The 71,691-nt window shown below is 43.9% G+C and overlaps 4 protein-coding genes across 8 annotated transcripts; all 4 read left to right on the top strand.

The window, feature by feature from the left end:
* Positions 1–1,157: 1,157 nt before the first annotated feature.
* LOC138784858 (cathelicidin-2-like) lies at positions 1,158–9,329 on the top strand. Its single transcript, XM_069960553.1, has 4 exons — positions 1,158–1,335; positions 4,152–4,256; positions 5,198–5,269; positions 8,738–9,329. Exons 1-4 carry the CDS (start codon positions 1,168–1,170, stop codon positions 8,840–8,842), a joined length of 450 nt encoding a protein of 149 aa, XP_069816654.1. The 5' UTR covers positions 1,158–1,167; the 3' UTR covers positions 8,843–9,329.
* A 5,769-nt stretch (positions 9,330–15,098) lies between these two features.
* LOC138784859 (cathelicidin-6-like) lies at positions 15,099–22,673 on the top strand. Of its 2 annotated transcripts, none has more exons than XM_069960555.1 (4): positions 15,099–15,306; positions 15,845–15,946; positions 20,536–20,607; positions 22,304–22,673. In XM_069960555.1, the coding sequence occupies exons 1-4, from the start codon at positions 15,124–15,126 to the stop codon at positions 22,325–22,327; spliced, it is 381 nt and encodes a 126-aa protein (XP_069816656.1). In that variant the 5' UTR covers positions 15,099–15,123; the 3' UTR covers positions 22,328–22,673. The 2 variants fall into 2 exon arrangements, with proteins under 2 accessions (XP_069816656.1, XP_069816655.1); XM_069960554.1 differs by lacking the exon at positions 22,304–22,673 and adding an exon at positions 21,044–21,254.
* A 6,804-nt stretch (positions 22,674–29,477) lies between these two features.
* Positions 29,478–54,522, top strand: LOC138784860 (protegrin-2-like). 4 transcript variants are annotated; one of them, XM_069960559.1, is made up of 6 exons: positions 29,478–29,725; positions 29,840–29,944; positions 30,399–30,470; positions 50,493–50,584; positions 53,902–53,961; positions 54,393–54,522. In XM_069960559.1, exons 1-5 carry the CDS (start codon positions 29,540–29,542, stop codon positions 53,906–53,908), a joined length of 462 nt encoding a protein of 153 aa, XP_069816660.1. In that variant the 5' UTR covers positions 29,478–29,539; the 3' UTR covers positions 53,909–53,961; positions 54,393–54,522. The 4 variants fall into 4 exon arrangements, with proteins under 4 accessions (XP_069816660.1, XP_069816658.1, XP_069816657.1 ...); XM_069960557.1 differs by lacking the exons at positions 53,902–53,961; positions 54,393–54,522 and having other exon boundaries at positions 29,479–29,725; positions 50,493–50,989; XM_069960556.1 differs by lacking the exons at positions 50,493–50,584; positions 53,902–53,961; positions 54,393–54,522 and adding an exon at positions 31,938–32,151 and having other exon boundaries at positions 29,493–29,725.
* Positions 54,523–63,269: 8,747 nt separating this feature from the next.
* Positions 63,270–66,799, top strand: LOC138784862 (cathelicidin-6-like). Its single transcript, XM_069960560.1, has 4 exons — positions 63,270–63,494; positions 64,310–64,411; positions 66,041–66,112; positions 66,651–66,799. The coding sequence occupies exons 1-4, from the start codon at positions 63,312–63,314 to the stop codon at positions 66,744–66,746; spliced, it is 453 nt and encodes a 150-aa protein (XP_069816661.1). The 5' UTR covers positions 63,270–63,311; the 3' UTR covers positions 66,747–66,799.
* The last annotated feature ends 4,892 nt before the right edge of the window (positions 66,800–71,691 follow it).

A 71,691-nucleotide genomic window follows, 5' to 3' on the forward strand; every position in this document is an offset into this window, starting at 1 on the left:
CTTCCTCTAAACTCTCCTCTCTCTAGTCCATTCTCAATGTAGCGGCCAGGCTCATCTACCTGCCCAACCGCTATACTGATGCCTCCCCCCTGTGCCAGTCACTATACTGATGCCTCACCCTGTGCCAGTTGCTACACTGATGCCTCCCCCTGTGTCAGCTGCTATACTGATGCCTCCCCCCTGTGCCAGCTGCTAAAATGATGCCTCCCCCTGGGTCAGCTGCTATTCTGATGCTTCCCCCTGTGCCAGTCACTATACTGATGCCTCCCCTCTGTGCCAGCCGCTACACTGATGCCTACCCCTGTGCCAGCTGCTATACTGATGCCTCCCCTCTGTGCCAGCCGCTACACTGATGCCTACCACTGTGTCAGTCACTATAATGATGCTTCCCCCCTGTGCCAGCTGCTATAATGATGCCCCCCCTGGGTCAGCTGCTATACTGATGCTTCCCCCCTTTTGCCAGCCGCTACTATGATACCTCCCCCCTGTGTCATCTGCTATACTGATGCCTCCCCCTGTGCCAGCTGCTATACTGATGCCTCCCCTCTGTGCCAGTCACTACACTGATTCCCTATTAAACACAGGATACAATACAAACTTCTCCTGCTCACCCATAAAGCTCTCCACAACGCTGCACCTCCCTACATATACTCCCTCATCTCAGTCTACCGCCCTACCCGTGCCTTACGCTTCTCTAACGACTTAAGACTAACGACCACCTTAATCCGCACCTCTCACTCCCATCTCCAGGATTTTACTCGAGCTGCATCAGTTCTATGGAATGCATTACCTAAGAAAGTCAGACTCACCTCCAATGCCCAAAGCCTTAAATGTGCCCTCAAAACACATCTGTGCAAGCAATGTTACCAGGTTCCCAAATTTCACCGCTACCTTCAAAATGAACTGCCGCTAGGCCGAAATGGTTTATGACAGAGAGCAATAAATTGCAGTCATCTCAGCTGAGGGATGGCCCTTAGCCGTTCCTCAGTAACCTCTGATCGGCCTGAATGCCATCTATTCTATCTACAGCTTAAGCTCACATTCATGTCCTAATATGTCTGCAAACAGGTTATACTAAGAGTTTCACCATTATCCAGAATATGAAGAAACAAACACACAACAAATAAAAGGAACGCAGCGAGGAGAGTTCCTCTAAGACACGACAAGATGCTGGGCTGGAGGCTGTCTCTGCTGCTCCTCTCTGCTGTCACATTACACGGCTGTCTCTCAGCAGAGCCTGATATCCTTGAGGAGAAATCTACAAGAGACATCGTCCACCTCTATAACCAGAGGGAAGGGGTCACATACTTATACAGAGCCCAACTCTCGCAGGAGGTAAGAAAACAGCATGGGGAACTACACACAATGGGGGAGATTTATCAAACACGGGTTATTGTCTGTTTGTATGTCACATGGATCTGTAGGCCAATGAGCGTGTTTTCTTCTTCTTCTTCTGTCCTATCATTTCTCTCTTTACTTCTTACATATGCACTCTTCACTAGAGATGAGCGAACCGGGTTCGGGTTCGAGTCGATCCGAACCCGAACGTTCGGCATTTGATTAGCTGGGGCTGCTGAACTTGGATAAAGCTCTAAGGTTGTCTGGAAAACATGGATACAGCCAATGACTATATCCATGTTTTCTACATAAATTCCTACAAAACTGATAGCTCACACCAAAATATAATAATGTATACTTTATTGAGAAATTCATATGACATTCATAAAAACATCTATTTTTTTAAAATTCCAAGAAAATGATATTGACAGATTTGCACAAATGACATAGGTGGGCCACAGAGATCACTAGGACATGATTGAGCAGTAAGGGGAAGCTTGATAGAGTAAAGCACCCAGACAGAGAATATGATTAGTAAAGTGCACAGTGCTGCAGGACCTAGTGTCCAACATAAATCTAGCAGCTAAAATGGTGTATACTAAAGTGCACAGTGCTATAAATACACTATATACAGAGTCTCTGAAATATGGGCAGCTAAAGTAGTTGTAAATGTACACAGTAATGGCGACAATGCCTAACCTCCTCCTCCCCAACGCACGTTTCGCGTTAGCTTGATCACGGGGCGTGATCAAGCTAACGCGAAACGTGCGTTGGGGAGGAGGAGGACCGCGCAGTCACCGGACTTGAGGTATACCGTGGACTTTTGCATATTACCTTGGAATATTTTGAAACTGGTTAGGCATTGTCGCCATTACTTTGTACATTTACAACTACTTTAGCTGCCCATATTTCAGAGACTCTGTATATAGTGTATTTATAGCACTGTGCACTTTAGTATACACCATTTTAGCTGCTAGATTTATGTTGGACACTAGGTCCTGCAGCACTGTGCACTTTACTAATCATATTCTCTGTCTGGGTGCTTTACTCTATCAAGCTTCCCCTTACTGCTCAATCATGTCCTAGTGATCTCTGTGGCCCACCTATGTCATTTGTGCAAATCTGTCAATATCATTTTCTTGGAATTTAAAAAAAAATATATGTTTTTATGAATGTCATATGAATTTCTCAATAAAGTATACATTATTATATTTTGGTGTGAGCTATCAGTTTTGTAGGAATTTATTGTATTGGAGATAGCCTGGTGTACATATTTTGGTCTGTGTAGGAAAAGGCCATGATTTCCACATAGCCTTAGGGCTTTATCAAACTTCAGCAGCCCCCGCTAATCAAATGCCGAAAGTTCGGGTTCAGATCGACTCGAGCATGCTCGAGGTTCGCTCATCTCTACTCTTCACCCATTCACAGCACACCTTACAGGGGCTGTAGAAAGGAAGTCTCGTGGATAAAGCAGTGTAGAGGTCTTTTGTGGCTAGACTTCATAGAGACAAGACGCAACCTACAGTTTCTTCTCCAGTAAGCCTACTCAACACTATGCAAAGTTAAACCCTTCACTAGAGAGGACAAGTCAGAAATCCTCTCAACCCATGCCGGGGACAAGGAGAGACACAGTGCAGGACAGTATCCACAAAGCAAGGCTAGAAACTGATCCGGATAGAGCAAAGTTGCTAGAAGCCTATAAACTCTATCTCGCAGTGCGGGTGTAAGCAGGGAACCCACTAGGACGGGTCCTCGACACTGGTAGGGCAATAGGTGGTGCAAAAATCTAAGAATCAAAACACGTGCACAAGTATTCTCTCTCTTCTCAAGTATTCTTCTATTTCTACCTCCAACACCCCGGCAGAGCACAGTATTACTTGGGTTGGGACTCCCACAACATCCTCCTCTCTACTCTTCTGATTCTTCTATATACCTCTCAGCACGCAACTCAGTGTATACTCAACTAAGTATAAAGTCTTATATTAATGCAAAGCTGTATGACCTGCTGCTTACAAGTATCCTCCGAGTAAAGCAGATTTTATTTATGATAAAGAGACTCTATGATTCCTCATCAAGCACCAACACAATATGCATACATTCCTTGGGTCATCTCCCCTTTCTGTGGGTGGCAGTACCAATAGTCCGAGTGGGTCCCAACTTCACTCCGGACCAACGTCACAACAGCCCAAGGGACCCCGCGACAACCCGGAAGGTCACTGTCCACAGGGGAACACGGTGCAACCGGCCCTTTAAACTAAAAGCAGGTGTGCCACCATTCCTGTGTGCCCAACCAAAACTGGTGTCACGACTTAACATCACTGGGCCTGGCTGTATCCAGGCCAACCACCATAGAACTGGTATCAAACTTTACCACTAGACCGGCTGTACCCTCACACCGGGGGTCACCACAGAAGTGCAAAACCCTTAATATATCTTCTCCATAGTGTCCAATAAAAACTCTGCATCCGTACTGCTGATGCAGAAATCTATACCTGCTACAAAGCAGGTGTAGATTTCTGCCATGATTTACGCCTGCAAGCATGGTAAATCAGATGCAGGAGGAGGCCACGCCTCCTTCCCAGTTCGCCACACCCCCTGTCTGCCTATTAGGCCAGTGTGGATACAGCAGGTGTACGCCAGGGAGAAGGGGGCGATTCTGTGCCCTCCCCCAGTTGTACGCCAGGGGCACAAGTTTAATAAGTCTGCCCCATAGTGTCCAATAAAAACTACTGTTAAATAATAAAAAAAGATCATGATCAGTCTGGTCAAAGTATCTGACTGAGAAGGCGATAATGTATCTGTATAAACTTTAGTTTAAGGATGAAAACCCGAACAGAAGAGACATCATCATCAGAGAGACCGTGTGCCTGAAGTCTGGAAATCCTGATCTATCCCAATGTGATTTCAAGCCGGATGGAGTAAGTAATAATATACTGAAGAAAATGTAGAAATATGTATTGTATGATATAATGATATGACTTTGTATTGTCAATATAACATGATTACAAAACTGCCCCCAATGTACAATCAGGACAATTAGGGTAGGTGGAACCCGGTGTGAAATTTGCTTTCGGCCTGCACACACGCATCCCCCCCCGACACACACACACACACACATACACCCCTATCGCAGCACTATCAAAATCTCAGAATCAGCAGAGAGCAGAATGTATACAGGGAGTGCACACTCTAAGTCTACCCATATAGTATAATGCCTACTTTAGAGCTCCACACATAGTATAATGCCCTCAAAGTGCCCCCCCACAGTATCAAGTGCCCCAATACACACATAGTTATCATTCTTTTTCTCTTCATCTAAACTCATCCATTCCCTGTGTTCCTAAATAGTTTAAATGCCCTGTGCTCCCTGGGTATGCTTCTTTATGTACTCCTTTATAGTAGTAAGGTCCTTATACAGTATCAGACCCCTCTGTGCAGCCCTAATGTAGTATAGGTCCCCCTGTGAAATCCAAATGTAGTATAGGTTCCCCTATAGTGTGATTAAAAAAAAAAACTACTCATCTCTCACCCGCTGCCCACAGCTTATCTCCTCCCTTCTCCTGGCGGATCCCAAGAATGTAATCTCCCAGCTCCCGGTGCCAGCAGCCTGCTAAACAAAGGCTCCCTGCACCAGAAGCTCCAGGGTCTCTACACCTGTAGTAATGCATGCATATGTGCATGCGGCTGACAGTCACTCATCCTAGCCCGCACCTGGGTAGAGAGTATCCACTTTTGATCACAATGACAAGAGTGATTGACAGTACGAGGTGTCAATGGCTTCTCGCACTGTCAACCATAGTGCCCTATTTAACTATTAGACTCTCATTAGACATAATGATTTTATTTATGTGTTTTTCAGGATATGCAGATTTGTTCTCTGGATCAGGGTGGAGAGGATCCTGAGGATATAATGTGCACCAGCCTAACCAAGGTAATGCATCCAGGGAATACATCTCATTCTGTAATATGGAACTGTTCTTCTCATTAATTCCCCTTCTCCCTCTTCTTATGGTGACTCCAAAGTTAAAGATGGAGGTTTCTAAAGACCCAGCTTTCATTTCTTAAATTGGAATGTGATTGGTTCCTACCTGTCTGAGACAAATATGTGTCTATTGTTTGTCTCAGACAGACTGGTAAATATGGGTCACTGTATTCTCTGATATAATACTGCAACGCCCTGCACCCTCTGAATATAATACTGTGGTGTCCCACCACAGGTGTTTCTGTTTTAAACATTCCTCGCAAAAGCCTGGTACTTCAAAAGTAAAGAGATAATGAGTGGCCTATAAGAGAGACTCTTACCTTCTACCTATCTCTATCCTCTTTTCTTCTCTCTCTCTCTCTCTCTCTCTTCTCCACCACTCAAAGGAGCTGTTACATACACCATTTAGGAAATAGTCACATGGGGAGAGGAAGTGTGGTTAGTTCTTTTTTGTTTCTCAGTGGAGCATGACACACAGATCAGGCATCCCTGCTGAGCTTAGCCAGGAGCCTGGCTCTGCCAGGTTCCCTGTCCCGGACAGACCAGCTGTAGCGTACCCTTATGGAAAACACAGAGACTTTCTTTTCTTAGGCAACACTTCCACCTACAATGCAGTGCTAAACACCTACAGAGAGGAAAAGTCAGAGAACACCCCAACCCACGCTGTGAACATCTCAATACAGTGCAGGACAGTGTCCTAAAGCAGAGGAACTGATCCAGATAGAGCAAAGCAGCCAAGAGCCTACGTAGTCCCTCTCGCAATGCAGGTGACACCAGGACACCCTTGGACACTTAGCTCAACTCAGGTAACCAAGACTGGGGCTTGTGTCCCCCTGATAGGACAGGTACCTTGGCACTGCAGGGCAAAAGGTGGTATAGCGGCAAAGGTTGAAACACGGGTACGAGTAGTCTTCTTCTTTCAAGTATTCTTCTCAAGTATTCTTCTTCTTCTTCTAAAGTTCCAGCAGAGCACAGTACTACATTGTGTTGGGACTCTCAAGAAAAACACTACTCTGAAATCTCTACTCTTCTCAGCACACAACCCAGTCTGCACTGCTATCTTACTTTCTACCTCGGTATCTCTTAGTACAGATCTGGTGAACGCATGTCTGTATCTCAACATTTCTTGGGTCATTTCCCCTTTCTGTGGGTGGCGGTACCGACAGTCCGGGTGGGTCACATCTCCACTCTGGACCACCATGATAAGCGCCCAAGGGACCTATCACAACCCGACAGGTCACCGACCATTGGCCAGCCACAAAAAACTAAAATCAGGTACAACATCATACCTGTGTGCTGAGTTAGCACTGGCGTCACACCAAACTCTTAACTGGCTGAGCTATATTCCACCAACCCATCCACCATAGAAGTGGTGTCACACATTTCCACCTGGCAAGTGACCAGTCGCAGCTGCAGGGCAGCCATCAGTGGCGTAGCTACCAGAGGCAGGGAAGGCGGTTGCTATGGGGCCCATGGAGGGAAGGGGCCCAGGGAAGATAAGAGCTTCCTGTGTCCTTTTGTTTAACCCCTTATGTACTGCAGTGTGTAAGTGACCCCGAGTTCTCTTACATGCTGCAACACAAAAAAGGGTTAACAATGAGCTCTCTGCCTCACTACCCAGATAACCACTGACCTCTGAGCTCCTGCAGAGGTCAGGGGTTATCAGTGCAGGAATAGTGAAGGAGAGAGCTAATTGTCTTCTGTATTAACCCTTTGTTTGTGTTGCAGCATGTAAGAGAACACTGGGTCTCTTACACACTGCAGTAAATAAGGGGTTAAGCAAAAGGTAGTCTGCTCCTGCACCTACTGTATGTATATAACCTAGAGGCTCCTGATAGGCTGTTATAGGTAAATATAGTGGATGGACAGAACAAGCCGACATTGGCTTTCTCCTCTGCCAGTCACTGTTGTGGCTGCACGCAGGATTCCGCCTCTGGCCACAAGAGATTTATTTTTTTTTGCCACATCACCGAATATATATATATATATATATATATATTATAGTGTGTAGGGGGGCCCCCATAAAGTTTTTTGCTATGGGGCCCCATGAATCCTAGCTATGCCCCTGGCAGCCACCATACTGCTATATATTGCATTCTCTGAATATAATACTGCCATATGCTGCATGCAATGTGCCTTGTCAGTATAATACTGCCACCCACTGTGCCTCATGAATATAATGCTGCCACACACTGTGCCTTTTAAATATAATACTGCCACACACTGTGCTTCTTGAATATAATACTGCCACACACTGTGCCTCCTGAATACAATAGTGCAACACACTGTGTCTTCTGAATATAAAACTGCCATACCCTGTGCCTCCTGAATATAATACTGCCACACACTGTGACTCCTGAATATAATACTTCTGTACACTGTGCATCCTGAATATAATACTTCTGCGCACTGTGCATCCTGAATATAATACTGCCACACACTGTTCCTCCTAAATATAATACTTCTGCACACTGTGAATCCTGAATAATACTGCCACACTGTGATCCATAAACATAATTCCTCCTTACAATGTGTCACTCACTCCACACAGCTCGCCTCCAGGATATAATGATGCCACAATGCCTTTGAAAAAAATTATATATACATATATATGTTAACAGAACACAACAATTACTGAACTCGGGGAGATCAGTGAAAAAAATCCAATGGAGTACTCATTTAAGAGTCTCCACTGATTGCCCCCTACAAAATTTGAATATGTAAAGAAGGGGTCCGTGGAGCCTCAGTTGCGAGTCCCAAAACACGGGAATAGCCAGATATCCCTCTCTCCAGAGAAGGAAGCCCATTGCCAAGGGGGGCCTCCTAGTGGGGAGAGCACCAAACCACCCTGATACAAAAACCCTCAGGTCCTCACTCTGTTGCGAGCTTTGGGACCTAAATAGAGAAACACCAGGGTGGCCCCTATAAGTCAAAGTCTAACAAGGCATCCATCTACAGACAGCCGTTTCGTTTTTTTTGCCCCTCGTCTGTGGATGCCTATCCTTGGTAGCCCTTGTCTTATGTTGTTACACTCGCAACAGAGTTAGACTTTGACTTATTGGGGTCACCCTGGTGTTTCCCTTTTTGGGTCCCAATGCTCGCAACAGAGTGAGGACCTTAGGGACTACGTATCAGGGTGATTTGGTGTTCTCCCCACTAGGAGGCACCCCTTGGCAATGGGCTTCCTTCTCTGGAGAGAGGGATATCTGGCTATTCCCGTGTTTTTAGACTAGCAAATGAGGCTCCACGGACCCCTTCTTTACATGCACATACAGATGTAGCCAGAGTTAACATGATCCCTGACGCAACAATTGTGTCAGGGAGCTATGTTAAGTGAGGATATATATATATATATATATATATATATATATATTAGTGATTGACAATCTGCATCATTGTCCTTGTGTTTTCTTCTAGGATGTGCTTCGGTTTAATAGAAGACGATGCACGAGGAGGCCCTGCCTGCTGCCCGGAGATAGAACTCCTATTTTCAAACCATTTATCAATAAGAATGTGTTCTGACTGTGATGGTGTCAGGATCTCCAGCCAGATGTAGGCTCTAAGAAGGCGGATGAGTCAACCCACTGTAGCAGTGACAACAATGTATCAGTGACACAATGTAGCGGTGACACAATGTAGAGGTGGCACAATGTAGCGGTGGATTATTATCTTCTCTCTGTAGAATGTTCTGATTTCCTTCTGTTATGGATAAAGGATACAATGATACAAATAAACTGAGCTACAAATACTGTAATATTTCAAGTTTTCTTCAGGAAAAATGATGATGAGGATGTGTGGTGTCCCACCACGGGTGTTACTTGTCTTTACACCCCTCGCAAAAGCCTGTACTTCAAAGTATTACCTATGTTTTATATAGTACGTGGAGAGCAAGAGACCTCAGCACAACCGTACGGCAGTGAGCGTAACCATCAGCATATGAAGCACAGGTGCGGGCAGCAGAAGTGTATCTCCAATAAAGATAGCCTCTAGCAGCGGTGCACGGATAACGATAGCAGTGTAGTACAATGTGAAAGGAGAATAAATATGTCCAGCACTCACCGGTTTCTTTATCATAGGCTTGCTTCTTTATTTCATATAAAAGTGCAGGCAGGGAGGGAGAGGGTGCGTGGCGTGTCTCTAATGGCGACGTCCGTTTCTGGCCACACGGGCCTGTCGTCTAGCCGAGAGCATGCGCCGTGTAACAAGGGGGAGTGTAAAATAGACACAGGTAACACACCTGATCAGTGATACTAAAATATCTAAAGAGCAATAAAATGTTACAAAAACACAGTTAAATCGTTTCTTTCATTAAGGCCAAGTGGGCTCGTGGCTTTCAGACCTGTAATCCATAAAGACTCTCTTCTCAGTAGAGTCTGGTGCTGGTCTATGCCATTGCCTCTGGGATTAACCCTTTCTAGACCTAAAAACTTTATGCACTTAGTATCGCCCCCATGCTCTTTGCGGATATGATCTATTAGGCGCGGCACCCCTTTCCCTATGCGTACAGAGTACATGTGCTCTTTGTACCTATTCCAGAGGGGCCGCTTCGTTTTGCCTATATAAAATCTTTTGCATGGGCATATCAGGACATATACCGTATACGTTGTTCTGCAGGTAATGAAGTCCTTAATGTAGCAGTCTTTACCCCCCAAGTGAATATACACAGTACTAAGCATTTGTGAACAATAGTTACACTGGCCGCACTTGCGATTTCCTTCCGGAAGGGATGTGTTCAGCCAATGCGTTTTTTTTCTTTTCTTGGTCAGTATTGCTGCAAAGCATATCCCCTATCGTTCTATTTTTTAATGCATGTAATGCATGGTTTACGGCTGGCTATTTCACATAGATCGGGGGGCGCTTTCTAGAAGAAACCAGTGGCGATTTATGGCTTGTCTGATGATCTCATTAAGTGGCGAGTTAATTCACCGCTTAACGAGATCATCAGACAAGCCATTCGTACGTATATCCAGCGAATATTCGATAATATTCGATAAGCGTTCAAATCCCCCAGCTTCCGTTTTTACCCTCCAAATGGTCAAATAGATGTTTTTCACTAATCGAATACTTGTTCCCATAGACTTTAATGGGATCGAATATTCGATCGAATATTCAAATATTCGCAGGATATTCGTACGAATATAGAATATTCGAATATCTCACTATTCGCTCATCACTAGATAAGAAAAAGGATGAATGAGGAAGAGGATGGATGATGACAATGATAAGAAGAAGGATGGATGAGGAGGAGGATGGATGGATGGATGGATGGATGGATGAGGAGATGGAGGATGGATGATGACAATGATAAGAAGAAGGATGGATGGATGAGGAGGAGGATGGATGAGGACAATGATAAGAAGAGGGATGGATGAGGAGGAGTATGGATGATGACAATGATAAGAAGGATGGATGAGGAGGAGGATGGATGATGGCAATGAGGCATGATGATAACAGGGATGGGGATGGTAATTGCAATGATTATGACAAAGGAGGAGAAAGTGATGAAGAGGAGGAGCAGTAAATGGCATGGGATGAAGGACAGTGATGATGATGACAATAATGATGACGATGACTGTGAAAGCAAAAAAGAAAAATATGGATGAAGGTGGTGATTGGGGAGACTGCCTACAAAGAATACCTACCTTAATGGGGGAGACTAGCTACAGGGGACACTCACCTAATGGGGGAGACTACATACAGGGGACACCCACCTAATAGGGAAGACTACCTACAGGGGACACCTACCTTATGGGGAAGACTACCTACAAGGGACACCTACCTAATGGGGAAGACTACCTACAGGGGGCACTTACCTAATGGGGAAGACTACCTACAGGGGCCACCTACCTAAAGGGGGTGACTATCTACAGGAGACACCTACCTAATGGGGAGACTGCCTACAGGCAACACCTACCTAGTGGGGAAGACTACCTCAGGGGGACACCTACCTAGTGAAGGAGACTACCTACAGGGGACTCCTTTCTAATGGGGAGATAACCTACATGGGACATCTTCCTCATGGAGGAGACTACCAACACACCTACCTAATGGGGGAAATTATCTACAAAGGACACTTACCTACCTAATGGGGAGACTATCTACAGGGAACACCTACCTAATGGTGGAGACTACCTACAGGGGACACCTATCTAATGGGGGAGACTACCTACAGGGGACACTTACCTAATGGGGGAGACTACCTACAGGGAACACCCACCTAATGGGGGAGACTACCTACAGGGGAAACCTACCTAATGGGGAGGCTACCTACAAGGGGACACCTACCTAATGGGGGAGACTACCTACAGGGGACACTTACCTAATGGGGGAGACTACCTACAGGGAACACCTACCTAATGGGGGAGACTACCTATAGGGGACACCTACCTAATGGGGGAGACTACCTACAGGGGACACCTACCTAATGGGGGAGACTACCTACAGGGGACACCTACCTAATGGGGGAGACTACCTACCTAGTGGGGAAGACTATCTATAGGGGACAACTACCTAATAGGGGAAACTACCTACAGAGGACACCTACCTAATGGGGGAGACTATCTGCAGGGGACAGCATTTGCCATTTGGAGATAGGGAGCACCTCCCTAATGGGGTAAGCTAATTACAGGGGGCACCTGCATATTGGGGATATTGCCTATGGAAACACCTATCTATTGAGGGAAAACTTTTTATTGGGCCACCTACCTAATGCAGGATCTAATAGATTCTCTTTCCATAAAATACTACAGTGCCCCAAACTAAAAATAAAAATAAAAATTATCTTTTAGCCACTTGCTCTTTATAGTAAAATACTTCAGTGTACAGTATAAGTAAGTGTACTCCTCGTATAGCTAATATCAGACTCCCCTCCTTCAGGCTGTGCTGCACTGCTCCGTGGTGAGTCTGTCCATAAAATGGCCAACAAGAAGGACTACAGGGAGGGCTGGCTACTATAAAAGAGACTATGGGGGAGGGCTGGCTACTATATGAGACTACAGAGTGGGCTAGCTACTATAAAAGAGACTATGGGGGAGGGCTGGCTACTTTATAAGAGAATATGAAGAGGGCTGGCTACTATATAAGAGAATATGAGGAGGGCTGGCTACTTTATAAGAAAATATGAGGAGGGCTGGCTACTATATAAGAGAATATGGGGGAGGACTGGCTACTTTATAAGAGAATATGAAGAGGGCTGGCTACTATATAAGAGAATATGAGGAGGGCTGGCTACTATATAAGAGAATATGGGGGAGGACTGGCTACTTTATAAGAGAATATGAAGAGGGCTGGCTACTATATAAGAGAATATGGGGGAGGACTGGCTACTTTATAAGAGAATATGGGGAGGACTGGCTACTTTATAAGAGAATATGAAGAGGGCTGGCTACTATATAAGAGAATATGAGGAGGGCTGGCTTCTTTATAAGAGAATATGAGGAGGGCTGGCTACTTTATAAGAGAATATGGGGGAGGACTGGCTACTTTATAAGAGAATATGAGGAGGGCTGGCTACTATATAAGAGAATATGGGGGAGGACTGGCTACTTTATAAGAGAATATGAAGAGGGCTGGCTACTATATAAGAGAATATGAGGAGGGCTGGCTTCTTTATAAGAGAATATGAGGAGGGCTGGCTACTTTATAAGAGAATATGGGGGAGGACTGGCTACTTTATAAGAGAATATGAGGAGGGCTGGCTACTATATAAGACTATGGGGGAGGGCTGGCTACTATGTAAGACTATTGGGGATGGCTGGCTACTATATGAGACTACAGGGGAGGGCTGGTTACTATGAGACTACCGGGGAGGGCTGGCTACTATTTAAGACACTATTGGGAGTGCTGGCTAATATGTGGGGCAATTTCGGTTGGGTTGGCTACAAAATGGGGCAATATTTGGGGGGGCTGGTTATTACATGGGTTGGGGTTTAACCTTGCCATAGCAATTTATCATGTCATTTATCATAGTGCACAGCGCTGGGAGACTCACACCAGTGACAGTGCCAGGACCGCCGCATTCGCGCTTCAATAATTATCAAGGTTGGCCCGCGACTTTGTCCAATTTTTTAGTTTTGGCCCACTGTGTAATTGAGTTTGACACCTCTGATATAGACTGTACACCCGAAGGGATGTGGGGTGAAATGCTCTGCAGGCACTGCCAATCCAGGTGTGAGCTGTTTTATATGATGTCAGTGTTTTTCCTGTTGTTATTACACCAGGTTTCACAGTGATCTCTCTCTTCCTCTTCAGGATATTTCACCAGTTTATGTTTCATTAAATGATGAAATGTCCCCGGTGGGAAGTTGCCCAAGTCGGTTTCTTAGAGCGAAAAGTTATAGAAGTCCCAGGAACACCAGCTACAATACAGTACAGCCACTAGTGGCCCCTACATAGATGTAGGCTCTACATAGATGATGGCTACTCAGGGGTCCCAGGACTAATGATGACTCCTGTGTGGGAACGTCTACATAGATGATGGCTGCTGAGAGGTCTCAGGGGCCCCTAGGACTAATGATGGCTCCTGTGTGGCTCTACATAGATGATGGCTGCTCAGGGGTCTCAGGGGTCCCAGGATCAATGGTGACTCCTGCGTGGTATTGACTACATAGATGATGGCTACTCTCCTCCAATCATGTCTCTCCATTGATGCAGCTGGCATTTGTAGTGTTGCTGCTCCCACTGTCCAGTGGCACAATTGCTATCTCAGCAATGACAGTCGACAAACTGACCCAGCAGTACAATGGCGGCCAAGTAAGGACCTGATGAGATGGTCCAAGGCCACCTGTAGAAGAATGCCAATCTCCATAACTGGCACATTTACAGATTGTTCACAAGGTTCAATCGGTGACACAGTTGGACAGTACAAATGATCCGGGCCTTTCTGGCAGTGAACAGTCAGCCTCACTTCCCTTACTGCGGGGAGATGTGCAGCCAACATTCAATGGTTTCCCGACATGTCAGAACAATCCACTCATCTGATGAATGAACGATGAACAGCTGATCGCTGGCCCTATGACACAGGGTAATATCTACCTATTCAGCCAATAATCACCCCGTACGATAGGGACCTTATATAAATCTCCACAATAACCATTGGGATTCAAAAAGGATGCCCCTTACTAGACCCATATCATGGCAAACAACGTCTTGCATGGGCCAAGAAAAAAATCATTGGACCTTGGACACATGGCAGAGGCTTGTCTGGAGTGATGAGTCTTGGTTGGCTAACCATATGGATTGCCCACATATATACTGTATGAAGCCGTATCTTGTGGTGTGGATGCACCATTGGGGTTCAGCTATGCAGTGGTGGTCTCATATTCTAGGGGGTGTTTTCCTGGCATGTCCTAGAACTATTTATCCTTATACCACAATCCATGAGTGATGAACACTATGGGGACCCATAATCTGCCCCCATGTCTTCAGGTCCTCCCAGCCACAGCGCCATCTTCTAACAGAACAATGCTCGGTGTCATCAGACTGGGATCACTAAGAAATGGTTGGAGGAAAACAACGACTCTCCTCCATGTTATCTCGGCCTTAAACTCCCTGGACTCTGACCCCATTGAACATGTTTGGGATCTGCTGAATTGTATTGACCTCTAATAGGATCAGTCTCCCTCCAGCCTAATATGCTGTTCCTTTCAGTACATAGACGGCTTATGACATCAGTGTCTTTCCTTCTGTATAGGCAATAACATTAGAATTTCAACATCTTCCAGGGATATGAAGAAATCCTATAGAAACCGAATAAAAGAAAGGAACAGAGAGAGTAACGGACAGATCCTTACAGATAGGCCAAGATGATAAGCTGGAGGCTGTCTCTGCTGCTCCTCGCTGCTGTCACATTACACGGTCGTCTCTCCGCAGAGCCTGATGTCCTTGAGGAGAAATCTATAAGGGACATCGCCCACCTCTATAACCAGAGGGAAGGGGTCACATACTTATACAGAGCCCTGGAGCAGTTCCCCCCTATTCCATTAGAGGTAAGAACTCAGCATGGGGAACAAACTACCCAATGAAATGCTGCTCTCCCCCTCCCATTATTGACAGTTTATTGTCTAGTTTACCAACCACCACTCTGCTTGAAAACCAGTGGTCTGGCTATAGATAGATAGATAGATAGATAGATAGATAGATAGATAGATAGATAGATATATGATAGATAGATAGATAGATAGATAGATAGATAGATAGATAGATAGATAGATAGATAAAAAAACAATGGGAGGGGGAAAAGCAACATAACAGGAGAAGAAGGCAAATTGCTGAATGAATGTATGTGCAAAAATATTTAACTTGACGAGTCGTACAAGTATAACTATATTAGTTGAGATGGGAATAACCCTTGTAATATATATTAGATGATTGTATATAAGGAAACATTCACACAGAAACAAATCCACTGATTGTTGCGAGGAACAGAATGGTGAATAACATCCGGATGAGCGACAATGACTGCAAATACAGCTATAAATGTGATTAGAGAAAATATGTGTAGAATCTGTATATTATTTCCAACAGGAGGACGACAACCCAAACAGAAGTGCGTTCATCATCAGAGAGACTGTGTGCCTCAAATCTGAGAATCCTGATGTATCCCAATGTGATTTCAAACTAGATGGAGTAAGTAGCAATATACAGAAGCAAACGTACAATAGAATATTATGTCCTGTAACGACTCCTATGTTATAAATTGCTGCATACTGCAAATATGAAAATAGTATAAAACTGCCTTTATGTACTAGAATATAACTACTATAATACTGCTCCTAAATACAAGAATATACCTACTATAATACTGCTCCTATATACAAGAATATAACTACTATAATACTGCTCCTATATACAAGAATATAACTACTATAATACTGCTCCTAAATACAAGAATATACCTACTATAATACTGCTCCTATATACTGTACAAGAATATAGCTACTATAATACTGCTCTTATATACAAGAATATAACTACTATAATACTGCTCCTAAATACAAGAATATACCTACTATAATACTGCTCCTATATACGAGAATATAACTACTATAATATTGCCTCCTATATACAGGAATATAACTACTATAATACTGCCCTATGTACAAGAATATAACTACTATAATACTGCCCCTATATACAAGAATATAACTACTATAATCCGGTTCAGGGAAGAAAAAGAGTGCTGCACCTCACACCTATGGCTGATACTAGTACCTCTCGGCTGCATATAAAACATCAGAATTCTGTATGTGAATTGATCAAGCCACAATGCCCCATGTACCGCGTGCAGGTATCTGATACACATGGGTCCCTACACTAAGTCCACACTGTGCCGGTCAGCGACCACCACCCCCGCAGGCGTGCACAGTCAGGGAAGGGAGGCCATGGAAAGGCCCTGCAACCCCCATGCTACAGGACCAGACCCAAAAATGCCACACCAAAACCCAGCCAGCACTACCGGCGGAGGAAGGGTTGCAGGGCCATTCCATGGCCTCCCTTCCCTGACTGTGCACGCCTGCGGGGGTGGTGGTCACTGACCGGCACAGTGTGGACTTAGTGTAGGGACCCATGTGTATCAGATACCTGCACGCGGTACATGGGGCAGTGTGGCTTGATCAATTCACATACAGAATTCTGATGTTTTTTATGCAGCCGAGAGGTACTAGTATCAGCCATAGGTGTGAGGTGCAGCACTCTTTTTCTTCCCTGAACCATAACTACTATAATACTGCTCCTATATGCAAGAATATAACTACTATAATACTGCCCCTATATACAAGAATATAACTACTATAACACTGCTCCTATATACAAGAATATAACTACTATAATACTGCCCCTATATACAAGCATATAACTACTATAACACTGCCTCCTATATACAGGAATATAACTACTATAATACTGCCTCCTATATACAAGAATATAACTACTATAATACTGCTCCTATATACAAGAATATAACTACTATAATCAATGTGAAGACACAGCTTACCCGCACCACAGACTGCTGCTACAGATACACAGGATCTACGGTGTATAAGCAAGTGAACCCCTCTGTGGGCGACCAGCTGTTAGCTGGGGGTTCATGATCAGAGACCAAGCATGCAATGGGAAGAACTTAGATGAAATCAGCACTCACCCAGATATGTGGAACAGCTTTGTTTATTCCAAACACCACGGGATGCGGAGAGGGAGGAACTACAGGTGCAGGACGTGAACTGGGATGGCCTTTTCAGACAACATGCCCTTTGTCGAACAAGTGTGTAGCCTGAAATGGCCATCCCAGTTCACGTCCTGCACCTGTAGTTCCTCCCTCTCCGCATCCCGTGGTGTATGGAATAAACGAAGCTGTTCCACATATCTGGGTGAGTGCTGATTTAATCTAATTTTTTCCCATAACTACTATAATACTGCTCTCATGTACAAGAATATAACTACTATAATACTGCTCTCATGTACAAGAATATAACTACTATAATACTGCTCTCATGTACAAGAATATAACTACTATAATACTGCCTCCTATATACAAGAATATAACTACTATAATACTGCTCCCTATATACAAGAATATAACTACTATAATACTGCTCTCATGTACAAGAATATAACTACTATAATACTGCTCCCTATATACAAGAATATAACTACTATAATACTGCTCTCATGTACAAGAATATAACTACTATAATACTGCTTTCATGTACAAGAATATAACTACTTTAATTATGTATAAAGGGAGAAGCGGACTGCACCACCTATGCAATCTCCGACACCTGGGTCCGCGGTTGAAACAACTAGCGTTTTAACCATTAGGATAGCTATTCACAGTGGTGCACCACTGAAACAGGAACGTAATGTAAGAACAATAAAATGAAAGAAGCGGGCACTAACCAACTGTATGCGTCTTCTGGCTGGTTTATTCAAAGTTGCTTTATTAATGCAGGGAGAGGGGAGTGTGGAGAAAACACGTCTGCACAGGTAGACTACAGTCATGGCCAAAAGTTCTGAGAATGACACAAATATTATATTTTCACATGATCTGCGCCCTCTGGTTTTTATGTGTGTTTGTCAGATGTTTTTATCACATACAGAAATATAATTGCAATCATATTATGAGTAACAAAAGCTTATATTGACAGTAAGAATGAGTTACTGCAGGGAGTCAATATTTGCAGTGTTGCGCCTTCTTCTTCAGGAACTCTGCAATTTTCCCTGGCAGCATGCTGTCAATCAACTTCTGGACCAGATCCTGACTAATAGCAGTCCATTCTTGCACAATCAATGCTTGCATTTTGTCAGAATTTGTTTGGTTTTTGCTTGTCCACCTGTCCTTTGATGATTGACCACAAGTTCTCAATGGGATTAAGATCTGGGGAGTTTCCAGGCCATGGACCCAAATTCTCTATGTTTTGTTCCCTGAGCCATTTAGTTATCACCTTTGCTTTATCGCAAGGTGCTCCATCATGCTGGAAAAGGCATTTTTGATCGCCAAACTGCTCTTGGACGGTTGGGAGAAGTTGCTCTCAGAGGACATTCTGGTACCATTCTTTATTCATGGCTGTGTTTTTAGGTAAGACTGTGAGAGAGCCGATTCCCTTGGCTGAGAGGCAACCCCATACATGAATGGTTTCAGGATGCTTTACAGTTGGCATGAGACAAGACTGGTGGTAGCGCTCACCTCATCTCCAAATAAGCTGTTTTCCAGATGTCCCAAACAATCGGAAAGGGGATTCATCAGAGAAAATGACTTGAAGTGGCTTCTTTGCTGCCCTCCTTGAGACCAGGCCTTGCTCCAAGAGTCTCCGCCTCACAGTGCGTGCAGATGCACTCACATCTGCCTGCTGCCATTCCTGAGCAAGCTCTGCACTGCTGGTAGCCCCATCTCGCAGCTGAAACACTTTTAAGAGATGGTCCTGGTGCTTGCTGGTCTTCTCTCCTTGAAGTTCTTGATGATGCGATAGATTGTTGACTGAGGTGCAATCTTTCTAGCTGCCATACTCTTCCCTGTTAGGCCATTTTTGTGCAGTGCAATGATGACTGCACGTGTTTCTTTAGAGATAACCATAGTTAACAGAAGAGAAACAATGATGCCAAGCACCAGCCTCCTTTTAAAGTGTTCAGTGGTGTCCTTGTTACTTAATCATGACAGATTGATCTCTAGCCCTGTCCTCATCAACACCCACACCTGTGTTAATGGAGCAATCACTGAAATGATGTTAGCTGGTCCTTTTAAGGCAGGGCTGCAATGATGTTGAAAAGTGTTTTGGGGGATAAAGTAAATTTTCTAGGCAAACATTGACTTTGCAAGTGATTGCTGTTAAGCTGATCACTCTTTATAACATTCTAGTATATGCAAATTGCCATTTTAAAAACTGAAGCAGTAGACTTTGTAAAAATTTATATTTGTATCATTCTCAAAACTTTTGGCCATGACTGTACAATTGTTTCACGCGATGACACGCTTTTTCTGGTCTACGGACCGTTCACTGGAAGAAGCGCATCATCGCGTGAAACAATTGTGCAGTGAAATTGGAAAAAAAAGTGCAATACATACATTAATTTGAAGTCCCCCTGAGGGACTTCTAATATAACTGCACTGATCTTTCATAGAGATCAGTGCAGTATACATAATACAGCACTTATCGATTAAATCATTGCTGTATTACTCTGAGCTGCTGCCACCCAAATCTGCAGATTGCCAAGCCAGGATCAGCGTCAGTGTGACACTGAGGTCCGGCCAGGTGAGATGAAGGGATCTTCCCTCCGCAATTTTTTTTTGTGGGTGCCCTGGAATAGTTATAATCAGGGTAGTAGCAGTAGCAGTAGCAGTTTTAAACTATTTATTCAGTATTCTTCCATTTAGTTATACCTACGGCATATCTTTCTACACACTATTATCTTTTTTCACACTCAGCATTACCAAATAATATGATTATACATAATGTTACGTTATAACTGCAAGAGTTTATTAGTAAACAGCGTTTTGCAGAAAAATCTGGCGTAACTGGAGGAAATGGATGTTATTTTTGGATTCAGCACCCCAAAATACATAAGGATCACATGTTATCTTGTAGTCAGCAAAATTGATGTATACCAGTGTTATCATATGTCCCTATATACAGTACATGGATCAGTTGAGCGATCAGTCTGATACATTTGGATTCAGAGATGATGGATGATCGGCTCCTCATTCCTCTTCTTGTGTTTTGCAGGATGTGAAGATTTGCGCTGTGGATCTGGCGGATGAGGACCCTGAGGACATAGTGTGCACCAGCCTGACCCAGGTAACACCGCCATAAAGTGACACCAGTCTACTGCTGAAATGTGGCTCCCTTCAGGTGGAGAAGTATACAGTGTATCAGCTTATCATCACTCAGAGGCTCCTCCCCTATAACTTCTTTCCTTTCCCTCCACCCTCATTGTCCTCTTATTATTTTCTTCCTCCAACTCTTCTTGATAGCATAGATGATAGTTTGTTACAGTGTATCAGTGTGCAGTCGGTTCAGAAAAATCGACATCATATATATAGTATAGAGTCTCCATTCACATGAAACAGGTTTTAGGGGTGCGCCCCCTGGTGGTGGCTCCCGGTATGTGGTTTTCTTTATTTATAACATTATCCCCTGACACTTCTATAGGGAAAGGGTGCCCTGATCTTCTCAGTATTAATCCTCTATGGATTCTCCACCAGACAGAACCTTTTTATCTCTTGTTCCCCAGAGCGTGCGGGTCAGGAGAGCGAGCAGGAAGAAGTGTAAGAGTGTTATGTGTAAATTACTACAAGCAGCAGGAGGGCGCACCGTCATAGGGACCGCCACCTTCCCAAGACGGGGCTGAAGTAACAGATGTAGCAGAGCTCACAGAGTGTATAATGCTACAGGACCGACAGATCATGGGTATATAATAAACCTGCTAATAAAAATAAAGTGTTCAGGTCACATCTCATCAGTGTATAGTGTCATCACTGTGATGAGTGATAATGATGGAGGATAATTAGTGATAATTGATCGTGATTGGATGATTATATTAATGATGATTGATAATTGATGATGTTGACGGTTAATGATGATGAAGAATGATGTGCTGATAATGATTTATGGTGAAAATGATAGATAATGTTTCCCAGGGGGCAATGCACCTAGGACTTCACTGCATTGAGCGCTTTCACTAGCGGCCGGCAGTGTTATCGTTTGGCTGGTCTCCCTGAGTTCAGCAATCTGTTTCTCTTATGGCTCTACTAGGCATTGCTCCCACCTAGACAGAATCCTGCTCCACACTGATGAGGGGCAACACCCTGAAACAGCTGTATGTGGATGGTAACCTAGCCTTGGTTTATCCCTTGTCATTACATTGACTTATAGGGCCACTTAATATGGTGGTTTTGGTGGTTTCCTAACAGGAGCTGCCCCTTGGCTGGGTCCTTCCCGGAGGGATAACTGGCTAGTCCTGTGTTTTGAGACTCTTCAATGAGGCTCCACAGGCTCCTCTTTTGCATAAAGCAATTTTGCAATATACAGTTATAGTGGCCTATTTGTGACGCCAAGAAAAATGGGTATTATGTTGCTGGGTGGTGTAGTGCAACCTTAGGGCTCACCTTTAGAAACCTTCCTGTCACAGTGGGGTCCGAGGGTGCTGGGGCCCTTGTCTTCTACAGCATACCCGCAGGGACATATCATTTTTAATAAAAATCTACACACAATAGCGGTGAAAGTATATCAAGACTTTACTTGAAGGATAACTATATACAATCCAATACAGGGGCATCTGATGATGGTAAACTGTTGGCTTGATCAGAGTCCTTTGCTTCAGGGGGAGGGTTACCTTGGTTACTATAGCTTAGACTTGGTGGATAAATAGGATTTAAAAAAAAACAGACCTGTTCCAGGGACTTTATAGCTTTCCCCCTTTATAAGGTACGTGTGAATAGGTGCTTGAAGTTACTGAAGAGACTTGACGCTGTCGACGCTCACTATCATGTAGGAGGAAGACGCATGGACACACTGACTTGGAAGCCAGGAAGATTTGGACGATGAATGGGAGACCCTTTACCACCCATGCCACCCATCACTCAGGGGGCGGCCGCCTGTGGTTTGCCTCAGGCGGCAGAGACCCCAGAATCGGCCCTGGTTGCAGGGGAGGAGCACTGATCAAGCTCAAGACTTGTATTATTAGCAATTAATATATAACAACATATTAAATAAATACATAGCAGAAAACAATACCACTACAAGAGAGCTAATGAAGAGCAGCAAATACATAGGCCCTAATACAGACTGTCTAAGGTTGCCAATAGCAACAATACATTTCCAGACGCCTGACAATAAATACTGTTCTGGGCCATTACAATAAAAAATATTGATGATGCTGTATGAGGGGACGATTATATTCATTACATCAAGAATGATAAATAGTGATAATAATTGATGAATATAATGATGTTGGTTGATAACAATGAAAACGATGGTGGTGGTGGTGGTGATGATTGATGATGAATGATAACTACTGTATGGTGATGATGAAGATGGTAAATTATTAATACTGAATGATAGTGTTGATGATGATGGTTAATGAATGATAACTATTAGAGATGAGCGAATCGCTAATCTCAAGAAAGATCTTTGTTTGATCTGCGAGCCAATCATCAAGCCCGCAGCCTTTCAGCGCTGCTCCGCTCTGCTCTCTGCTGCTCCAGGTGCTGGGAAACACTTGATCCAATCCTGGGAAACTTCTCCCAGTTTCCCAGTATTGGATCCATCTCTTCTCAGGCACCCGGGGAGTAGCTGTATGGAGCGGAGTTCAGCACGATACACACACACACATATATATATATATATATATATGTGTGTCCTACAAAAGGAGAACTACGAGCCCAGATCTGCTGCTCCCACTACACACACATAGGGGCAGATTTACTTCCTTATTTATTTACGCATTATATCCCCGCTGGCCTGACCACGGCTTGTGCCCCCACCAGCATTTCCGCTCCCCCCTTTGCTCCAGCCTCCCACATTTTCAAAATTTGTCACTCTGTCTTACAACACAACAGATTATTGCAACAGTTTAATATCCCAACAGAAGTTTGCCAATTCTGAAAGAAACAGTAGGTGTTTTCAACTTTTACATACTGCAATAGGCGGTATGTGAAAAAATATATATTATTTTTCAATATGCCGCAGCAACAAATGCAGCACAATTCTAATCTGCAATACAGTATCTCCACTATAATGTAAGTAGCTATATACTGTACTGTCAGGGGCGGTCTTGGCATTTCTGGGGCCCCAAGCAAAGTTATGTCTGGGCCCCCCCCCCCCCTCGACACACGTTCCAAAACAATAGACCGCTGTGTGTTGCCCCCAGTAGTATATACCCCTTGTGCGCTACCGCCAGTAATATATACTCCTTGTGTGCTGCCCCCAATAGTATATACCCCTTGTGTCCTGCCCCCAGTAGTATATACCCCTTGTTTGCATCCCCCAGTAGTATATAGACCCCTGTGTGTTCCCCCAGTTATATACAGCCCCCCCGTGTGCTCCCCCAGAAGTATATAGACCTCCTGTGTGCTGCCCCAGTTGTATATAGACCTCCTGTGTACTGCATCCAGTTGTATATACCCCCTGTGTGCTCCCCCACAAGTATATAGGACCCCTGTGTGCTCCCTCGGGGGTATTTAGCCCCCCTGTGTGCTCCCCCACTTGGATATAGACCTCCTGTGTGCTCCCCCACTTGGATATAGACCCCTGTGTGCTCCTCCAGTAGTGTATAAACCCCCTGTGTGGTTCCCCCAGTAGTATATAGACCCCCTGTATGCCCCACCAGTATTATATAGACCCCTTGTGTGCTGCCCCAGTAGTATACAGACCCCTGTGTGCTCCCCCAGTTATATATAGACCACCTGTGTGCCTCACAAGTAGTATATAGACCCCCTGTATGTTCCCCCAGTAGTATATATACCCACTGTGTGCCCCACCAGTAGTATATAGACCCCTGTGTGCTCCCCCAGTAGTATATAGCCCCCCTGTGTGCTCCCCCACTTGGATATAGACCTCCTGTGTGCTCTCCAAGTTGTATATAGACCCCATTCTGCTGCCCCAAGTAGTATATAGACCCCCTGTGTGCTGCCCCCAGTAGTATATAGACCCCTCTGTGAAGCCCCAGTAGTCTATAGCCCCCCTGTGTGCTCCCCCAGTTATATATAGCCCCCCTGTGTCTTTCCCGTTATATAGCCCCTCTGTGTGCTCTCCCCATTTATATAGACCCCCGATGTGCGCTCCCCCAGTTAAACAGACCCCTGTTTGCTCCCCCTCCCATATAGTATATAACACAATAAAACAAACACTTATACTCACCTGGGTCCGGGCGTCTCCTCTTCTCTTCACTCTTGTGGCCGCAGGAAGGGTTTTCCCTGCGATCACAAGAGGCCGCACTCCCCTTGTCCTGGCACCGATGCTCCAGTGATGTCACTGGAGCGCCGGCACCACAAGGATAGAGCGGCCACTTGTGACCGCAGGGAAAACCCTTCCTGCGGCCACAAGAGTGACTGACAGGAAGGGAGCCAATGTCTCCCGCCCTGTCAGTGCTGCTGCATGTAACTATGAGCGCTCATTACGAGTGCTCATAGTTACAGTTCAGATAGCAGCAGCGAGCGGGGCAGCGGCCCTGTCCAGCGGTCTTGAACACAAGAGCGAGGCGTGGGGGCCTCCCTGGATGTTGGGGGCCCCAAGCGATCGCTTGGGGTGCTTGGTGCCAAAGACCGCCACTGTGTACTGTGTAGTAGCCCTAATAAGGACCTTTTCTCCTGCCTACAATCTTCTAAAATCCTCACTTTCCTCTCTCCAAAAGCTCAACCTGCTAAAATATCAAGACATACACTGAATGAGGAAGTAGTTCAACTTCAGCCTATTCTGCTGCCTGTGTGTGAGAACACACTGATGGGCTGCTAGCCACTGATACAATTGATATGTCGGGTGATAAAACTGTGGTGTGTATAGTTGTAGTCCTAAAAAGGGCTTTGGAGGGCCCCTCCTGCCTAAAGTCCACTGAAACCTTAATCTCCCTGCTCCAGTCACTCTCCCTGTCTAGGTCCAAGATGGCTTCTGACGATGAGCAGAAAATCCCAAGTTCTTATACCCTGGAGGTCACATGAGTAAGCCAGCCAATGAATGAAGACACCATTCTCGCGATGCCAGCGTACTTCTAGGGCCTGTCACCCCCCCCCCCCCCCTGCATAGTTATTGGTCCATAAAAGGCGCCAGAGAAGGTGAGAAGTGAATCAAATTTTTACTGCATATTTGGTCGTATGCTCAATCGAAAACGAATATCTCAAATAGTGTAATATTCCATTTAATACCTATCCGATCAAGTGCTACTTGCTTAACTCTAGTGAGCATATTACAGCACAGTTACAGTACATCCAGTGTCTCACAAGGGATGTCCTCACTGATTGGCATCTTCCTACTTTGTAATTGTCCCTATTTGGCCCAGATATTCGTGATGACTTCTGGTTACAACTCATCTCCACAGAATCTACCAAACATAAGAAATCAATTTTAACATTGTGATTGCCCAGTGCAGTTGTTACCACTGTGACGCTTATATCTTGGTTACCATGGAGGCAGACAATGCAGCTGCTATGGGGCCCGGGCGGCCAGGCTTGTACACAGATATGTCTTCCCTCACAGTGATAGCCAGATATACCTCCCAGTCTCTAGAATGCCCTGAACGGACATTTAATTCTCCAACACTTATCATCAAGGTCCACAACTTTGTTAAAAAGGTGTGGGACTTCTTCTAGGTCCGCATTTCCGTCTATGAGTTGGTTTTACAAATTGTCCTCATCTTACATTTAATGTGTTTAGTACATGCAGCAACATCGAATATCTTCTCTATGGATCTCCCATAGCCTGTCTAACATCAGACTGGATGGGATCTCTCAATAAGTCACATAACACATTACCAGTACTGGTTGGGCTTTAGGCTCGTCATGACTGTCGGTATCCACAGAAATGGCTCTAGAATAAAGTAATGGGGGGGGGGGAATGACCTCCTCTGGAGTCATCTCTATAGTGAGACTGTGATGAGTTGAAAAACTCGCCCATGTTGTAGGGTATTATAGAAGGTCATAGGAGATCTGAAAGCACCGGAACGCCAGTTAGTGACACTTCGGTTGCATCAGAACTTTAATGCCTATATGCAATGGAGACAGGTAGACCCGGCAAGAGTCCGCATCAGGGGGCCTATATATGGATGGTAGTTCAGGACGAGAGACGTATAGATTGGTGACAGCAGTGGTCGAGAGCTTTTCAGACTAAAGTCCAGCCTGTGAAGGAAATCTAACGAAAGTAGATGCTTTCACACTGCGGATCAGCCAACAGACAAGAGGGGAAGTGCGTGCACAGCAGTTTTAGGTGAGTCACGGTTTTCCTCTGAAGTGTTGTAAGGTTCCCATTTAGATAGATCAGCTCTTTTGCTTAGGAGATTTTCTGTTTTATAGAGATTCCCATGGCTTCTTCACCTGTGTAGTAGGAGCTTATAGTAATCATTTGAGTATTATTGGAGTAATGCACTGGTGGTCCTAAAAATATATAGTTCCAGACATAAGATAATCTTGCATAATCAGAACCTCCCATTCCTGCTTCCAAGTCTTCTCTCGTGCTGCACCAGTTCTTTCTATGTACAATGGCTGGACCAGGGACAAATAAAGCACTTGTGCCTAGTGTTGACCCCAGTTGTAGTCTGTAAGCTCCAACGAGCAGGTCTCATATACACTTTGTATTTTTATTTTATTTTTATTTATTCTAATTAACTGTGTATTATGTAATCTCTGTACTCTATGTATAGAAAAAAGAAAGCGCTGTGGAATCTATTGGCGCTATACAAATAAATATTATTATTGTTATAAGAAAAGATGACATTGTCTGATAAGATTTGTAAACCAGGTTGCTCTCTCTCCTGTGAGTTCTGGGGTGCACAGAGTACTATTCCAAGATGGCTGACGCTATATTGGCTGCAGCTCTATTTGAGTCCACGTGTAGCTGTGTAACAGGGAGGAATAGGGTGCTGACTGTGAAGTTGAGGTACCCTTAAAGTTACTGGTTGGAGGAGCTGGTGCAGAGCTCAGGACCAGTAGCGGATTATAATAGGTCCATTTCAGGTGGTAGCCCGGGGCCCTGAGCTCCTGGGGGGCCCATGGCCACCCAAAAAGACTTATACTTTCAGTGGTGTACTGTCTCCTGGCTACAGTTCTGCCATGACTTTCAAAAAATCACAGCTTTTTTACTGCAATTTTTTTTACCACAAATCAATTCATCATGATATTATATATCCTGTACTGGGAACACCACGCTAGTGTTGCCATAGTTACAGTAGGGTAGGAGGGCCAGGCTTGGTGAACCACCCGCGGAGGGGTGGTCACGGATGGCCCTGAGTTAGTTGGTTCAGGGGCCCATTTAAAGTGATGGGGAACCCCTGTTTTTGTTATCTGGAGTGCGGTTTTGGATTCGGTGCAGGTGGTTACCGCTTAAGCGGCTATTCTGAGGTTCCATAGGAATCAGGTGGGCAGCAGTACATGGCATATTTGCCATCCCCGAGCCGGCGTGGTGCGACTGGGGATTATAGTTTACATTTGTACTGCTTGGTTGGGCTATCCATTACCTCCCCATATTGTTGTTATGGTTATTATGTTTACAAATACAATCATAAAAGTTGTTATGACAAAAAATGTTTACAAAGTTATGTATGCTTTCTATTTAATAAAGAGGCTGCTGTGGCCAGTATTTTCCAATGTCACTCAGCGTGGTGTCCGTTATTGGGGGGAAAAAGGGAATTGTTATGGTGGGAGGGTAATGTGGGGTATTAGGTTTTGTTCCCTCTCCCCGTAATCTGCCTTACCCAGGTCATGCTCGTAGAAATTCTTTTATTTAACAACATATGGACATAGTGGGGGCAGACGGCAGACAGGTACAGGTAATGGGCTTGTGTTGGGCGGATGCGCTTAAACGGACACCTTGAAGCGTGTCTACACAAAACATGCAAATCCTGAAGCAAATGCATGACTCTGGGTATAGCTGAGTTCCTTCAGGCTACCCCCCCAACTAACTCTCCCCCTTTTAACCATTCCTCCAACGCCCCACCGGCCCCCTTATACCTTTATTTCACAAACTATGACTGACACCAGTTTAACGTTGGAATAGAATGACCACAACAGCCTTTTATTAAAGTGCTTCAACACAGAACAATAAATAACACGTCAAAAAGTATTATCAAAATATTATCAAAAATTATCATCAAAATACTTTAATTCAACCAGTAAAACCAGGGAGGTCTGGCAGGGCGCCCTTAGGGCAGTACCAACACCGAACTAATATTTTCCCCTAGCCGCACCGCGCCGACTCAAGAGCTGACAATATGTCATATGGTACTGCCAATTCACCACACCATTCCTAGGGACCTATCCTGAAGGGAACAACACATAACTCAACACTCAGCACTTTCCATCACCCCATAAAATTGTAAGAGGGGAAGCCATCCCTGTGATGGGTCCCCCATTTTTCAGGTCCATTTAAAGTGCCCTGCAAGACCTCCCTATGCAGGCAAAAAAAGAACAAAAAGACCCACACCCAACCCACCTTCACAAACTCAGTGTTGCTACATAGGGCGGGCGAGCGGGCTGAAGCTGGTCTGGCGGGCAACTGAAGATCCACGTGCTCCTCTTCCTGTTATGGACTTCGGCTCCTCCCCTGGTAAGTGACCTGAACCAATCCCCTGTCCCCCTTCAAACTTCCTCCCGAACTTTATTTAACCCCTTCCTTTCCTCTTGCTCCTACTTTCTCTACCACCTAATTCACCTTCCCCTTTGCCCACAGTCCCAGATTAACCCAGTCATGCTGGGCCTCCAATTCGCTCCTCGTCATTCCTGATTTTTGTAAAAATCCATTTGCCCATCGCTATGTTGAATCATGAGATGAACGTGAGCGGACAGAGAGGTCCCCCCCCCCCCTCCCCCGGAGCATTATAGTCAGCCGCCCCCTCTGAGCTTAAAGTGGATGATAACAGAGAACAATGCATTGTGCTTATCCTATTATGTGTCTCCTTCAGCTCCTGACGTCATTGTCTTCCCTTTTCTGCAGAAATTTGGAGCTAGAAATGTCGCCATCACCCAAGTATATAAAGACGTAGCCGGACAATAAAAGAGAGAACTGAATAGAGAACTGAGATTCCATGATGACGGGCTGGAGGCTGTCTCTGCTGCTTTTAGCTGCTGTCACATTGCATGGTCGTCTCTCCGCAGAGACTGATGTCCTGGAGGAGAAATCTACAAGAGACATTGTCCACCTCTATAACCAGAGGGAGGGGGTCACATACTTATACAGAGCCCTGGACCAGCTCTCCGCTGCTAAATTAGGGGTAAGTTAGAAACATAGGGAATTACCCACAATGCATTTAATTAAAAAGTTTCCTATTCGGTATAAATGTCACATTCATCCTATCGGGGAAATCATTGTATTTTACTATTTACAGACAGAAGAGAGTTCCCCGAAGAAGACGATTGTCATTAAAGAGACGACGTGCCTGAAAAGTGACAACAGTCCTGATGTGACCCAGTGCGACTTTAAGTCTGATGGGGTGAGTACTGAGCATAGTGCATGAGGTGGGGGTCATAGTGATGGACATCTACAGTATGTGTCTGGTGCACGGATAAGAGACAAGTCTAAGGAGTGCAAGGAGAGAAAAACAGTTCTGGCACTCACCGTGTACTAGATAGCAGGCTGTTTCTTTATTTCATACTGATGCAGCAGCCGGGAGGGGAAGGGTGCGTGGCGTGTCTCTAATGGCGTCGGCCGTTTCTGGTCACTGGGGCCTGTCGTCTAGCTCTCGGCTCTCGGCTTATGTTGATGCTTTGGATTCATCTTTCTTGTGTTCTTCGATCTCTGCATTGTTGGATATTATAATTAGGCCGGGGTAAGACATTGATCATATGTTCCCGTCTTCTGCTACATACATGGATCAGTTGTGCGATCAGTCTGATACATTTGGATTCTGGTGATTGGCTCCTCATTCCTCTTCTTGTGATTTGCAGGATGTGAAGATTTGCGCTGTGGATCTGGCGGATGAGGACCCTGAGGACATAGTGTGCACCAGCCTGACCCAGGTAACACCGCCATAAAGTGACACCACTCTACTGCTGTGATGTGGTTCCCCTCAGGTGGAGAAGTATACAGTGTAACAGCTTATCACCACTCTGAGGCTCCGCCCCTATAGCCGCCATGCTTTACAATGCTCCTATTGTCACAATCCGAAACCCTATATGGTTGATCTGCTCAATCTTTTCTCTCTTCATTCCTAATAATCCTGTGACTCCTGTTCTGGAATGTTCTGGCTCCAGGCCCTGTTTCTACCATCTTTTAACCATTTAGATTTAATCTTCCCCATTTCTCTTCTTCCCACATCTGTTTTGTCTTTTTTTGTCTTCTTGATAGCATAGATGATGGTTTGTGTATCAGTGTTGAGTCGGCCACATCTAGACACCTCTACAAAAATCTGCATCATATTTACAGTACAGAGTTTCCTTCCCATGTAACAGATTTTAGGCTGCGCCCCCTGGTGGTGGCTCACAGTATGTTTGCTGCAGATCAGAAAACCACTTCCTGCAATCCCCATTGGAAAAATCTACTGTGTGAATGTTTTTTGTTTTTTTTTAATTTGTAACACTGTTCCCTGAAATTACTATAGGAAAACCCACAGTAATAGTTTGTATTCAGACGTTTCAGTCATGATGCAGGTTTCCTGTAGTTTCCTTACCTGCTGTCTCTGAATAGTTGCAGAAAAAATTGTAACATGACTGAAATGTGTGAATATGCGCTAGATTCATGGAACATTAATTACCTCTGGGGTCAGTCTGAGGCTCCTTAGCTGGATGTTTTTATTTGTCCCAGGCTCCTCCTTGTTCCTCCTCCTCATGGCTTCTCCTCATAACTCCTCCTCGTGGCTCTTCCTTGTGGCTTCTCCTCATGACTCCTTCTTATGGCTCCTCCTCATAACTCCTTCTCATGGTTTCTCCTCATACCTGCTCCTTGTAGCTCCTCCTCTTAACTCCTCCTCTTGGCTCCTCCTCATAACTCCTCTTTGTGGCTCCTCCTTATAATTCCTCCTTGTGGTGCCTCCTGAACTCCTCCTCATAACTCCTACTCGTGGCTCCTCCTTGTAGCTCCTCCTCATAACATGTCCTCATAGCTCCTCCTCATAACTCCTCCTTGTGGCTCCTCCTTATAACTCCTCCTTATTACTCCTCCTCATGGCTCCTCCTCATAACTCCTCCTTGTAGCTCCTCCCTGTGGCTCCTCCTCATTACTCCTTGTGGCTCCTCCTTATTACTCCTCCTCATGGCTCCTCCTCATAACTCCTCCTTGTAGCTCCTCCCTGTGGCTCCTCCTCATTACTCCTTGTGGCTCCTGCTTATTACTCCTCCTTATGGCTCCTCCTCATAACTCCTCCTTGTAGCTCCTCCTTGTGGCTCCTCCTCATGGCCCCCGAATTCCAAGCACTTGCTGATTTTCTCCCTATTGATCCACTTTGGATTCTCCACAGACAGAACATTTTTTATTTTCTTTCTTTTCAGGGCGTACGGGTCAGGAGGGACAGCGACAAAAAGAATAACAAGAAAAAGAAAAGGAAGTGTGTGCCAGCAGGAGGGCACAGCGTTGCAGGGTTCTTCCCAATATGTGAATTTACATCACAGACATAGCAGAGTCCACAGTGTATACCTCTACAGGACACACAGACCATGGCTATACACTGAACCTGCTAATAATTATAATAGTGTTCCTGTCAAATTTGTGTATAGTGTCATCTGTGTGAGGATGATAAGTGATGATGATGAGTGATGATGAGAAGAAGTTGGATGCAGCCCCCGGTAGTCCTGGAAAACATGGACACAGCTATAATTAAGGAAGATGATGGCAGCTTTTGATGATGATTATAATGATGATTGATAAAAATAGATGGTGATGATGATTTACAATGATAGATAATGATAGAAGGTGATGATTTATGATGATTATTATTGATGATGCTGTATGAGGAGATGATTTTATTGGTTACACCAAGAATGATAATTTTTGATAATAATTGATAAATATAATGATGACAGTTGATAATGAATGATCATACTGGTGATGATGATGATGGTTGATGACATGTGGGATTAGAGGGACACTAGGGAAGTGTGCTGTGACAGTCAGTGTGATCAGTTGGTCAGTGAGTATGAGGCCGCCTGATCTCACTGCTCAGCACTATACACCCACAATAGGGGAACTACGAGCCGGGATCTGCTGCTCCCACTACACACACATAGGGGCAGATTTCTTACATGAACTGTCCCACAGTTTTAAGTTCTAGATCTTTTTGCAAAGCTTTTGACAAATGGGTGTGGTCCTGCCTAAAGGGCTTGGCTTAACATAGAACTCCCTGGGTCAGAATTGTGATTAAACAGTTGTACTAAATGTGGACCATTGTTGTTTGGATACCAGCATACGGTAGGTTATAAACAACAACACTGCATGAGCCCACAACTTGTTTCTTTATCATTACAGCATCATCAGGGGTACAAAACATTCACAACAGTTGCTGTCTCAGCATTGACCAACTCTTTAGAGCCTTTGCAGGTGTCATCAGGCTGCTCCTTGGTGCCTCTCAATGGCATAACCAAGGAAAGTTTAAAATTTATATAGATAGAGCTGAGCTGCCCTCTAATGATAATAAGATGGCTCTGCTGACTCCTCCCTCTAATGATAATGAGATGGCTCTGCTGACTCCTCCCTCTATTGATAATGAGATGGCTCTGCTGACTCCTCCCTCTAATGATAATGAGATGACTCTGCTGACCCCTCTCCCTCTTAACAATACACTCCAAACACAATATAACCTAATATGTAAAATGGAAAAAACACCAGGAAACCTTCTTTCCTCTAGATTAGTATGGACAAAAAGCAAAATTTTAAGCAAAAGAAACATTTTCATGCACCCTTTTAAATCACATTGCCTATGACAACCACAGGTGGCATAGGCAAGGGGAAAATCAAACTGCACCCATTGCTAACTGTCATTGTGTGTATGTGATGTGGTCAGACATGTATGGTGTCCCACCACAGGTGCTTCTACTTTGTACACCCCTCGCAAAAGCCTGGTACTTCAAAAGTAAAGTGGTGGTGAAGTATTGTATAAGTTTTGCCACTAGATGTCACTATGTCTATTTATGTATATATGTTGCACAGCTGTAGTCACCTAAGGGTTACTGTATTGGGTTTTGGGTCCCTTTACACCAATGAGAGATGCTGTTCTTTCTCTACCTATCCCTGTCCTTTTCTCTTCTATGCACTCTCTTCTCTTAAACTCACAGAGGTTGTTGCATACACTCTGTAGGAAGTAGTCACATGGGGAGAGGAGGTGAAGCTTAGTTCTTCTCTGATTCTCTGAGGAGTATCACATACAGATCAGGCATCCCTGCTAAGCTTAGCAAGGAGCTTGGCTGTGCCAGGTTCCCTGGCCGAGACAGACCAGCTTTAGTGTACAGACAGGTATGGAGAACAGAGACTTTCTTTCTTAAAGCAACTCTTCTACTCACAATGCAGTGCTAAACAATAAAGGGAGGACAAGTCAGAGGACACCCCAACCCACGCCGTGAACATCTCTTCACAGTGCAGGACAGTATCCTACACAGAGGAACTGATCCGGATAGAGCAAAGCAGCCAAAGGCCTGCGTATCCTGTCTCGCAGCGCAGGTGACACCGGATAATTTTGGACACCAACCAAGACCGGGGCTTGTGTCACCATTGTAGAACAGGTAACTCGACACTACGGGGCAGAAGGTGGTTTGTAGCGACAAGTTCGAAACACGGGCACAAGTATTCTTCTTCTCTCAAGTATTCACTTCTCAAGTATTCTTTTTCTAAAGTTCCGGCAGAGCATAGTACTACATTGGGTTGGGACTCTCAAGACAAACTGTTCTCCACTTCTCTGAACGCTCTACCTTTCTCAGCAAGGGGTGGTGCAAAGTTAGGGCACAGATACTCCCGTTTGGCACGAGCTACAAGTTTAAAAGTTGTTTTTTAGGACAATAACTGCATCACCTGCCAAACGGACCTCAGGAAAGATCTTGGATTAAAAGCAGCTATCCGAAGGTACAAGTGGTTTGGGGGATCAGATTGTGGGTACAGAGTCGCTTTAAAGTTCAGGACCCTGAATGAGGTGAGCCCTCCAAAAATGGAGTTAGACTAGTTAGAATTGAGAACTTCCAAAAATTGATTTTAATGCCCTTGAGGTGAGCCTTCCAAAAATTTAGTTTGATGCCGTTGAGGTGAGCCCAAGAAACATTCATTTTTAGGCCCTTGAGCTGAGCCCAGCCAACATTTTTAGGCCCCCGAGCTGAGCCCCAAAAATAGTAATTTTTAGGCCCTTGAGCAGAGCCCAGCAAACATTGATTTTTAGGCCCTTGAGCTGGACCAAAAAACATTATTTTTAGGCCTTTGAGCAGAGCCCAACAAACATTAATTTTTTCGACCCTTATTGTGAGCCCAACCAAAATTATTTTTTAGGCCCTTGAGCTGCACCCAACAAAGATTATTTTTTAGGCCCCTGAGCTGAGCCCAACAAAGATTCAAAGATTATTTTTAGGCCCTTGAGCTGAGCCCAATAAAGATGATTTTTTTTGGCCCTTGAGCTGGGCCCAACAAATACTATTTTTAGGCCCTTGAGCTAATCCCAACAAACATTATTTTAAGGCCCCTGTGCTGGACCCAACAAAACATTATTTTTTAGGTCGTTGGTGAGCCCAACAAAGATTAGTTTTTAGGCCCTTGAGCTGAGTCCAACAAATATTATTTTATAGGCACTTGAGCTGAGCCCAACAAAGATTATTTTTTAGGCTGATGAGCTGAGCCCAACAAACGTTATTTCTTTAGGCTCTTTAGCTGAGCCCAAACATACATAAATTTTTAGGCCCTTGAGCAGAGCCCAACAAACATTAATTTTTAGGACGATGAGCTGAGCCCAACAAGCATTAATTTTTAGGCCCTTAAGATGACCCCAAAAAACCATTATTTTTTAGGCCCTTGAGGTGAGCCCTCGAAAAATCCTTTGGATGGCCCTTTAGGTGAGCCCCCGGAAAAAATTATATGCATGGCCCTTGAGATGAGACCTCTAGAAAATGTGTGTGAGTCTGTTGTTGTCCCACCTTTAACCTCTTAAGGACATAGGACGTACCGGTACGTCCTATGTCCTCACTTGCACTTCAAAGCGGGGCCGCGCGGCGGCCCGCTTTGATGTGCCGCGATCCCGGGTGCCGCGAGTAGCCCGGGACCGCTGCTATTAGCGGGCAGGGTCTGATCACCGTGCCCGCTAATTAGCTAATCGGAGGCAGCTGTCAAAGTTGACAGCTGCCTCCGATTACCGGAGGCAACGTTTCCCTGGTGTCTAGTGGGGGAGATCGCTCCTCCGGGACCTTGTCCCGGAGGAGCGATCTCCGTTACTGATGCCGGCCGGGGACGCCTCCAAGATGGCGCCGTCCTCGGCTCGGCACTCGTTCGTTTTCGGCTGCAGCAGCCGAAAGCAAACGAGTGCCGATCTCATGGATCTCTGCAGCATATCTATGCTGCAGAGATCTCAATGAGAGATCCAAGTGTATATACTAGAAGTCCCCCAGGGGGGCTTCTAGTATATGTGTAAAAAAAAAAAAAAAAGTGTTGTTAATAGTAAAAAGCCCCCTCCCCTAATAAAAGTCTGAATCACCCCCCTTTTCCCAGGTTTTAAATAAAAGTAAACAAATAAATAAATAAATAAACATGTTTGCTATCGCCGCGTGCGTAATCGCCCGAACTATTAATTAATCACATTCCTGATCTCGTACGGTAAACGGCGTCAGCGCAAAAAAATCCCAAAGTGCAAAATTGCGCATTTTTGGTCGCATCAAATCCAGAAAAAATTTAATAAAAAGCGATCAAAAAGACGTATATGGGCAATCAAGGTACCGATAGAAAGATCACATCATGGCGCAAAAAATGACACCTCGCACAGCCCCATAGACCAAAGGATAAAAGCGCTATAAGCCTGGGAATGGAGCGATTTTAAGGAACGTATATTGGTTAACAACGGTTTGAATTTTTTACAGGCCATCAGATACAATATAAGTTATACATGTTATATATCGTTTTAATCGTAACAACTTGAGGAACATGCATAACAAGTCAGTTTTACCCCAGGGCGAATGGCGTAAAAACACATTTCCCCCAAATAAAAGAAATGCATTTTTTTTTTCAATTTCACCACACTTTGAATTTTTTTCTGGTTTCGCAGTGTACTTTATGCAAAAATTCAGCCTGTAATTGCAAAGTACAATTAGTGAAGCAAAAAATAAGGGGTCATGTGGGTTTCTAGGTGGAAAAATGCAAGTGCTATGACCTTTTAAACACAAGGAGGAAAAACCGAAAACGTAAAAACGAAAATGGGCCATGTCCTTAACCTCTTAAGGACATAGGACGTAACGGTACGTCCTATGTCCTCACCTGCACTTCAAAGCGGGGCCGCGCGGCGGCCCCGCTTTGATGTGCCGCGATCCCGGGTGCCGCGAGTAGCCCGGGACCGCTGCTATTAGCGGGCACGGTCGGATCGCCGTGCCCGCTAATTAGCTAATCGGAGGCAGCTGTCAAAGTTGACAGCTGCCTCCGATTACCGGAGGCAACGTTTCCCTGGTGTCTAGTGGGGGAGATCGCTCCTCCGGGACCTTGTCCCGGAGGAGCGATCTCCGTTACTGATGCCGGCCGGGGATGCGTCCAAGATGGCGCCGTCCTCGGCTCGGCACTCGTTCGTTTTCGGCTGCAGCAGCCGAAAGCAAACGAGTGCCGATCTCATGGATCTCTGCAGCATATCTATGCTGCAGAGATCTCAATGAGAGATCCAAGTGTATATACTAGAAGTCCCCCAGGGGGGCTTCTAGTATATGTGTAAAAAAAAAAAATAAAGTGTTGTTTATAGTAAAAAGCCCCCTCCCCTAATAAAAGTCTGAATCACCCCCCTTTTCCCAGGTTTTAAATAAAAGTAAACAAATAAATAAATAAATAAACATGTTTGGTATCGCCGCGTGCGTAATCGCCCGAACTATTAATTAATCACATTCCTGATCTCGTACGGTAAACGGCGTCAGCGCAAAAAAATCCCAAAGTGCAAAATTGCGCATTTTTGGTCGCATCAAATCCAGAAAAAATGTAATAAAAAGCGATCAAAAAGACGTATATGGGCAATCAAGGTACCGATAGAAAGATCACATCATGGCGCAAAAACTGACACCTCGCACAGCCCCATAGACCAAAGGATAAAAGCGCTATAAGCCTGGGAATGGAGCGATTTTAAGGAACGTATATTGGTTAACAACGGTTTGAATTTTTTACAGGCCATCAGATACAATAAAAGTTATACATGTTATATATCGTTTTAATCGTAACAACTTGAGGAACATGCATAACAAGTCAGTTTTACCCCAGGGCGAATGGCGTAAAAACACATTTCCCCCAAATAAAAGAAATGCGTTTTTTTTTTCAATTTCACCACACTTTGAATTTTTTTCTGGTTTCGCAGTGTACTTTATGCAAAAATTCAGCCTGTAATTGCAAAGTACAATTAGTGACGCAAAAAATAAGGGCTCATGTGGGTTTCTAGGTGGAAAAATGCAAGTGCTATGACCTTTTATGCACAAGGAGGAAAAACCGAAAATGTAAAAACGAAAATGGGCCATGTCCTTAAAGGGTTAAAGGGTTAAAGCGTAACTGTCATATTTTTTTTTATTGCAGAAATCAGTAGTATAAGCGATTTTAAGAAACTCTGTAATAGGTTTTATCAGCCAAAAAAGCCTCCTTCTGTACTCAAGAAACAATCTCCCAGCCTCCCCCCCTGACTTCTAATCTGTGCATTATCAGGCAAACACATCTTCATTACAGAGAAGCCAGTGAAGACGGGTTCTGCTCTCCCCATTCTATCCTTATGGAGGGGGGAGGGGCCGAGGGAGATGAGGGAGCAGAGGGGACATGAAGGTCAGCTGGTTGTAGACTGTCTGGGCACCTAAAACGCTAGATTCAGGTTTCAGAAAGGTCAGTGCTTATCTATGAACTTACTGAGAGAAGATTGCAGGGTGTTGTGCTTTGCAAGACTGCTCCGTGCTCAGTCACTCCTAACAGGCCCTCCCCTCTCCATAGCCACATAATGGACACAGAAATCCTGCTTCTTCTGAAGGGAGGGGGGAGGCTGATAGATTGCTTTTTTAGTCCAGAAGGAAACTCTTTTGGTTTATAAAACCTATTACAGAGTTTCTTAAAATCGCTTGTACTGTTGATATTTAATGTTTTTAAAAAAAAATGACCCTGAAATGACAGTTATGCTTTAAACAATTTTTAATATGGCCCTTTTATACGGTGGTTGAGGAGGAGGAGGAAAGGAGCTTCAACAGACATGGCACTTAATGTATTGCTGCTTGTATTGCTGTTTGGAGAAGCAAACTTTGGGTGAATCCAATGGCTGTTCATTTTAATAATACTGAGCCGGTCAGCACTGTCAGTTGACAGGTGGCTATCCTTATCAGTGATAATGCCCCCCGGCTGTGCTGAATAGCTTCCATGGCTTAAACGGAAAGTTCCAGCCATGTGTCCAGTTTGGAGACCCAATAAGTGTAGGGCGCAGAAGGATTGGGGAGCACAAGGTTAAGGTTGGCCAGGTACTCCAGCAACAACTGCCGATACTTTTCCCTCCTGCTCACAATAGGCCCCACAGTGGTGGAAGTTTCCCGAAGGGGTGCCATGAAAGTGTCACACACCTTGGAGAGTGTTCCCCTGATGGTTGTGGACCTGCTAGATGTTCCTAAACTCTGGGCAGAACTCTGCTCTCTGCTGCCAGCAATGTTAGGTGGGAAGATTTCCATCATTATCTGCAGCAGAGAATCTATAGCTCTTCTCCTTTACTGGAATAAAAGAGACCTTATATGGACAACACATTTGTATCGGGAAAAGCAGCCCAACATGAAGTCAGCCATTTGTGCCAGACTGTGAATCGGCATCACTTTGCTGCCCCCACCTGAAGGATCACTCTCCATTAGGGATGAGCAAACCGAACCAGGTTCGTTACGAACTTTGTAAAAAGTTCGTAACGAATCTGGTTAAAATAACAATAACAAATAAAATCAAAGACATTCAAGACATCTTGAGAAAGTGATGCAAACACCTCTGGAATGCATCTGGGAAAGCAGGGAAACAGTATTACAGGAATCGGCATTACCGGGTTAGCAATCCTCTGCAATAATGCTGACTCCTCTAATGGTTAATATATTTATTTAATAAAACACATTTTCGTTGTAATAAAGTCACTTTAGTTGTTCAATAATTTAATTAAAACGAATCCATCATTGCGCAATTAAATATACTGTTAAAATAAATATGTATATACATAAATGTATATTTATAAATATTTATTTATTTACAGTATATTTAATTGCAAAAGTATAGATTTGACTTAATTAAATTATTGAACAATAAAAGTAACTTTATTACAACGAAAATGTGTTTTATTAATTAAATATTAACTATTACAGGAAGCTCTATTAAAGCCGTTAATTCATATTCCTGGTAATAGAGCTTTCTGTAGTAATTGATACTTTACTTTATTTAAAACATCAAATGTTTCTTCTAATTATGCTATTACAATAGCATTATTAGAAGAAACATTTTGATTCATATGTGCGCTCAGCTGAGCGCACATATAATGAGCCGGTCCGCAGCACAGTGACTTCATTGTGCCGCGGGCGGCGAAGAGAGAGGATGGAAGATGGAAGATAGAAGAGAAAATATCAAGATATCGGAGAGTGAGTATAAAGCTCTCCCCACCCCCTGCCCTGCACTGCACCCATCCCAGGAAGGGGGGTCACTTAACCCCTTTCTTGCTGGTATGGGTGCAGTCTGACATCAGTCTGGCCCCCAAAGGGTTAAGGGGGAATGCAATATATCCTCCCTTAACCCCTTGGGGGCCAGACTGCAAGCAGCGATCTGTAAAGATGCTGCATACTGTAAGGTGCACAACACTGCTCACAATGATGGGTGTTGTGCTCCTGTTTGTGATTTTTGTGTGTTTCTCCCTTTTTGTTTTTCAGATATCGGTATCCTGTGGATTACGTCGGATTCGGTGGACTATGTCGATGACCAGCGGTTGTTTGGATTTTTTTTTTTAAATAAAATGGTCAATGAGGGGTGTGGGGGTGTTTTTATTTAAATAAAAAATTTTTTTACTTGTGTCTTGTCTTTATTTCTTTACTTTATAGACTTAGTAGTGGAAGCTGTCTAATAGACGGAATCCATTACTAAGTTGGGGTTTAGTGTTAGCCGGTATAAAATGGATAAAACTAACCCCCCCATTATTACCCCAGTACCCAATGCCACCAGGGGTACTGGGAAGAGCCGGGTGCCAGTGGTCCCGGAGCGTCAAAATTGGCGCTCTTGGACCGGGCAGCAGCAGGCTGGTAATATTTAGGCTGGGGAGGGCCTAAACCAATGGCTCTTCCCACCCTGGTGTTACCAGGCTGCTGTTGCTTGGTTTTTAACCCGGCTGGTTATGAAAATAGGGGGAAACCCTACACGTTTTTTCTTTTTTTTAAAAAATAAATAAATAATTAAAAAAAAACGCATAGACAAAACGGACAGACAAAACACAATATAGAATAGTGGAACAAGCCGAGTCAAACCACACAGGCAACGCAGTACGAAGTCAGTAACATAAGGGATATTCAAAAGTCAGGCGGAGGTCAGAACACGAGTAAGTCAGGCAGAAGGAATTAGGACGGGGTTCGCAGGAATAGGACAGGGGGAGCTGGGATGAGAATGAACTAATAGCCAGTGACTTACTATTATACTGGATCAGGAGCCCGGACCAAAGGCTGATTGGTCCGGCCTCCTGAATTCAAACACAATTCAGCTGCAGCACTGCAGGCTGAGTGGCAGAGCGATCTGTCACTCAGCCTGCATTGAAGCTTCCCAGCTGAGTGCCGGCCGGCAGTCACGTGACCACGGCATCCCTGGTTGTCAGGGACGCCGTTGGGTCTCCGTGACGTCACTCGGCTCCTGCGGGCGGAGCGGCGGCACGCTCCTGAGCCGGCCGCCGGAGCCGAGCTTGAGACAGACGTCGCTGGAGCCCGGGAAGGTAAGTTCCTGACAAGGGTATTATAGAAGGTGATAGGAGATCTGAAAGCATCCGGAATCCAGTCAGTGACACTTCAGTGACATCAGAACTTTAATGTCTATATGCAATGGAAACAGGTAGAAACGACAGAAGACTGCATTAGAGGGTCCTATATAGGGATGTTAGTATAGGACGGAAACCATATTGATTGGTTACAGCAGTGGTCGAGAGCTTTTCAGAGTAAAGTACAGTCCTTCCAAGAACTCTTACGAGAGAAGATGATTTCACACTAGGGTTAGGCAACAGACGAGAGGGGAAGTGCTTGCACACCAGTTTTAGTCACGATTTGCCTCTGAAATTTTGTCAGGTTCCCCTTTAGATAGATCAGCTTTTTTGCTTAGGAGATTTTATGTTGTATAAAGATTCCAATGGCTTCTTCACCTGTGTAGTAGGAGCTTAGAGTTATCATTTCAGTATTATTAGAGTAACACACTGGTGGTCCTAAAAAAGTATATTTCCAGACATAAGAAAAGGTGACATGTATGATCAGGCTATAAACCAGGTTGCTCTCTCCTGTGAGTTCTGGAGTGCACAGTGTACTATTCCAAGATGGCTGTCACAGTATTGGCTGAAGGCCTGAAGCTGTATTTGAGTCCATGTGTAGGTGTGTAACGAGGAGTGGGGGGAATAGGGCGCTGACTGTGGAGTTGAGGTATCCTGAAACTTACTGGTCGGAAGAGCTGGTGCAGAGATCAGGACCTGCCGCTGCTACCAGGAGAGCCTTCTGTTCATGTGGGTCCAACAGGCTAAAGGCTAGTCTCAAAACCCCCCAGATTTTAGTCACTTCAGCAGGAGAAGCTCTTATCTGCTTATTAGGTAGATAATACCCCCCCCCCCCCCCCCCCCCCCCATTTGGTAGATGACCCCAGAAGGTAGATAGTTACATAGTTACATAGGTAATAGGGTTGAAAAAAGACACATGTCCATCAAGTTCAACCAAGGAAGAGATAGATACAGGGAAGGGGTGATAGGTTCTATACATATGCATTTATATTATTTTGCTCTAAGAACTTGTCTAGCCCTGTTTTGAAGCCCTCTACTGTTGTTGCTGTGACCAGATCCTGTGGTAGACTGTTCCACAGATTCACAGTTCTCATGGTAAAGAAGACTTGTCGCCTCCGGAGATTGAACCTTTTTTTCTCCAGGCGGAGGCAGTGCCCCCTTGTCCTTTGAGGAGGTTTTACCTGGAACATCTTTTCCCCATATCTCTTGTAGGGGCCATTTATATATTTAAATAAGTTAATCATATCTCCCCTTAAACGTCTCTTCTCCAGACTAAACAAATGTAATTCTTTTAATCTCTCCTGATAACTAAGATGCTCCATTCCCCTTATTAGTTTAGTTGCCCGTCTTTGTACCCTCTCCAGATCTAGAACGTCCTTTTTATGAATCGGGTTCCAAAACTGGACGGCATACTCCAGATGGGGCCGCACCAAAGCTTTATAGAGCGGTAATATTATATCCCTGTCCCGAGAGTCCATGCCTGTTATATACATGACAATATCCTACTGGCCTTAGAAGCAGCTGACTGACAATGTGTGCTGTTCTGTAGTCTATTATCTACAAGTACACCCAGATCCTTCTCCATCAGTGACTCTCCCAGAGTAACTCCCCCCAGGACATATGATGCATGCGGGTTATTAGTACCCAGGTGCATAACTTTACATTTATCCACATTGAACCTCATTTGCCAAGTGGACGCCCAAACACTCAGAGTGTCTAAGTCATCCTGTAACATCTGCACATCCTCCATAGACTGTACTGTACTACAAAGCTTGGTGTCATCTGCAAAGATAGAAACATTGCTGTTAATTCCATTCTCAATATCATTAATAAACAAGTTAAACAGGAGGGGGTCCAGTACTGACCCTTGGGGTACACCACTTATTACCAGGGACCATTTGGAGTAGGAATCATTGAGCATCACTCTCTGGGTACGATTATTAAGCCATTGTTTTCAATCCAGTTACACATTAAACTTTCCAGACCGATAGACTTTAACTTATCCATCAGACGTCCATGAGGAACTGTTTAAACACTTTAGCAAAATCCAGGTACACGATATCCACAGCTGCGCTCCCATCCAGGCTTCTACTTACCTCTTCATAGAAACATATTAGGTTGGTTTGACAGCTTCTGTCCTTAGTAAAACCATGCTGGTTATCACTTATAATACTATTAGCCACTACATATTCCTGGATGTAGTCCCTTATAAGCCCCTCAAATAGTTTCCCCACAATGGACGTTAAGCTTACGGGTCTATAGTTACCTGGGGAAGTTCGAGAGCCCTTTTTGAAGATCGGCATTACATTTGCCTTACGCCAGTCCCTCCGCACAATACCAGTCAGCAAAGAATCACTGAATATTTCATACAAGGGTAGAGAAATTACAGAACTGAGTTCCCTAAGAACTCTGGGGTGTAATCCATCAGGCCCTGGAGCTTTGGTTACATTGAGTTTATTTAATTTATCTTGGACCATATCTATAGTAAACCAGTTCAGTACATTACATGTGTTAGCAGCATTGGCCCCACCCACCTCAGTACAGGCCCCACCCACCACAGCTCCATACTCTTTTGTATATACAGAACTGAAGAACCCATTAAGTAACTCAGCTTTCTCCTGATCCCCAGTTATTAATTCCCCGTCGCCATTATTTAGGGGTCCTACATGCTCTGACCTTGTTTTTTTTTGCATTAATATATTTGAAGATTTTTGGGGGGTTTCTTTTGCTATGGCTACCTGCCTTTCATTGTGAATTTTTGCTGCTTTTATTACATTTTTACAGGTTTTGTTGACTTCTTTGTAATGTTTAAATGCTACAGCTGACCCCTCTGATTTGTATTTTTTGAATGCCCCTTTTTTCTTATTTATAGCCCTTCTAACCTGGTTGTAAGCCATGTGGGATTTGATTTTAACCGTTTATATTTGTTACCCATAGGAATATATTTGGCAGTACAGTTATTTAATGTGGATTTGAAGATTTGCCATTTATTAGCTGTATCAGTATGCGACAGCAGCCGCTCCCAGTCTCTGCCCTGAAATTCAGCCCTTAACCCTGGAAAATTGGCCCTTTTAAAATTAAAAGTTTTTCTACACTTTCTACACGTTAAGCTAAAAGTCACTATATTGTGGTCACTATTCCCCAGGTGTTCATGGACAGTGACATCCCCAACCAGCTCAGCGTTGTTAGAAATAACCAGATCCAACAAGGCATCACTTCTAGTTGGCTCCTCCACAAACTGGCCCAGAAAATTATCCTGCAGGAGGTTAAGAAATTCCCTCCCCTTTGTGGTTTTAGCTGAACCGTGACCCCAATCTATATCTGGGTAGTTGAGGTCCCCCATTATCACTACTGTCCCCTCCCGGGCAGCCCGCTCTATTTGTCTATTCAACTGGCCATCTACCTGCTCAGTAATGTTGGGGGGTCTATAGATTACACCAAGAATAATTTTTTCACTCTTTACCTCCCTCTGTAGTTCTACCCATAATGCTTCCACATCATCACAGTCATCGCCCACTATTGCATCTTTTACACTCACTTTAACCCCTTAACGACCGCGGGCGTATATTTACGCCCTGCGGTTGGTAAGGAAGTTCAGAGCGGGCCCGCGCTCTGAACCGCGGCGGTCCCGGGTGCCGCTTGTAGCCCGGGACCGCAGGTATTAGCGGGCACGGTCCGATCGCCGTGTCCGCTAATACAGTAATCGAATGCAGCTGTCAAAGTTGACAGCTGTATCCGATTACCGTTTGCAGCGTCATCCCTGGTGTCTAGTAGGGAGATCGTTCCTCCGGGACGTTGTCCCAGAGGAGCGATCTCCGTTTCTGAAGCCGGCTGGGGACCGCTCCAAGATGGCGCCGTCCCCGACTCGGCACTCGTTTACTTCCGGCTGCAGCAGCCGGAAGTAAACGAGTGCCTATCTCATGGATCTCTGCAGCATATCTATGCTGCAGAGATCTCTATGAGAGATCAGTGCACTTATACTAGAAGTCCCCTAGGAAGGCTTCTAGTATAAGTGTAAAAGTAAAAAAAAAATGTCATTATTAGTAAAAAGCCCCCTCCCCTAATAAAAGTCTGAATCACCCCCCTTTTCCCAGGTTATCAATAAAAGTAAATAAATAAACAAACAAACATGTTTGGTATCGCCGCGTGCGTAATCGCCTGAACTATTAATTAATCACATTCCTGATCTCGTATGGTAAACTGCGTAAGCGCTAAAAAATCCCAAAGTGCAAAATTGCGCATTTTTGGTCGCATCAAATCCAGAAAAATGTTAATAAAAAGCGATCAAAAAGTCGTATATGCGCAATCAAGGTACCAATAGAAAGAACATGTCATGGCGCAAAAAATGACTCCTCACACAGCCCCATAGACCTGGGAATGGAGCAATTTTAAGGAACGTATATTTGTAAACAATGGTTTTAATTTTTTACAGGTCATCAGATACAAGAAAAGTTATACATGTTACATATCGTTTTAATCGTAACGACTTGTGGAACATATATAACAAGTCAGTTTTACCCCAGGGCGAACAGTGTAAAAACACATATCCACTAAAAACACAAAATGTGTTTTTTTTTTCAATTTCACCAAACATTGAATTTTTTCCTGCTTTTGCAGTGTACTTTATGCAAAAATTCAGCCTGTCATTGCAAAGTACAATTAGTGGCGCAAAAAATAAGGGCTTATGTGGGTTTCTTGGTGAAAAAATGCAACTGCTATGGCCTTTTATGCACAAGGAGGAAAAAACAAAATCGCAAAAATCAAAATTGCCCCGGTCCTTAAAGGGTTAATATCATTTCTGACATACAGACATACTCCTCCTCCCCCCCTTCTGCCCACTCGGTCCCCCCTTGGTTCCCCCTCCCCTTCTGCCCACTCGGTTCCCCTCAATAAAGAAATTATAAGTCAAGAAACAAAGAGAAAGACAATCACACTCACCAACCTTGATGCTCATAGAATTTCTTTTATTTAACAACGCATAGAAATAGTCAGGGCAGACGGCAGTCAGGTGCGGGTAATGGGCTTGTGTTGGGCAGATGCACTTAAACGGACACCATGACTCTGGGCATAGCTGAGTTCCTTCAGGCTACCCCCCAACTAACTCTCCCCCCTTTTAACCATTCCTCCAACGCCCCCTTATACCTTTATTTCACAAACTTTGACCGACACCAGTTTGAGGCATATCTGTACAAAACATGCAAATCCTGAAGCAAATGCAGATTTTTGTAAAACTCAAATCAATCAATTTGCCCGTCGCTATGATGAATCATGAGACTAACATGACCTGTAAGAGAAGTCTCCCCTTCCCTCCCCAGAGCATTATAGTCAGCCGCCCCCTCTGAGTCTAAACTGGATGATAACAGAGAATAATGCATTGTGTGCATCCTATCATCTGTCTCCTTCAGCTCCTGACGTCATTGTCTTCCCTTTTCTGCAGAAATTTGGAGCTAGAAATGTCACCATCATCCAAGTATAAAAAGAAGTAGCCGAACAACAGAAGAGAGAACTGAATAGAGAACTGATAAACGATGATGGGCTGGAGGCTGTCTCTGCTGCTTCTCGCTGCTGTCACATTACACGGTCGTCTCTCCGCAGAGCCTGTTGTCCTGCAGGAGAAATCTACAAGAGACATCGTCCACCTCTATAACCAGAGGGAGGGGGTCACATACTTATACAGAGCCCTGGACCAGCTCTCCGCTGCTAAATTAGGGGTAAGTCAACAACATAGGGAATTACCCACAATGCATTTAATTAAAAAGTTTCCTATTCAATATAAATGTCACATTCATCCTATCGGGGAAATCACTGTATTTTATTATTTACAGACGGAAGAGAGTTTCCCGAAGAAGACGATTGTCATTAAAGAGACGACGTGCCTGAAAAGGGACAACAGTCCTGATGTGACCCAGTGCGACTTTAAGTCTGATGGGGTGAGTACTGAGCATAGTGCATGAGGTGGGGGTCATAGTGATGGACATCTATGTGTCTCCAATACATCATTACTCCAGTAGGGCCAGGGAGACAAGTCCTGCAAGTCTCTGTAGCACTCAATGCCAAGAAGCAGCTGCACAGTTATTGAGCCGGGAGAAAGGTTCAATAATAACTGGAAATTATACTCAATTCCTAATGAATGTAAAAAAAAGGCCACAAAGAAAACAATAAAATATTAATAATTAGATATAAAAAATAGGAAAAGACGGCACTCTGAAATATGTAATAAAGTGCTTTGGTTTATTCACCCAACATGCATGTTGGGTGAATAAACCAAACCACTTTATTCACATATTTTGCAGTGCCGGCTCTTCCTGTTTACTGCATCACCGTTGGGACTTGGGTCTGGGGCCGTAAGGCTGAGCACTCTACCTAAGCCATTGGGCCACTCAGTGCCGTTTTGCGACTTTATTTACTTTGATAATTATATAGTGTTTTTACTTAAGAATTAATCTGAATCAGTCATTCTAACATGACATCATCACAAGGTATAAGAGATAAAAAGAATCCTTATACCGAGCAATCAAAGTATATAACTAGATAATACCACTCATATGTACAATATAACTACTATAATACTGCTCCTACTGTATATACAAGAATATAACTACTATAATACTGCTCATATATGCAAGAATATTACTACTGTAATACAACTCATATATATAAGAATATAACTACTATAATACTGCTCCTATATACAGGAATATAACTTGCGGGGTTGGCGGTCGCTGACCGACACGGTGTGGAGTTAGCGTAGGGACCCGTGTGGACCAGAGGACCTGCGCGGTGGTACACGGGGCAATATGGCTTGATCAATTCATATACAGACACTCTGGTGTTGATTTTTAATATAGGCCTAGCGGCATTAGTATCAGCCATAGATGGGATGTGCAGCCGTTCCACTCTCTCCAGTTCGTAACTACTATAATACTGCCTCCTATATACAAGAATATAACTACTATAATACTGCTCCTATATACAGGAATATAATTACTATAATACTGCTCCTATATAAAAAAATATAACTACTATAATACTGCCCCCTATATACAGGAATATAACTACTATAATACTGCTCCTATATACAAGAATATAACTACTATAATATTATTATTATTATATTAGCGTAGGGACCCGTGTGGACCAGAGGACCTGCGCGGTGGTACACGGGGCAATATAGCTTGATCAATTCATATACAGACACTCTGGTGTTCATTTTTAATATGGGCCTAGCGGCATTAGTGTCAGCCATGGATGGGATGTGCAGCCGTTCCATTCTCTCCGGTTCGTGTAACTACTATAATACTGCCCCTATATACAAGAATATAACTGCTATAATACTGCCCCCTATATACAAGAATATAACTACTATAATACTGTCCCCTATATACAAGAATATAACTACTATAATACTGCTCCTATATACAAGAATATAACTACTATAATACTGCTCCTATATACAAGAATATAACTACTATAATACTGCTCCTATATACAAGAATATAACTACTATAATACTGCTCCTATATACAAGAATATAACTACTATAATACTGCTCCTATATACAGGAATATAACTACTATAATACTGCTCCTATATACAAGAATATAACTACTATAATACTGCTCCTATATACAAAAATATAACTACTATAATACTGCTCCTATATACAAGAATATAATACTGTCCCCTTTTTTAGTCTAGTTGATTTCACTGTTTATCTTAACTCCCCTTATGAGTCTTGGAGGAGGGATGAAACATGTTGGGAGAAAAACAGAAAAACATCATTAGAAAAACATGACCACTTTCTTCTAAAAACAGCACGGTTCTTGTCTCCAGTTTGGGTGCAGGTTTTGTTACTTTACTATAGACAGTGGTTTTTTGGTTTGATCGGCTCCTATTTCCTCAGGGTTCCACCAGACTCTATACTCTTGTGTTATATGTTGATGCTTTGGATTCATCTTTCTTGTGTTCTTCGATCTCTGGATTGTTGGATATTATCATTAGGCCGGGGTGACATATTGATCATATGACCCCCTCTTCTGTTACATACACGGATCAGTTGAGCGATCAGTCTGATACAGTTGGATTCTGAGATGATGGATGATCGGATCCTCATTCTTTTCCTTGTGTTTTGCAGGATGTGAAGATTTGCGCTGTGGATCTGGCGGATGAGGACCCTGAGGACATAGTGTGCACCAGCCTGACCAAGGTAACACTGCCATAAAGTGACACCAGTCTACTGCTGTGATGTGGTTCCCCTCAGTTGGAGAAATATACAGTGTATCAGCTTATCACCACTCAGAGGCTCCTCCCCTATAGCCGCCATGCTTTACACTGCTCCTATTGTCACAATCCAAATCCCTATATAATTTTTCTGCTCAATCTTTTCTCTCTTTGTTCCTTACAATACTGTGACTCCTGTTCTGGACTGTTCTGGCTCCTGGCCCTGTATTCACCATTTTTAACCATTTAGATTTCCTCTCCCCCATTTCTCTTCTTCCCACATCTGTTTTGTCTTTTTTTTTGTCTTCCTGAAAGCATAGATGATGGTTTGTTACAGTGTATCAGTTTGGAGCTGATCCACATCCTGATAATCCCTGATTATGACTCCTCCTTAAAAATCCTCCTTGTGGCTCCTCCTCATAACTCCTCCTCATGGCTTCTCCTCATAATATCTCCTCATAGCTCCTTCTTGTGGCTCCTCCCTAAAACTCCTCCTCATGGCTCCTTATTATAATTCCTCCTTGTGGCTCCTCCTCATTACTCCTTGTGGCTCCTCCTCCTCATAACTCCTCCTTGTAGCTCCTCATTGTGGCTCCTTCTCATGGCCCCCGGACTTGCTGATTTTCTCCATATTGATCCTCTATGGATTCTCCACAGACAGAACAGTGTTTATTTTCTTTCTTTTCAGGGCATGCGGGTCAGGAGGGACAGCGACAAAAAGATTCAGAAGAAGAAGAATAAAAAGAATTGTGTGCCAGCAGGAGGGCTCAGCGTTGCAGGGTACTCCCCATTCTGTTAATTTATATCCCAGACATGGCAGATCCCACAGTGTATACCTCTACAGGACCTACAGACCATGGCTATATAAAGAACCTGCTAATAATAATAATAGTGTTCAGATCAAATGTCACTTGTGTATAGTGTCATCTGTGTGAGGATGATGAGTGGTGATGATGATGAGAAGAAGTTGGATGCAGTACCAGGGAGTCCTGGAAAACATGGACTAAGCTATAATTAAGGAAGATGATGGCAGCTTTTGATGAAGATTATAATGATGACTGATAAAAAATGATGGTGATGATTTATGATAATAGAAGGTGATTATTATATTTATTGATGATGCTGTATGAGGAGATGATTGTAATGATTACACCAAGAATGATAATTATTGATTATATAATTGATAAAAAATTAATGATGATGGTTGATAATAAATGAAAACTATAGTGATGATGATGATGGTTAATGATTGATAATGAATGATAATTCATAGTGGTAATGACGATGATTGATGACATGTGAGATTAGAAGGACACTAGGGGGCAGTGTGCTGTGACAGTCAGTGTGATCTGAGTATGATGCTGCCTGTTTTCAATGCTCAGCACTATACACATACTGTATGTCCCACTACAGGGGAACTACAAGCCTGGATCTGCTGCTCCCACTACACACACATAGTGGCAGTGTTAGGACTTGGTCGCTCAGACAGACAAGATGGCGGACACAGACAGTGGACCCTAAGCTGAACCCCGCCCATTGTCCCTGCCTACTTGCCTCAATCCGTCCTAGGTGACACAAGCAACTGGGCGGCAACACTGGCTAGGTGGAACACAAAACATGACAAACAAACACAATAAAGAAGAGTCGACAGTCCGGGTCACAACAATCGGGCAGCGCAGTACGAAAACACAATCCAATAAGCAAGGTCAAAGTCAGGCAATATGGTCGGGGCAGGCAGCTAGCAGGAATGGTCAGGATACAGAGCAGAAGGGTCAGAATAAACACAGAGGGAAAGGGAGAAGCAGGCAGAGGCAAGCTCAATAACCGGCACCAGAATGAGACTCAGCTAAATACTTATAGGGAACCAGGAGACAGTCCCAGCCCCTATTGGACAAGGCTCCTAGTTCCAAACAGAATCACCTGTGGACAGAACTGGCAGCGGTGTAACTCATAGCCAGAGCACACAGCAGACGGGTGGGGCTGAACATCCTGATAGAAACAGGCCAGTGTTCAGACAGGGTTCAGGTTACTGCACAAGACATACAGTACAAAAACACTATCAGCACCATCTCAGTCGCACAGCACGAGCTGAGGGGCGCACAGACTTCATCACAGGCACATTCATGACAGGCAGATTTACTATTGTAAATTCATCAGAATTCTGCCACAATTTGCACCAAAAAATTTTACATGAACTGCCCCTCAATGTTAAGTTCTAGACCCTTTTGCAAAGCTTTTGACAAATGGGTGTGGCCCTGACAAAAGGGGCGTGGCTTAACATAGAATTCTGAGTCAGGATTGTGATGCAATATTCTGATACAGCTCATAACAACTAATAACCGTTCTAGACTAAACAGTCTATGAATGTGACAGATTTATCAAGCAGCTTCTGCCAGTGTTATAAATGTGACACTTCTTAGACTGTATATTCTACATTTACACCATCCAAGAATTAAACAGTTTTACTAAATGTGGACCATTGCTTTTTGGATGCAAACACGCGGCAGGTTAAAAACAACAACACTGCATAAACCAACATGTTTCTTCATCATTACAGCATCATCAGGGGTACGAAACATTCACAACAGTTGCTGTTTCAGCATTAACCAACTCTTTATAGCCTTTGCAGGTGTCATTAGGCTGCTCCCTGGTGCCTCTCTATAATACTGCTCCTATATACAAAAATATAACTACTATAATACTGCTCCTATATACAAGAATATAACTGCCATAATACTGCCCCCTATATACAGGAATATAACTACTATAATACTGCCCCTATATACAAGAATATAACTACTATAATACTGCTCCTATATACAAGAATATAACCACTGTAATACTGCTCCCTATATACAAGAATATAACTACTATAATACTGCTTCTATATACAAGAATATAACTACTATAATACTACCCCCTATACACAAGAATATAACTACTATAATACTACCCCCTATATACAAGAATATAACTACTATAATACTGCTCCTATATACAAGAATATAACTACTATAATACTGCCCCCTATATACAAGAATATAACTACTATAATACTGCCCCCTATATACAAGAATATAACTACTATAATACTGCTCCTATATACAAGAATATAACTACTATAATACTACCCCCTATACACAAGAATATAACTACTATAATACTACCCCCTATATACAAGAATATAACTACTATAATACTGCTCCTATATACAAGAATATAACTACTATAATACTGCCCCCTATATACAAGAATATAACTACTATAATACTGCCCCCTATATACAAGAATATAACTACTATAATACTGCTCCTATATACAAGAATATAACTACTATAATACTGCTCCTGTATACAAGAATATACCTACTATAATACTGCTCCTATATACAAGAATATAATTTCTATAATACTGTCCCTATATACAGGAATATAACTACTATAATACTGTCCCTATATACAGGAATATAACTACTATAATACTGCCCCCTATATACAAGAATATAACTACTATAATACTGCCCCCTATATACAAGAATATAACTACTATAATACTGCTCCTATATACAAGAATATAACTACTATAAGGGTGCCTTCAAACCTACCGACTCGCAGCGTTAATAACGCTGCGAGTCGGCTAGGTCCTGGCAGATCACTGTCATTACATACACGCAGCGGTCTGAACGACTGCTGCATGTATGTAAATCTGCCGGCCGCTTAACCCCTTCTGATGCCGGCCGCCTCCCGCTCCGCTCTGTATACATACCTCCTTGCTCCACGGGGTCCCAGCGTCCTGCTCTCGCACCCGGCCAATCGGTGTGTTGCCCTGCCGCAGGGACCCCGTGGAGCGAGGGCAGGTAATGTATACAGAGCGCAGCGGAAGGCGGCCGGCATCAGAAGGGGTTAAGCGGCCGGCAGATTTACATACACACAGCGGTCGTTCAGGCCGCTGCGTGTATGTAATGACAGTGATCTGCCAGGACCCAGCCGACTTGCAGCGTTATTAACGCTGCGAGTCGGTAGGTGTGAAGGCACCCTAATACTGCCCCCATGTATAATAATATACTGTAACTCCTATTCTGTATCTGTGTTTTGCAGGTTGTGAAGATCTGTGATCTGGGGGCTCCGGAGGATATAATGTGCTCCAGTATTGGCCAGGTAACATTTCTTTAGTAACACTCATACACAGCTGTAGTTTCTTCATGAGGAGGAGTATACGGTATATCAGCTATTGTAGCTGCTGTCAGGCTCCTCCCCATATCGCCCCCATGCTTTACAACTGCTCATGGGTCACAAAACCTGAACCTTCTAGGCCGTCTTCTGTTTGGAATGTTCTGAGACGTGTTTCAAGATTTCTCTGCTTCTCTTCTTCGCTGATTGTGGGTTTCTTACCCCACTCTTCTTTTTCTGCTCCATGTTTATCATTTCATTATTTTTCCTACAGCTGAGGGTTTGTTAAAATGTATCAGTGTAGACACAATAGCAGCAGACATCTCTATATACTTCTGACAGCTGAGGGTTTGTTACAATGTATCAGTGCTGGTGACATGAGACACGTGACTAAACATTTCCTATTTCTCGTCCCTCAGAAGGTCCTTGTCAGGAGTCCCAGGAGTAAGCCATGTGAGAAGAGACCCTGCAGGAAGGTTTGCTTCAGTGGCAGCTGTTCTTTCGTTCACAGCGTTCCACAATACGAACCTGCAAATAACAATAAATAGCTCTGGTTTAATCCTGCCCAGTGTACAGTGTCATCCCTGCAAGGTCGAAATTTATAAGGCTGCTCTTATGTGGTGTCCAAGTACAAGGTACTGTTCCCTGGCACCTGAGTAAGTTACCCTCTTAGGTTCACACAAGTGGGACATGGTGTATTATTGTGTCTTTATGTATTCTATCCTATGCACAGCTGAAGAAGCAGAACGGGTTACCTGTTTCGTATCACGTGTTATGTTCCAACCACTCACAGGGCCAACTGGGTGGGTCTAAAACCACTTCAGGCTACTGTGACAAGTGCCCAAGTGCCCTTAAACTCCCCCAAGTAAAAGGACTACCTTGCATCGCAGGTCGACTGCTTTCCCTCTTTGTTCTACCTTATCCTCCTATCCTGTCTTTCTCCACACTCAGCCCCCACCACTCACAGGAGCGTTTAGATAGCCCCTTTAGGAGGTGTTAATTCCGGGTGGGAGGAAGTGAGGAGTCTCCAGTTAGTTTTCAGAGTGAGTGGATGAGGGAGAACAAGCTCACCTACAGCGTCCCTTTTGTGGAACTACAGACAAGTATGCAGTGCTAAGTTTCTACAAAGGGGAGAGAAGCCAAAACAGGAAACACATTGCTCACGCCAGGAACCTCTCTAAAACGCGCCAGGCAGTTACCTGAAGCTATAGGAACTGACCCCAGTGGAACAAAGCTATGGAACGTCTATGTTTCCCACTGTGCAGTGCAGGACAACTGGGTAATCTCGAGAGTCTGCTTCGCTGAGATAACATGGACTGGGGCTCAGACTACCCACCTAGGACGGGTAGCCTGCAACTAGAGGACATAAGACGGTCAGAGACAGTAAGTTATCCGTGAGTACGAGTATTCATTTTGAACCCACTAAGTCACTTCAACCTGTTCCAGCAGAGCACACTTACTACATTGGGCAGAGCCCCTCTGGCAACTCCTCTCCTCTCTCTCTACTGTAAGCACCTACCACTACAAGCACCGGTTATAACTGTCAGCACCTATGTCTTCTGTAAAGATTTGTACTGATTCACTGTCATCACGTGTACCGTTTGCACTAAGTTGATGGGCTGGATTCTGGTTTACTCTTGCACCTGCACCTACACACCTTTGTATACTTGGGTTATCCTCTCTCTTTGTGCTGTGGTGGTGCCAACTGCCCTGGGTGGGTCTAAAATCAAGTGCCTAAGTGACCCTAAACTCACCCAAGGTGCCGGCTTCCAGCCACCACACTCAGCTGTATGGGGTTAAGAGAAGTCTAACAGGTGGCAGTCAGCTCTCAATAGTGCTGGAGATTCTCCAATATGGTTGGCCAACACCTGAGCTGTAGCCCTGTGGGGAAGAACGGCCTTATAATGATCAGTGATGATGTGGTGTCCTACCAAGGCTGTTACTAGTATATACACCCTTTGTAAAAGCCTGTACTTATTGTGCTATTGTGGTGATGAAGGTAGCACTTAAGTTTTGCCACTAGATGTTGTTATATTACTTTTGTATGTTCAGAAGATGCACAGCTGAAGCGTATAAAGGGTTATTGTTTATTTGTACGTCCCATGGATCTGTGAACTAGCAGGAACCTGTTCTTCTTCTCTCCTATCACCTCTCTCCTTACTTCTGTTGCACTCTTCACCCGCTCACAGCGCACTTTAGATGCCCTGGAGGAAGGAAGTCACATGGGTGGAGGAAGTGCATAGGTCTTTTGAGCTGGATAGTGTAGAGGAAGGACGCAAGCTAGACAGCTCTCTACAGTGGTCCTCTCTGGGCCCTGGCCCTCTGCCAGGTCCCCGTACCCTCAAGAGTCAGTCTTAGCTAGAACTTCGTGTGGGTAGGAAGTAAGACAGGATTCAGCTAACGGTTTTCTTACCAGTAATGCTACACAGCACTATGCACTGTTAAACCAGAGACAACCTCAACCCACGCTGTGGACTAGGAGAATAACAGAGCAGGACAGTATCCACAAAAGCAGCAGAAACTAGGAACTGAACCGGATAGAGCAAAGTTGCAGTAAGCCTAGGAACTCTATCTTGCAGTGCGGTTGTCAGCAGGGAACCCTCAGCATTCCGTTCATCGCAGGTAACAAGGTCTGGGGCCTGTGTCACCCACTAGGAAGGTTCAGCCGAGTGTAGTGGACATAAGGTGGTGTGAAGACTAAACAAAAAGGTCAATACACAGGCACAGGTGTTCTCCTCCTCCTCTTCTTCTACCTTCTACCTCATTCTTCAACATCCTGGCAGAGCACAGTACTACTTGGGTTGAGACTCTCATGACATCCTCCTCTCTGCTACTCTGTTTCCTCGTACTACTCAATGCGCTACTCAGTCCGCACGACTGTACTCTACACTACCTTCCTGTCACAGATTAAGTTGCTGTATTGTCAAGTATTTGTCTACCAGTGTTACCCAGTATATTATTAAGTGTTTTATCAAGAGAAACCTCATGACCTTGTAACTTGCCTCAAGCACGTACTTTCTAGTAAAATGTGCTTATTTATGGTAAAGAGACTCTGTGATTCTTCGTCTCCCACCGACACAGCACACACCGCAACCTTGGGACATGTCCCCTTTCTGTGGGTGGCAGATCTGATGGTCCGGGAGGGTCATTACACCGCTCTGGCCATCCATGATTCCATTAACCTAAGGGATCCCGTAGCAACCCGTCAGGATACTGACTACAGGGGAAAAAGGTACAACCGGCCTTGTAAAATAGAAGCAGAACTCGGCACTGGTGTCACGAAGTAACATTCTAAGGTCCGGCTGTGTCTCAGTCAACCACCGCATAGGTGGCATCAGACATCACCATCTGGCAAGTGACCAGACGCTCCTCCGATATAACATCACTCTGGGGGTACACCACAATGATGGTTATAATAATAATGTGATACTTAGTATAGAAAAAAAGTCCAAGTGCACTCACCGGTATGGTAGAAAAATGCTTGCTTTATTCGTTCTTTGTGATCATATCAGCATGGTGCAGGTAAAGGGGGAGAGGGACGCCAACACCTTCCACTAGAGATGACAGCTGTTTCACGCCTCCTAATCGGCGCTTCTTCTGAATCTATTGGAGGAAAACTTCTATTGGGGCACCTACCTAATGCAAGATTTATTAGATTCTCTTTTCATAAGACACGACAGTGCCCCAAACTAAAAAAAAAAAAAATCTAGCAACCACTAAAGGGGTTGGCCATTTTATAGTGAAAGTGTTCAGCATCTAGTATTAGTAAGTGTACTCACTGCACTAAGCAGCTTGCTGTGTACCCCATAGAACTAAAATCAGGCTCCCCTCCTCCAGGCTGTGATGTCCTGCTCTGTGGAGATTCTGTCCATAAGATGGCTGACATGGAGAAACATGTGACCATGCCCACCACGCCACCTGTGCTCTCCATGCACATATACTGTGAGCTGGGGTAGCTTTGGCAATGTTGTATCTGTATCTGTAACTGTATCTGACCGCCTTATGCCCTAACTAGTTCACATAGTGCAAAGTTTGGGAAGTATGAGCCCTTGGTCTTGTCTCTAGACTTTCCAAGACGTTCCAGAATAGACGTGTGTTGCCCTGTAAAATGCTTCAGCTCCGTTTCAGTTATTTGTCCTAGTGGGGTCAGTACCTATACTGTGGAGGCTACTGCCCTGTACTTTTGAGAAGAATCACTGGCGTGGACAAGGTGATCCTCTTAGGACGACTTTTCCCTCTATTGGCTATCTAGCACTGCATCATATAGCAGGTTACTTGCTTGCTATCTTCTGTGCTTGTGTCTCTGTCTCCTCCAACAACACCAGACTAGAGACTGAAGACTGAAGACCTCCCACCAGGCACTAACCTTCCTTTTATAGGGGAATACTAAACCTTCCCTTTATAGGGGAGCATGGGTGGGAGTGTTTACGGTCACACGCATCTCTCTACTTTTATTGGCATATTGTCTGATGGAATTCTCACCACTGGATTGGTAGGTAATAGCTCCAGGCATTACATTTAACACAGCTATAGCAGACCTGACCAATACCACCATAAACCTATTTCCCCCCTGAAAAGACACCAGATTGACTGGCAAGTCTGAATGGGAGGTGGGAGACAAAAAAAAATGAAAAAGTTCTTTGCTTCCCCCTGCTCCCTGGTGATGCCCCCCTATAAGGTACTGCCCTAGGCACAGGACCACTGGTGCCTAGTGGTAAATACGGCCCTTTTGGTGGGCTGTATTGTGTGCAGAGAGAAGAGCTAAGAAAACACATGTGATACATAACAGTTAACCCAATGCTTGCTTTAGCTCTGCTTAAGACATAATAAAGAAAGTGACACCTAGTGGGGAAAAACACCCAATACAGTTTCCTTCATCCCCTTTTTGTGCGATATCTGACAGAGGTACTTTATTCAGGTGTAATGAAGACTTAGTAGACACAACACATCTACAGGCTCAGAGGGGGGCGGGGGCATGGTCACATGCTCCTCCATGTCAGCCATCTTATGGACAGAATCACCACAGAGCAGGGCAGCACAGCCTATAGTAGGGGTGTCTGATTTTAGCTCTATGGGGTACACAGGGAGCTGCTGCCAGTGAGTGCTGTGAAGACACTTACTAATACTATACACTATGCAATTTTACTATAAAGTAGCCAACCCCTTTAAATTTAGGAGCCAAATAAAATAATTGGTCACCATTTCCTGTACAGGGTGCCACTTGTATTACTGATGTCTCTGTCTGAGCGTGAACCATTTTGTCACCATCTGGGGCCAAGTAACCATGACAAACTCTATAATTTCCGATCCCATTGCTCCATTTTCCTGCTGTACGTTCATTGGTACAGTACATGAGCCCCTGTATATGAAAAAGGATAATACAGACTGTACACCTGAAGTGATGTGGGGTGAGATGCTCTGCAGGCGCTGCTGGTCCAGGCAGCCTCTGTGATATATGATGTCAGTGTTTTTTCCTGTTTTTCTTACTCTCTCTCTTCCTCTTCAGGATATTTCACCAGTTTATGTTGTAGTAAATGATGAAATGTCCCCAGTAGGAAATTGCCCAAGTCGTCTTCTTGGAGGAACTGAGACATTAATCCCTGGGTGTGTGGTGTCCCACTGTTAGTGTTCTGTGCACCTGTCATAAATCTTTCTCTCAGGTTAAGTGGTGGATGAGGTATTTACAGTTTCCCCACTAGGTGTCAGTGTTTCTTTTAGTTATATGTATTACACAGCTGAGGAAGGTCATGGTTTAATGTTTGTTGTACCATGTGTTTTGTGCTGACCATTAGGAGGTGCTCCCTCTCAACCTATCCTTGCTCTCTACACACACTCACCCCCTGTAGGAAGAGTTTTACTGGTGGAGCAAGTACACTTTAGTCTTATCCAGATTCTCAGAGAGGAAGGACACAAAAGCAAACCGTTCCTGCAGAAGTTAAGCCAGGGCCTGGCTAATGCCAGGACCCCTGTCGGGGACAGCAATTCAGTTGAGTTGAGTTTGGCCACGAGTGTGAACAGATGAAGTTAGAGACCAACAGTTCTTCTACCACTTCTACTATATGTACTTTGCAGTGCTAAGCACACAACAGAGAGAGTGGTCACCAAGGAATACCCTCACCCATGCCAGGAACACATCTAAACAGAGCAGGGCAGTGCCCTGAACAAGATAGGAACTAGCCTCAGTAGGACAAAGCAAATGGTATACAAGGTCTATGTATCCTACTGCGCAGCGCAGGTAACGGGAAGACTTTGACACCTAGCTACACTCAGATAACCACTGCGGGGTCTCATACTACTCTACTTGGACGACTTCTACGATACCAGAGGGCAGATGGCAGTCAGACACTGTCTATACCTGAGTACGAGTATCACTTCACTCAAGATATATCTACTAAAAATTCTGGCAGAGTACACAGCTACACTGGGTTAGGGCTCCTCTGGCAAACTCCTCTCCTCTGTTCTACTCTTCACTCTACAAGCACCGCTACAACTATCTCTTCTACTTCTCTCAAACACCTCAAGCATTAAGGTCAAGCACTCAAGTGTGTCAAGATTTATTTACTTGTAAAATTGTGTACTATTATACTGAAAAGCCTTACAGTAAAGCTGTTATATTATTATACTAACGGGACTCTATCATCTTCTGTCTGCATCGGCCCCTGTACACACATCACCATACATCTTGGGTTATTTTTTCCCCTTCTGTCAGTGGCGGTACCGACAGTCCAGGTGGGTCATTGCCACTCAGGACTGCCGTGACAAGAGCCAGAGGGACCCACAACAACCTGAAAGGTCACCAACCATTTGGGGAACACTACTGGCCATAGACAGCAAACAGGTATCAACATCACACCTGTGTGCTGGACTAGCACTTGCATCACGTCAATCACCATCACTAGCCGTACACCACAGAATCGGTGTCACTGACTATCTCAACTACTGGCCGAGTACCACAGGTGAATAATTCATATGCAGTTTCCTATGTTTTAGACTGTGCTCAGCATTGTCCTGAATTAAAAGCAGAAGTCCCAGGAACAACAGCTACAATACAGTACAGCTGACGTGGCCTGGGGTAGCTACTAGGTGTTGTTGCGACTAGGTGGGTGTGGTTCACTTGAGCACTTGTTATATTGGCCAGAAGTGGTGCTGGAACCCACCCCAACCTTAAACACGGGCACTACATCTGAAAAAAGGGGTTAGCCCAAATGCAAGTTGTAGGTACAGTGTAGGTGCAGGTGTGGCAACAGAAAAAGGACAGAGTCCAGCACTAAATCAAAAGAACAGCTTTACATTAGATCTTCATTGCAATACAGGTTAAGGCTATGTTCACACTATGTGAAACTACGGCCATAGTTCTCGCCACAGAACTACGGCTGTAGTTTTGCGGGGTGGGACATAGCTTTATTTTTAATAGGATCCCGGCCGGAGCGTACACACATCGTATGGGCTACGGCCGGGATCCCGTGCGGCGCTGTAAAAAACGGACATATCAGTTTTCTGCGGCCGGAATTCAGTGAATTCCGGCCGCAGAAAAGCCTGTCAGTTCACACAGTGAAGCGAGCGGCTCCGGCCACTCACTTCACTGTGAGCTATGGGAAGCCCTGATGCGGGCGCACCAGCATCAGAGCTCCACGGCTGGAAAGGTCACCCGGCCGGTACTTAAGTACCGGACGTGATGATCCAGGCTAAGACCGGCCGTTCCGTGATCCAGCCGGGGTTATGGAACGGCCGGTTGTTCACGTAGTGTGAACATAGCCTAAGGCAAAACTCAAACAGGTGCAGGTGAGACAGGTGAAAAGTGAAGATAAGTTGGCATAGAAGTAGAAGTAGGGACTGTCTTGGGGGGCCTTGTCCAGATAGCAGTGTACTCTCTCAGGGAGGAGTATTAGACAGGTATAAGAGAGAGTAGATACTCGTACTCACATATAGATGGGCTACTGCCTGACCGCCTTCTGCCCAACTAGATCAGCCAGTGCCAAGCTGGATAGAACTAGCCCCAGGTCTTACAACTGGGTAAAGCAGATTTTTCGAGGCTTCCCAAAATAGCTGTGCACAGTCAGCAAGATACTTCAGCAGATGGCTATTTGTCTTGCTGGGGGTCAGTTCCTAGTTGTGGTAACTCTGTGAGGATCTCTCAGTTGCAGGAAAGCTGATGTCTGTGTCTTAGTCCCTCCACACCACTAACTGACCAAAGACCTCCCACCAGGAACTAACCTCCCTTTTATAAGGGTACCTAAGATGCTCTCTGATGGGTGGGGATGCTGAAAACAGGTGAAAAAGTGTAATATGTGGAAACGCGAGGGAAACACATCTGCACCTGTGATTGTATATTCAGCTGTGAATATACAAAGAACTTTAACAAGAGACAGAGACTGACACCTAATGGGGAAAAGCATAACACCACCTTTATCCCCTACTCGTGCAATACCTGACAGAGGCTCTTTACCCAGGTGGAATAAAACTTAGTGGACCACCCGTACAACCAATAGTGGCCCCTGGTTATTAACCCTGTGTGTGGCTGCTCAGGGGCGCCAGGACTAATGATGGCTTCTGTATGGGAGCGTATACATAGAAGATGGCTGCTCTCCTCCACTCATGTGTCTCCATTGCTGTGGCTGGGATTTGTAGTGTTACTGTTCCCACCTCTCACTTCTCCTTAGTACTGGTCTACCATCCGCTGCCAGTCCGCTGCCTGCAAATGTACTAAGCCGCATCAGGAGATTGTGTGGAATACTGTTCAGCAAGAGGGAGAAGTGAGGATGTGAGGCACCCGGGAGATTCACCTTCTCAAGTCTATGAGACATCCACAACGAAATGTATACGAAATCCAAACCCATCAGTGATCAAATGATCCGGCGCTTTCTGGCCAATATCCAGTGTTTTTCCGATATGTCAGATCAGCCCAATTTTCTGATGGATGAACAATGAACAGCTGATCACTGACCCTATGACCCAGGGTAATATCTGCCTATTTGTCCTCATATCACGATCAATGAATGGAGAACCAGTTGTGAGATCTGCTCCTTCTACTCCGAAATATGTGCAAGACTGACAGAGCTGCTGGGGTGAGCATGGGGTGAGGTGAGTATCTAGGATGTAAGCTGTCTGATAACAGGGAGCAATAGATTGTGTTGACCGGTGTAGAATCGGTCTCTCTCCAGTCTGATATAGCATCTTGTTCAGTACAGAGACGGCCCATGACATCAGTGTCTTTACTTCGGTATAGACAATTACATTAGAATTTCACCATCTTCCAGGGATATGAAGAAATCCTGTTAAAACTGAATAAAAGAAAGGAACGGAGAGAGAAACAGACAGATCCTTACAGAGAAAACAAGATGATAAGCTGGAGGCTGTCTTTGCTGCTCCTCACTGCTGTCACATTATACGGTCGTCTCTCCGCAGAGCCTGATGTCCTGAAGGAGAAATCTATAAGAGACATCGCCCACCTCTATAACCAGAGGGAAGGGGTCACATACTTATACAGAGCCCTGGAGCAGTTCCCCCCTGTTCCATTGGAGGTAAGAACTCAGTATGGGGAACTCCCCACAATGCATTTCATTTAAAGGAGTATTCCTATTTCAGCAAACTTCTGATAAGCTGCTCTTTTCCTCCCATTGTTTACAGCTTGTTGTCTAGATTACCGACCACCACTCTGGTTAAAAAGCATGATATAAAGCTGAAATATATATATACATTTTATATATATATATATATATATATATATATATATATATATATATATATATATAAAGAGAGAGAGAGAGAGACAGATATAGATGGTGGAGATTTATCATGGTACGCCCAGGGATTGGGGGTAATTGTGTGCAATCTATTTGATCTGTTTTCTATCGACTTCTATAATAATAAAAAAAAAGAAAAATAAATAAAAAGAAAAGATCAAAACAGATGTTTCCCCCCCCCCCTCCTTTTTAGTGTACACAAAAATGCGGTTGACCACATTTTTGTGTAAATTAAAAGCAACCATTTAAAAATTGATACGTTAAACGGTGTGAACCCGGTCTGAGCCGGTCTATCTCCGATCACGACTACTTGGCATTTGACAACCTGTCTGCAGAAGTTGGATGTTATAGGTTTTATTCATATTTTAGGGTTGCATCCAACTTCTGCAGCCGCTGGGAGTCACATACAGAGCATTCAGGTTCATTGCTGAACCCAAACAGTTCGGCATCTCCGCTCAATGCTCCTTATAACACTAATAATACAACTAAGAGAGGAAAAGTGCAAATGCAATTACTGTACATGAGCAGAGACTAAAGAGACTAATATATATATATATATATATATATATATATTGGTATATTACTTCCAACAGGAGGACGATAACCCAAACAGAAGAGCGTTCATCGTCAGAGAGACTGTGTGCCTCAAATCTGGGAATCCTGATGTATCCCAATGTGATTTCAACCCAGATGGAGTAAGTGGCAATATACAGAAGCAAACGTACAATGGTATATTATGTCCTGTAATGAATTTGTCCTACATTATAAACTGCTTCATACTGCAAATATAAATTTACTAAAATACTGACCCGCTGTACTAGAATATAACTACTATATTACTGCCTCCTATATACAAGAATATAACTACTATAACACTGCCCCTATATACAAGAATATAACTACTATAAGCACAAGCAAATAGATGTGTTGGCACTATCAGTAACCCGTAATTAGTATGGAGCTGTTTGTGTATTCAGGTTAAGTGACTTTGTGAGATGAGGAGTGTTGTAGTCTTTGTTTGACTGAGTAATCTCAGTGACATTCATGCATCACAGTGGTGCTCAGCGTAAATGAGAAAGCAATTCATTTAATCAGCACAAGCCATTGAGGAAGTAAAGACCAGCGGCACTCACCGGGTTGATGCAGTGATGGTGATTTATTGGTAAGATGTCATCTTGCAGATAAGCTCAGGGCAGGGGGAGACAGGTCCAGAGGTGCTGTGCTGTGCACAGCACCTCTGGACCTGTCTCCCCCTGCCCTGAGCTTATCTGCAAGATGACATCTTACCAATAAATCACCATCACTGCATCAACCCGGTGAGTGCCGCTGGTCTTTACTTCCTCAATGGCTTGTGCTGATATAACTACTATAATACTGCCCCTATATACAAGAATATAACTACTATAATACTGCCCCTATATACAAGAATATAACTACTATAATACTGCTCCCTATATACAAGAATATAACTACTATAATACTGCTTCTATATACAAGAATATAACTACCATAATACTGCTCCTATATACAAGAATATAACTACTATAATACTGCCTCCTACAGTATATACAGTAATATAACTACTATAACACTGCCCCATATACAAGAATATAACTTTTATAACACTGCCCCTATATACAAGAATACAACTACTATAATACTGCTCCTATATACAAGAATACAACTACTAAAATACTGCTCCTATATACAAGAATATAACTTCTATAATACTGCTCCTGTATACAAGAATATAACTACTATAATACTGCCTCCTATATACAAGACTATTACTACTATAATACTGCCCCCTATATACAAGACTATAACTACTATAATACTGCTCCTATATACAAGAATATAACTACTATAATACTGCCTCTATATACCAGAATATAACTACTATAATACTGCCTCCTATATACACAAGAGTACAACTACTATAATACTACTCCTATATACAAGAATATAACTACTATAATACTGCTCCTATATACAGGAATATAACTACTATAATACTGCCCCTATGTACAAGAATATAACTACTATAATACTGCCCCTATATACAAGACTATAACTACTATAATACTTCTCCTATATACAAGAATATAACTACTATAATACTGCCTCTATAAACCAGAATATAACTACTATAATACTGCCTCCTATATACACAAGAGTACAACTATTATAATACTGCCTCCTATATACAGGAATATAACTACTATAATACTGCCTCCTATATACAAGAATATAACTACTAAAATACTGCTCCTATTCTTAAATGATGGATGATCGGCTCTTCATTCCTTTCCTTGTGTTTGCAGGATGTGAAGATTTGCGCTTTGGATCTGGAGGATGAGGACCCTGAGGACATAGTGTGCACCAGCCTGACCCAGGTAACACCGCCATAAAGTGACACCAGTCTACTGCTGTGATGTGGTTCCCCTCAGTTGGAGAAATATACAGTGTATCAGCTTATCATCACTCAGAGGCTCCTCCCCTATAGCCGCCATGCTTTACACTGCTCCTATTATCACAATCCTGAACCTTTTATGGTGGATCTGCTCTCCTTCTCTCTCTCCCTCCGTCATCTGTTTCGTCTTCCTCAGTGATTATTAATTTCTCCATCGTCGTCTCCATCCTCATTGTCCTCCATGTTTATCTCTTCTTGATAGCGTAGATGATGGTTTGTTGCAGTGTCCATGTCCAAAAAAAATCGACATCATATTTACAGTACAGAGTCTCCTTTCACATGTAAAAGGTTTTAGGGTGCGCCCCCTGGTGGTGGCTCCCGGGATGTGTGAATATGGTTTTATATCTTTATTTATGACACATCCCTTGTGGCCCCCAGTACCTAGCATTTGCTGATCTTCTCAGTATTGATCCTCTTTGGATTCTCCACCAGACAGAACCTTTTTATCTCTTGTTCTTCAGAGCGTGCGGGTCAGGAGAGCGAGCAGGAAGAAGTGTAAGAACGTTTTTTGTAAGCTAATACAAGCAGCAGGAAGACACACCATCATCGGGGGCTGAAGTCACAGATGTAGTAAAGCCCACATAATAATAAAAACGTGTTCACATCTTAACAGTGTATAGTGTCATCTATGTGATGAGTGATGATAGATAATGATTGATGATGAGTGATGTTAGATAATGGAAGATGATGGGGATTTCTGATGATGATGACAATTTTTAATTATTGACTGTGATTGCATAAAAAATTGATAATTGATGATGATGATGTTAATATAGAATGAAGTGCTGATAATGGTTAAGGGTGATAATTGATAATGGTAATGATCATTGATGATTTATAATGATCACTTATGATGATGATAACGATGACATCTGGTTAAAAACAATAACTCTGCATGAGCCACCAACATGTTTCATCACATGTATCACAGCATCATCAGGGGTTCAAAACATTTACATTGGTTGCTGTTTCAGCATTGACCAGCTCTTTATAGCCTTTGTAGATGTCATCATGCGGCACTCCAGTGCCTCTCCAAGACATCACCAAGGAAAGGGTAAAATTTATATAGATATAGAAGACAGAGAAGATCGATGGAACTAGAGCTACAGGATGATCTATAGATAAGTCGATATAAATATCAATCCAATGATCTATAGCCGGAAGAACAAAACTATCTACAGAATAATCTATATAAAGATCTAGGAAAGAATCCACAAATGGGTCAATAGAAAGATCCATAGCAGAACGTATGGTACAATATCCCAATTTTAGATACCTGGTGATGATCTGCATGTCACAAGTTCAGTCACACAATAAATGTTTTATTACTACTAGGGTACACAGCCCCACCGCCAAACTGAGCATGACCCCACCATGTAAACATGTAGGGGGAGATTTATCAAACATGGTGTAAAGTGAAACTGGCTCAGTTACCCCTAGCAACCAATCAGATTCCACCTTTCATTCCTCACAGACTTTTTGGAAAATGAAAGGTGGAATCTGATTGGTTGCTAGGAGCAACTGAGCCAGTTTCACTTTACACCATGTTTAATGAAGCCCCCCCCCCCCTTGTAGAGTGTGTATGTTCATGTAACTTATCACTCCTGTGTTCTAAGGGACTTTAGTAATGTGATAGACAGACCCTCATGTCTAATAGATAAGTGTACCTGTCGTTATTACTTTCAAGATCTAAACCAACAGTAGATGTGATATGAAGCAAATTTGCCATTTACATTCACTATACTTTGTTGTTATCATGTTGTAAAACAAAGTCATACTTACTGTATCCAGGTCCAGTCTCCTGAAGGCAGCTATATAACAGCTACACTTACCAGAAATCCAGGTCCAGTCTCCTAAATACAGCTATATAACAGCTATACTTACTGTATCCAGGTTTAGTCTCCTGAAGGCTGCTATATAACTGCTATACTAACCAGAAATCAAGGTCCAGTCTCCTAAAAGCAGATATATAACCACTATACTTACTGTATCCAGGTCCAGTCTCCTGAATGCAGCTATATAACAGCTTTATTTACCAGAAATCCAGGTCCAGTCTCCTGAGCTTTTTAGTCTTGTGCTAGTTGAAAAAAGGAGACTAAACACAGGAATTCCAGCCAGTACAGAGAGTCACGGCTCAATGTGTCCGTCAGTCACATGACTGCCTTCTCTCTGTGAGCGCTCAGATGGCCTGGGATACACTGGACTTCCGGGTATTAGACTCTGAAAAAAAAAAGTTTTCCATTATAATTTAAAAAAAATAAAAATGAAAAATGAATGAATATAAATTGCAAACTCGCTTTATATCACATCTATTGTTGGTTTAGGTTTGGAAAGTTACAAAAACAGCGACACTTTAAGCTTAACATCGACTGCAGAGATTTCAGACTTGTTCGGCCCCTCACTCCCTTTTCAGAAAAACAATATTACCCAGAGTCCTCCGGAAATCCACCTTCTGTAAATAGGTTTGTTTATTTAATCAAATTCTGCATAGATCAATAGTCCAAGCAAAAAGCACTGGGCTTTGTAAAGGTAGATCCAGGTGGATGTAGGTGCAGGTGCGGCGGTTAATAAGGAGCACAGACTTAACCAAAGATAACACTTTACTTGGAAGTTCTTCAGTGCTATACAGTATGATAGTTTTGAGGATGAAAGCCTGCCAAAAAAATAATAAGAAGAGGATGGTTAAGATAAGAAGAAGAGGAGAGGACCACCTTATGCCAAACAAGACCGGCGAGTGTAAGGTTTGGTAAGGTTGGGGAGTCCAAGGGTCGAACGACTAGGTGAAGCTAACCTCTCAAATTTCCCCAGTAGGCTAGTGTCAATAGAGTACCTCAGCTTAGGCTATTTGCTCCACTGCGGATTAATCCTGGCTTTGGACTGTCCTGACTGTTAGAAAAATCCCAGATGTAGGCAAGGTTGAATGCAGGTGACCCCACCTTTGGGTTTAGCAGCACATAACTTGTCATCTCACAAAGTGTCCAAAAGCTTCTCTCTCTCTCTCTCCAACTACTGACTAGAAAATTTTCCACCAGGAACCAACTCTCCCATATAGCGGTGACTGGGACCAACCTCCTATTGGTGGGGAAAGTGTTAGAAGGGGTAAGGTATAAGATTGTTATAAGAGAAGAGGTGTGTGGCACCCAAGCTAGTGATTGCATAGTTGCCAACAGGACTGTCCTGATTTTGAGGAGACAGCCCCAGAAAAACCATGTTCCGGGTATGCCCAAAGAAGCTTTGCCCCCTCCGTGGGAATCCCCACCCCCTGCTGGCTCAAATGTCGTCACTCATGCAGAGCAGGGTGAGCAGTCGCTGGGGGACTAGAGGAACCATACAGGTGAGTATAGCTTTTTTGCTTTAATTACAGATGAAGGGGGTAGTAGTATGATGATGGAGGGGCAGGAGCATGAAGGCGTAGTAGTATGATGATGAAGGGCTAGTAGTATGATGGTGAAGGTGCAGGAGGACGAAGGGAGAAGTAGTATGATTATGGAGTGGCAAGATTAAGGGGATATTAGTATGATGATGAAGGGGGTAGTAGTATGATGATGGAGAAGCAGGAGGATGAAGAAGTAGTAGTAGTATGATGATGGAGAAGCAGCAGCAGGAGGATAAAGGAGGTATACGTATGATGGTGAAGGTGCAGGGGGATGAAGATAGTAGTAGTATTATGATGGAGGAGCAGGAGGATGAAGAGGGTAGTAGTAGAAGATGATGAAGGGTGTAGTAGTATGATGATGGAGGCCAGGACAGGAGAATTACGTGGGTAATAGTATGATGATGAAGGGGCAAGGGGATGAAGGGGATAGTAGTATGATGATATAAGGTGCAGCTACATCATATGGGCACAAACTACCAGTATATACAGTCAGTCAGTAGAGTGCTATCTCTGGCCCACAGCCTGTATGCTGCTCTGTGTAATATATTAAGGACCTGATACTGGGGTGTGTAATATACTGAGGACCTGATACTGGGATGTGTAATATACTGAGGACCTGATACTGGGGTGTGTAAAATATTGAGGACCTGATACTGGGGTGTGTAATAAATTCAGGACCTGATACTGGGGTGTGTAATATATTGAGGACCTGATACTGGGGTGTGTAATATACTGGGGACCTGATACTGGTGTGTGTAATATACTGAGGACCTGATACTGGGGTGTGTAATATACTGAGGACCTGATACTGGGGTGTGTAATATATTGAGGACCTGATACTGGGGTGTGTAATATATTGAGGACCTGATACTGGGGTGTGTAATATACTGAGGACCTGATACTGGGGTGTGTAATGCTCCTTTTGTGTTGTTCTGACTGCAAAATTCTAACTAGAATTTTTTTTGGGGGAAAAAAAAACCTAACAACACTGGTGACAAGCCACACCCGCAAACCCCACCCACAATAGACCACACCCCACAGAGGACCCACAATAAGCCACACCCTTTGTTGTCAACGCTAAAGTGTCCGTGGAAAAAAATTTCCCATGTTGGCAATAATGGTGATTGGTGAACAGAAACAGTAAAACCAGCACACTTAGCCCTTTGTCCCCTTCAGCTGTGTACAAAGAACAGAGAAGAGTGAGACACCAAGTGGTGATAGTATGGAAAGGCACCCATCATCCCAGAGTGTGACACCTTACAGAGTTACCTTTTACAGGTGAAATAGAAGCGTAGTGGCACACCTGTTCTCGGACACTACGTATGATGTGGTAGATAACTACTGTAATATTTCATACTTCTCCTAGAAGGAGACTTTTTGGTTTCTTGAAGCTGCAGTGCAGCAGCTGAACTGATCACGAATGGCGGTGAAACTGAATGATCTGGCCGCCCTTGGCAAAATGTTGTTGAATGGGTGATGACTGGAAACTAGAAGAGATGGGGATTTGAGGGTGATGCCATCTGTTTTATAAGAGGTCAGTGGGTTTTTATATAAATTTTCTCTCACTTCCTCATCTCGGTTTTTATGCTGAGCCATTCCCGGGAATTTTCCAAAGTTGTATTCTAAGAGATGTGTTATGTAAAGAAACCCGTCTATTTGCGAGCTGTAGACATAGGGGGACACTTATGAAGCAGCGAAACCTGCATTTTACGGCGCAGAGGGACCAGATGTGAATATATATCCATTTACCCATGCTTGTGCAAATAAATTATTCGTATCCCGATCTTCTGTTCTACTTGTGGCAGAGGGGCAGGGAGGGGGCTTAACACTGCACACAGAGGGGGGAAATGTTAAAGGGGGTTATCCAGCGCTACAAAAACATGGCCACTTTTCCCCCTACTGTTGTCTCCAGTTCAGGTGCGGTTTGCAATTAAGCTCCATTTACTTCAATGGAACTGAGTTCCAAAACCCCACCCAACCTGGAGACAACAGTAGGGGGAAAGTGGCCATGTTTTTGTAGTGCTGGATGACCCCTTTAAAGAAACTTAAAGGGGTTATCCAGCGTGGGGGCTATTTCCCCATATGGCCGGGGAGGAGGTGGCTGAGAAGAAAAGACGTCCACTCAC

Source organism: Dendropsophus ebraccatus, chromosome 2, assembly GCF_027789765.1.
Source record: "Dendropsophus ebraccatus isolate aDenEbr1 chromosome 2, aDenEbr1.pat, whole genome shotgun sequence".
NCBI classification, from domain to species: domain Eukaryota; kingdom Metazoa; phylum Chordata; class Amphibia; order Anura; family Hylidae; genus Dendropsophus; species Dendropsophus ebraccatus.

What these genes read in the sequence shown, in the direction of transcription:
- LOC138784858 (XM_069960553.1), top strand. Translation starts at nt 1,168, where the DNA reads ATGCTGGGCTGGAGGCTGTCTCTGCTGCTCCTCTCTGCTGTCACATTA. An exon ending in GTGATTTCAAGCCGGATGGA is followed by an intron (nt 4,257 to 5,197) that starts GTAAGTAATAAT and finishes TGTGTTTTTCAG; the next exon opens with GATATGCAGATTTGTTCTCT. An exon ending in TGTGCACCAGCCTAACCAAG is followed by an intron (nt 5,270 to 8,737) that starts GTAATGCATCCA and finishes GTTTTCTTCTAG; the next exon opens with GATGTGCTTCGGTTTAATAG.
- LOC138784859 (XM_069960554.1), top strand. Translation starts at nt 15,124, where the DNA reads ATGATAAGCTGGAGGCTGTCTCTGCTGCTCCTCGCTGCTGTCACATTA. An exon ending in GTGATTTCAAACTAGATGGA is followed by an intron (nt 15,947 to 20,535) that starts GTAAGTAGCAAT and finishes TGTGTTTTGCAG; the next exon opens with GATGTGAAGATTTGCGCTGT. An exon ending in TGTGCACCAGCCTGACCCAG is followed by an intron (nt 20,608 to 21,043) that starts GTAACACCGCCA and finishes CTTGTTCCCCAG; the next exon opens with AGCGTGCGGGTCAGGAGAGC.
- LOC138784860 (XM_069960556.1), top strand. Translation starts at nt 29,540, where the DNA reads ATGATGACGGGCTGGAGGCTGTCTCTGCTGCTTTTAGCTGCTGTCACA. An exon ending in GCGACTTTAAGTCTGATGGG is followed by an intron (nt 29,945 to 30,398) that starts GTGAGTACTGAG and finishes TGTGATTTGCAG; the next exon opens with GATGTGAAGATTTGCGCTGT. An exon ending in TGTGCACCAGCCTGACCCAG is followed by an intron (nt 30,471 to 31,937) that starts GTAACACCGCCA and finishes CTTTCTTTTCAG; the next exon opens with GGCGTACGGGTCAGGAGGGA.
- LOC138784862 (XM_069960560.1), top strand. Translation starts at nt 63,312, where the DNA reads ATGATAAGCTGGAGGCTGTCTTTGCTGCTCCTCACTGCTGTCACATTA. An exon ending in TCCCCCCTGTTCCATTGGAG is followed by an intron (nt 63,495 to 64,309) that starts GTAAGAACTCAG and finishes TACTTCCAACAG; the next exon opens with GAGGACGATAACCCAAACAG. An exon ending in GTGATTTCAACCCAGATGGA is followed by an intron (nt 64,412 to 66,040) that starts GTAAGTGGCAAT and finishes TTGTGTTTGCAG; the next exon opens with GATGTGAAGATTTGCGCTTT.